The 57,646-nt window shown below is 39.3% G+C and overlaps 1 long non-coding RNA gene across 1 annotated transcript; it reads left to right on the forward strand.

Moving 5' to 3' along the window:
• The first annotated feature begins 3,761 nt into the window (after positions 1 to 3,761).
• On the forward strand, positions 3,762 to 52,979 carry LOC306640768. Its single transcript, XR_013757889.1, has 3 exons — positions 3,762 to 3,862; positions 45,601 to 45,667; positions 52,931 to 52,979. It is a non-coding gene; the product is annotated as an uncharacterized lncRNA (long non-coding RNA).
• The last annotated feature ends 4,667 nt before the right edge of the window (positions 52,980 to 57,646 follow it).

The following is a 57,646-nucleotide window of genomic DNA, read 5'->3' on the forward strand; positions in this document are numbered from 1 at the left end:
TTCATGCTGTGCTAGTAAGTTGCATTTGTAAGATCCAGTATTTGCCATGAAAGGTCCTTTTAACTGGGTGGCAAAAATGAGATACTGATGCGGTGAGGTAAATGACAAAAAGAGATTTAAATTACAGTTCAAGACAACAATGAAAAAACACTGGGATCTCCAGTTTTGTGAGTGACCATACTTCTGGGGAAGTACAAAGAAAGAGGTGTGAGTCTCAGACAAGCACAACAGCTAACCTAGGAAAAGGAGTCTGTGTGAAAATGATAATGTCAATTCTATGTAGCTTCATTCCAGAAGGAGAAAATCCCGTATGGCCAGTGGCAGTTCCAAGTGTGTCACGTAGCTGGTTTGTTTTCTTAATTTACTCTATGAAATGGTTTTCTCTAATGGCATGCCATTGACGAAATGCACCGTAATGTCGCCATCCATCACCCCGAATGCTTTTGCATGCATCAGTTGTTGACTTGTTTTCTCCTGTTCAGCACATAAATGAGAGGAATGATTTATCCAAGGCCACCAGTTACTCTTATGTGGAATCTGAAATAGCTCTCTGGAGAAATACTGCCCTGAGCACTTATGTCTTTGTGCTGCTTTGAACTTTCATTGAAAGGCAACTTTGGCTTGGGCTGTGCTGTTATGCTGGTATGCCTCTTGTGTTTCCTGGAGAGCTGGTCTTGGTGTCCACTGTGGTCTGAACTTCCGGGTTGTGAGAGCTGGTTTTCCTGTAGGGGTGACCACTAGCATCAAACGATAGGGTATAGAAATCAGGGCCTTGGCCTTTGTTGCTGTGAGTATACATTTGAAAAAGCAATGAGATTCCCCCCGTGAACTTTCTTGAGCTCATTTCCTGGAATTTCGTCTCTCCATGCCTGGGACATTTAGCTGCTTGTCCTTAGAGTTTTACAGAGATCAATAGATCAGAAATGGAAGCTAAATAGGAACATCAAGGCAATTCTCACCTGCTGAAGGTGCTTTGAGTAAAGCCAGAGCATGGCATCTCTAAGTAGAACCTTCTATTGAATCAAATACCAAAAGGACCACTCCTTAAGAGTTTTTCTCATTAGATGAGGGTGATAATGAAGACAAAAGGTTTGAGGCATCAAATGATACAGAATCTTGGGACAATACACACAATACTCCTATGCATGGCATTAATAAATTACGTGAAGATTGGAAATATCATCCTTCCTTCTTTCCTTCTTAGTTCTTGTCTCAAAAAACTGAAAAAAATATAACTTGGTAGGTTTTACCTGAGAAAATTTGTTGAAATCAGCAAGGAGAAAATAACAATACTCATCAGATATTATTTCTGCATTAAATATTTCTGTTTAGTGTGTTCACATTTTTCCTTCAATAATACTAATGTCTAATATGTGAGAAATGAACACTTTTCTTTGACTGTATTTCTGAGTACTAATGAAACTAAAATAAGGTATACAGAGGTTAAGAACTTTCTTACTTGGCTTTCTAAAGGTTTGAATAAACAAAATTAAAAATTCAAAGCTAATCATGAGACCATTAGCTACAGTGAGAAAATTATGTGGTTTCACATTTTTTTCCTGAGAAAACTCAGAAACTGCAGGAGATTAGCATTGCATTTGCGTTTTTGTTTACTTGATCATCCTTGCAAAAAAAAAATGGTGTCAATAAATACCACATTCAGGAATAACAATAAAATGTATTTGCATTCAAAAATCATGCAAAGAAGTTTTCTCAATAAAAAAATGAAATGGGAGGGTTGAAGAATGAGAATAGGAAGGAGTGAATGAGAGGGATCCAGATCCTAAACAGAACGAACTTTTTACTCCTCAGGCCAATAAATATGACTTGTGCATGTCTTTTTGATCATTTTCTTTCTCTAATCTACAAATTGATGAGCTGATCTTTTCTGATGTTAGGACGCCCCTGAACAAAGGGGACTGGTGAGTAGCCTGGGAGAACCCACATTAATGACTTTATGGGAGACCAGGAGAATTGGATCTCTCATCACAATCTACCTGTGATGGACTTTTCCAACACAATGGTGTCTAAGAGACTGATTTGTGAGAACGTTCTTCTGAAACACTTTTCCCTCGAAATAAATGATATGTCTCCAGTGAAGTGACAATATGCAGGCTATTCCAGCAATACTTGTGGATTCAGCAGTCTACCATTTATTGATATGAATATTTATATCCATGCCAGTAGTGCTGTGCTTATTGGTAGTATTTGCAATGAATAGCTTGGCTGAGATGCTGAGGATGTCACCTCCTGTTTTTAAAGCTCAGCATTCTCAAAACTATTTAAAGATCCCCTTCATCACCGCTACTTTGGACCCATGTTAAAAGCAATTCAACAGAAACATTCTCCTTTCATATTCCCTTAAATAAATATTGCTGACCTAGAGGCAATTCTGGAGGGAGTTCCATATTAATTGTATATGGTGCTCTTTCAACTGAAAACTTTGTAAAATTATAATTGCCATTATTCAGCTAAATTTGTATACAATTCTTTTAGTTTTTTAGAAAATGCTTTGTAGCTGGGTGTGGTGGTCCACGCCTGTAATCCCAGTGATGTGAGAGGTTGAGGCAGGAGGATTGCTAGTTTGAGGCCAGTCTCACAACTTAGCGAGGCCCTAAGCAACAAAGCAAGTCCCTGTCTCAAAATAAAAACTGAAAAAAGGTCTGGATATGTTGCTTGATGGTTAAGTGCCCTGAGTTTAATCCCTGGTACCAAAAAGAAAGGAAAGAAAATATTTCTATGAACATAAAGTCAAAAAGATTCTCTTTTAGTAATCATTCTAGGGATGAAGTTTGGAAGTGGGGGTGACACACACAATACATATCTTTCCAAGTGTTTTTAATGGTCAGCGATGTGCACCTAGAGGATAAATTGAGGTCAGCAATGCAAATACGGATTTTGCAACAGGTAAGTAATACCAATCATGTGTCCATTCTGTAACAGGCACTGTCTCTAACATAAGATCCAGCCCAGAGTTAGGCCAAAGAGAAGATCCAACCAAAGCCTTAACCTCTAGCCTGAATCAAGTGGTGTGACCTGCAGCAGAGCAAGTGGACCTGTTTCCCTCCAAGTAACCTGTAGGAAAGTCAATAGTGCTACTCGGTTTTCCATTTTGTCTACCTGCTATCCTGTAATACACAATCCCAGTCTTTCTAGTGATTTTTTTCAGGACATAGATTCTATTTTCACGACTGTTTTATTTCTTCTTATTTTCCACATTTCTACTGATGCATTATAGTTGTACATAATGAGATTTGTTGTTACATATTTGTACATGCACACATTATATCAATGTAATTTGGCTGATAACACTCTTCAGCACTTGCCCCTGTTCTCTTGTTTTGGCCATAATGTATATGAACAGAAAAAGAAGTATCAGCATATTCCTCTAAGAATATTTGATGGTAAATACGCTTTATTGAAAAAAGAAATGAACATGAAGTCCTTGACCTTGGGGATCATGTAGTTTGGAGTGAAGGTCTACAAGCCAGGAGGTCTGGCTAATGCTTAACCTCAGAAATTAAAATTTTAGCCTTTTAAAACTTACACTGTTTGGATGGTATGTTTCAACACAGGTTAACAAGTGCACAGTCTCTTCTTGAACATTTAGAACTTCTCTGGCTAACATTAACATTGACATCAGCAAAGTGACGTTGAAATAGACACCTAAATAATGAAGAATGGAATGTACTTCCTACAGGCAGGGCCTTTACCACCTTAAAGTTTTGGAAAGATGTGGCCCTTTTCTTCCCAGTAAGGTAGTCAAAAAACTCTTCACAGATCTGTCTCTGTAATTAGAGTGAAAGTCATAACTATAAATTAAAGACTTTAAATATTTCTCCAGTACAGTACAGAATTTCAGGTAAGTTTTTGTTCTCAGACCAGTATAAATTGGGTGTGTGTACATGTGTGTCTGTGTGTGGGTGCATGCATGTGTGCCTTTTTCATTATACACAACTTTTTAATATATCTATCTGTAAACACACATTTTCATACATTTTTCTCCTATTTAAAAGCAATATGTTAAAGGTTAGCAATTATTGTTGTGGTTGGTACCCACAATTAGACTCCCATCAAGAGGAACTGGAATTCTTTATCAAGGAATCATAGAGTATAAACTCTTTTTAGCCCATAGTCTAGTCTATTTATTTAGACTCTACATAGAGTCTTCACTGCAAATGAGACCTCCTGAATGGTCACTCATTATCCATTGAACATGAGTAAATATGTTAAACTGCTCAAAAAATGATAAAATAATTCTGAAGATAAATATAAAATTACTTTCACAAAAGACACGAAAGAGTACATTACATTCTTCTCTGAGTAATACCTGTCGACATTCCAGAGACCAGAGATTTGATAAAATACCAATTTAAAGGATGGGAAGAAATGATTCCTTGATAAAGAATTCCAGTTCCTCGTGATGGGAGTCTAATTCTGGGGGAAAGGCAAAACATAATTTTCTTCTTCCCTTTGTAATTCCGCAACTCTTAGCTAATAAATTAGAGTAAGTGGTTTTATCTGAGACTTGGAGAAAATTGGATATGGCATGAGAAATTAACAATAGTGTTAATGAGAAAATGGTCATCTTATGTGTCCTGGCTTGGATTTCTTATGCAGGGTGACTAGGTCTTCATAAACTTGTTTATTTTTTTTTAAGTATTTTAATTTTTTTAAATGTTTTCATATCTTGCCAAGGTCAAAGAACACAGCCCCTGCTTTGTCATATGTTTTGGTATAAGGGTTGATGGTTTAATGAAATCATGGTAGAAGAGTTGGCCACCAGGGTATATCAGACTTGTGTGTGTCACTGATGGAGCATCTTTCACAATTAACTTTTCATAAAACATGATAATCTTCACACTGATCACATGTGCCCCATGCTTCTAGAATAAAAACATTATTAAGAACCAACCCAAATTAATCTGGGTCCTGCTGAAGAGAAGTCAACTCCTTATTAGTTCTTTGCTAGCAAGCTAACTCTCTATTCTGCCATATACCTTCTTATGCTCTGTACAGAATGTGCCTTTGTACATTTGTACTTCCAAAGAGTTCTTTCTAATATTAGAGAAAGCTTAAAATATCTCTTGGTTGGATGATGTTTGATTACAAGGAACCAAAGCTCTAATTCAACCAAGAATAAAAGTTTGTTGTAGGATACAAATATAATAAATACCAGAAGACAAACCACATTAAAAAGGGAAGGAGCCAAGATTCTCCAGGCAATGGAAGAATGGAATGGAAGGAAATGTCTTGGGTGTGGATTTCACAAATATTATTCATTATTCTTGTCTACACCCCAATTTCAGCTCTGCTATCTAATAACTGTCTTAAGTGTGACTTTGGGAATTTGTTGAAAAAATATGAATAAATTGAGGCATATCTATTTCTGCTACAAGTAAAAAGAGCTTCAATTAATTCATATTCATTGAGGTACTGACATGAATCAGAACCATGTTTATCTGCAAAGATAATGACTTAATAATATCCCAGCTCAGTTTCCTATACATTTAAGAAATGAATTGGTCAAACTCAAAAAATAAATTGGTCAAACTAAGCTATGAAGCCACTCTTACAAAATGTTTGGCCCTGCCCACATTAAAGACTCATAGTAGACTGATTTTTAATTACATGGTTAACCCAGGTCACAGGGGATGTGATTGACAAGGTGAATCTGAGATAATGATAATGGTGGTGAATAGCTCACATTTTTAAATTCATGTTTGAAACAGGCTTTGGTGTCACAGGCAGGCTCAGTTCAGGACAGGACTCAATCACTCACTAGCTGTGAGGTTTTTAAATCAAATTTCTTAGGTCTCTTCGAGCCTCTGTTCCTTCATCCTTGGAACTGGAGTGAATAGTACTTTTGTCACAGAACGATTGAAAGATGTCAGTGAGAAAATGTATGCATAGTTCAGGTTGGTACCTGGCACACATAAAGTCACTTATATACACCTTTCATGAATGTCTATTGTTCTTTTAAAACTTATCTCCCTTGAATCACACAACAATCTGATGAACATACTGCAATGATATAACAGATAAGACAATATTGTCTACATCCAGGATAAGGCAATTGAGACCTAATACTACAAATTCAACACTTGGCAATCAAGCAAATGTGAGAGCAAAATAAATAGGTCTTTGTGTCGGAGCAACTGAAGGCTTACTATCTATGTACTCCACGTGGAAATGTTCTAGAGGAGATGCTCCAGAAAACCAGTAACAGAATCCAAAATAAAAGAAAGACTAGCATAGAAGAAATAGAGCCTGATGAGTTAACTATTTTAATTAAAAAAAAAAAATCAATGGTTGAGGTTGGGATAATTCTATTCTGAGCACCCAAATCAAAATGTTAGGAAAGAAAAAAAAAAATGGAAGCCCCTCAGATGTAGGAAGGTGTGATTCTGAGCTTACAAGTAACCCTGGACTTTCCTTCAAACATTTGGTTTCCTCCTCTGTCTCCTGCTGAAATTCAGAATTAGAGGGTACATATTCCAGAACAGCTCTGTGAAGCAAACCACCAGCCATTTGCAAGCCTTAAATTTATAGAAACCATAAAATGTGTAGTTATGTCTGAGCATAAGGAATAAGTAGTCTAGAGGATAGGAAATTTAAGAAAAATCACAGATACATATGGCTAACAGCTAAAGGCTGGAATGGGAATAGTCTCAGCAGTGGATATTTGCTGCCATTGAATGCTTAAATCAGTGCAGGTGGGGCATTCAAAAGTCTTCTGAGGGGTCAAGTTGCTCCAGATATTTACAAGGTTTTATTGTCTGTGAATGAATGATTTTGCTTTATGTCCCTGCATGGGGGAGTCAGAGGACAGTTACTCACTTAACCCCAAAGGATTTTCGTCTGTTGTGAATAGCAAAAGCCCAAGGTAGGAGGATGGGTCAGAGATCTGAAATCCAGAGCTTTGCTGAAATGCATGGATCTTTAAGAAGTAAGCATCTCAGTATGATAAATACGAACTCCTCAAGTACGTTAGGGAATGGAAATTTAAGAACCAGTTAGGTCAAAGATCAGGAAATTTATGACGATTATCTGCGGTTACAGTGTAGAGTGTTTGAGGATGGTTTAAGCTAAAGAGTCCAGTGCCTGTAAATCTTGAGAGAGATATTAATACCTCTGTGAGCGTGTGTGTACAACGTTTCTGAAAAGATTGATTGCAAAGGCCAGTTCCCAGGAAAGACAAGCAGGTAATTGGCATTTAATTAATGAGAATAAGTTCTATTAAATTAAAGACTTATAATCCTTGATTATTTATCTTCTTGTAGCCAGTGTGACAACCTACTCTTAGATTATTAACTCAGCACTGCATTTTTAGGAAGCCAAGCTCAACCGTCTGTTCAGACCTTACAAATAGGCATGGGAACAAAATATCCTTTGGGAAACCACAAGATGTTTTTAAAAAACAGAAAAGGTTTTTTAAAAGTAAATCCAACAGAGTATCCAAGGTGTTCTCAAGCCTTCTCCATGCATCCAGAACCCAGAAGACTTGATATGAGCCATTTTGTAGCAGAAATGAGCTTGAGGGTCAGCCTGACCTGACCCGGAGTTGAGTCCTAGCTCTGGCTTATTTTATCTATGCAGCCTTGGGCCCTTTATTACAATTACCTGAAATTCAGTTCTCTTGTCTTCAGAAATGAGAAAACAATACCCACCTAGAATGCTTTATTTTACAAATTAAACGATATTATGAATTCCCATGGCCCATTGTCTACCACATAGTGCTCAATAAAAGTTCTTTTCTCTTAACTTTCTTCTGCTTTTGTAGCACAGGATTATAATGGTTAGAACATTATTGCAGAACAAAGTTAAAAAACTCGCACTGTTTTTAGCAATTATGGTAAAGATGCATTAGTCAAGTTATTGTAGAATTGGTGGATGGATACATACTAAAATGGGATAGAAGAGAAAGTCCAGAAATAAAGTCACAGAAGTATAACTTTGATCGTTGGAAAATACAAAGACAATTCAATGAAAGAGAAGCTAGCATTTTTGGCAAATTATGTTAGAATAATTGCACTTCATATACAGAAAAAAAATTCGAACAAACTACTACCTTATATAAAATTTAACTTGAAAGGGATCATCAACTTAAATGTAAAAAAAGAAATGTAGAAAGCATTCAGAAGAAAGTGTAGGAGAAAATATTCATAAACTGGAATGAGGGAAAGAGTTATATATGATACCAAAACACAATTCACAAAAGAAAAAATTCTTAAGTTGGACTTTATTGAAATCAAAAACTTGCTATATCAAAGATACTATTTAAGAAATGAAAAGACAAGCTATGAACTGGAGAAAACATTAACAAATCAAATGTCAAACAAAGATATTGTATCTAGAATATATAAATAAGTCTTAAGTTCAAACAAACAAAAATGGTGAAAAACTTAAACACTTTACCAAAGAGTATAAATAGATGGAAAATAAAAACACAACTTTTAACATCATTAGCTGTTAGGGAAATGCAAAGAAAAACCGCTCTGAGAATCCACCACATGCCTATCTGAATGACTAAAACAAACAAACAAAATGAAAATGGTGAAAATCTGAAAACACCAAGTGCTGGTGAGCATGCAGAGAAATTAGAATTCTCATGCATTACTGATGGGAGTGAAAAAATGTTTTAGCCACCTATAAAACAGTTTTCTATTTCTTATAAAATTAAACGTACAATTACCATATAGCCCAAAACTTCACTCCTTGTGAGAAAAGATGACTTTTGTTCAAACGAAAACCTATATACACAAACACTTAGAGCAAATTTATTCATACCCACCCAAATCCAAAAATAACTCAAATATCCTTCAACAAGTGAATGAATAAATAAACTGTGATATAGCCATATAATGGAACACTACTTGGCAATCAAAAGGAACAACACACAAATAACATGAATGAACATCAAAGGCATTATTCTGAGTGCAAGAAGAATGTAACCTTTTGGTTACGTATTGTTTGATTCCACTCTGTGATATTCTCAGAAGGGTGAAACTATTGTGATCTAAGGTTTCTCAGGATTGGAGTAAAAGTAAACTACAAACGGGCTGCCCAGAGGGGAGTTTTTTTGGGGTGATAGCCCAGAGGGGACTTTTTTGGGGTGATAGAACTGCTTTTTACTCTGATTACTATAGTGGTTATACAAATCCATAATGTGTTAGAATTTATGGATCTAAAAAGGAGATCAATAAAGTAGAAGAAAGGGACCAGGGGGAAGGATGGAGGAAGCAAGGGAAAGGGGAAGTACTAGGGAGTGAAACTGACCAAATTATATTATTATATTGTGTGTATGCATGAATATGCACCAATGAATCCAAGAATTACAATAAAATCCCTCTATTATAAACATGATGCACCAATAATAAAACTTTTTTGAAACTCCAAACCACATGCCAAAAGTGTTAAGTTGGCTGTATGTTATTTCAAAAATAGAACACAATAAAAAGAAATGGGGTTAAAAATGATTCCACCAAGAAGCTAGTCCAACTGTGATAAGCTATAAAATAGAACACTGTAGAATTCCAGGACTCTTTAAGTGTAAACTCACTCATGTATTATTCATTGGACAATATTTATTGAGCACTTCCTATGTGCTCAATTGTTTTAGGTGTAGGGGATTAAGTAGTAAAACATAATAAAAAACTCATGGGAGCTGCATTATTATAAATGATAACTAGTATGTCTGGTGCTCTAAGTACTATGATAAGCAGGCTGTGTTGCTGTGTTACACAGGGTGGTCAAGGAGAACAGTTGAACCACGGACACAAAAGAAGAAAAGCAAGCTATGCAGATGTTTTGAGGATGACATTGGAGACAAAAGGGAACCAGTACAGGTAGAACCCCAATATACAGCCTTGTGACTAATCAGAGTGGAATCACTCTCACTGCAGCCTAATAGTAGATTCCCAGAGAACCCCAGGATTTTGTGGAGGAAGATAATATGAAAACCACTGTATTAGAGTACTCTAGAGAAACTGAACCAATAAAATATAAATAATTATAAGAGGGGATTTATTACATTGGCTCATACAATAAGAGACTGAATAAGTCCCACAACAGCTGTCTGCAAGTTGGAGAGCCAGAGAAACCAGTAGTTGCTCAGTCCAAGTCAGAAGCCTCCGAACAAGAGAAAGTCCCTGATGCAAAGTCCCCTCCCTGTAGAGTGACAGACACAAGTCCTCATTTAAAGGCTCAAGAACCTGGAGTCTGATATTCAAGAGTGACAGCAGAGAAAATACATCCACTCAAGCAACCTCCAGAGTGAGTGAGGGTGAGCTGCTTCCTCCTTCCACTGTTTTTTGTTCCATTGGGTCCACAGCCTAGTGGATGGTGTCACCCACACTCAGGGTAGGTCTTCCCCACTCAGTTCGTCATCTTCTCTGGAAACACCCTCAAAGACCCATTCAGCCATGTGCTTTACCAATATTCTAGGCATCCCTCAATCCAATCACACTGACCACCAAAACTAACCATCACGACCACTAAGCCAAACCATCCCGTGTAGTCATGATTTGGTCTTTTTATGAAAAGTCTTTTGCCCAAGGCCAGGATGAAACTCTGCTCTAAAAATTCCATGAGTTGGAGGCCTAGATGACAAAACCAGTAGATAATTTGAGAGAGAAAAATATCTGTAGATGGGGAGTGATTCCCAGATTGCCTAAGATGGAACGATCTCCCAAACTGAAGGAGCTATGTTGAGGGAAGCGGTGGCTGGGAAGAACTCTAGGGCTGAGGGAAGTCGCAGGAGGTGCTGAGGGCAGACAATGCCTAGAGCAATAAGATGCTAGACCCCAGGTGTAGATGCCACGAGACAGGATAGTGTGATTGAAAAGAAGCGAGTGGACACATTGTATGACTTCAGCCCTGAGCACAACAGATAATGTGCTCTTCTCCTCAGACACTGTTTTCTCCTCAGCCTCCAAGGCTGCTCCTGGAATTGTCTCGAAGGTGTGCAGACCTTAAGTGCATGAAAACTTCCCCCCATCTCTCTGTCCATTCTTATCCCACACTCTTTCTTGGGTTTCTGCTCAGAAAATCCAAGGGAACGTTTCCCCTTTAAGAATCAATGGCTTGCAGGGACTGGCTTCCTGCCAGTGTAGAAAAGTAGAGCAGGAGACATTTAAAGCCCTGTTTGAAAACTGTCATTTTTCCAAAGACCTCAGATGGGGTGATTAATCAAGAGGCAATTCCACAGAGAAGCCATCTTCTTTACCTACTTAAATCTCCCAGGTTAAGTTGTATTTTAAGCCCTGGCTTATTTTTAGACAAGTTTGTTGCTGTTGCCTAACCCTATGCTAAAGCAATTATTGTCTGCTAGGGTCATGCAGAGTTCAGTAGAACTGAAAAACTCACAGCCTTTAGTATTAATGGGGTGAGCAGCCTGTTCAGGGTCTCTTCCTTAAAGGGACAGACCAGTTGAGAACAATCAAGAAGAACAAAATCACATTTGACATTTCAAGACAAAGGAGGCCTATTCCTTTCTGTGGCTTCTGGCAAAGACCCTGAAATCAAATGATCAAACCACAAACAAGCAAACTTAGATTGGAATCAATTATTGTTTTCTACATGCCAGCACTCAAAAAAAAAAAAAATGTTGAATCTGTTCTTTGAATCCAAGTGAGAAATTAGAAATTCCAAAAGTGGAGCGAAGAGAACTCGTAAGTGTACTTTGAACACCTGCTAGACATCAAGTGTTTCACAAAAGTTACCTGCATTCTTGTACACTTATTCCTTTGAAGTTGCTCTATGTACGATTATTCTATGTCCTTTGCAGATAGAGAAATTGAAATTAGGGAGGTAAGTGATTTGTTCAGATTGTGCACATAACTGGCAGAGCCACGGTTTCAACTCGAGTTGGCCTGACTACAAGATGCAGATGCTTTTTACGTAGTCCCTGGTCACAGTCCTTTAAAACCCAATGGTGGGACTTTAAAAGTCAGGACAACCGAGGAGGTCGAAGTGTTCAGTTTATCTCTTTCTACCTGTATGAAAGTCTATAAAGTCTTATAAATACAGATTATGAAATTCATGTCAGACAACTCTTTCCGATTTGGCTCTGCATTGATTAAAAAATAATGAGAAATAATATTTAAGACTTTAAAAAAGCTGGACATTGAAGCAAAATGATATGATGTTATTGAATCCACACTAAATACACATGCACACACGATTGAAAGTTTTCACAGACCTGATAATCATCCCATTTTAAAGAGAAGGATGCCAAGGCTTAGCAAGTTCTCACTCATTTATCGTAGACAGTATGTGGTAGAGCCAGGATTCATACCCAGATATTTTGATCGGAGCCCACAGTCCTGCCCACCATTTCGCTCAGGGCTCGGGGCTCCACACTGCTGACTGACAAAGTTGGGCACCCGTCCCAGAATTTCCTGGTGAGGAACTTAAGGACTGGTCTATAGTCACTACCGAAATGCAGTGAGCATGTGCAGGGCAAGATGACGGTTGAGATCATCACACCAGAGATTGGTTCCCTTCTTGCCTTTGTCTCTCAGACCACTCAGCCCAAAGGCCACTGAGATACCCTCTGTTGAACTGAGCTGTGGTTCAAGGTCAATCCCCTAGTTTCTTTGAAGTCTCTAGTCATTTCTTTCTCCCTTGCTTCTTGGTCCTGCAATCCACCTGTGACTTGGTTGTGGAATGTAGTTAAATGGCTGCAAATTCCTTCTGTTTCACTGTCCAGGCCCTTTGCACTGTCAGGAGCAAACTTACAGTCCAGTGCTACAGTCCATTTCTCTACCCACCTGAATCTGGGGTGATGGTGTGACTTGTTTGATCAATCAAATTCTATCCTCTTTGCATGCTGCCCTGAGACCACCATCCAAGGAAACTGATCTCTTCTAGGAGATGACAGGTCACATGGAAGAGAACTCAGTGACTCCAGCCAGCAACCAGACACACTGCCAAACATGTGAACAGGCGGCCATTTCTACCTGCAAGTCCAGCTGACTTCCAGCTAAAGGCAGCTGCTCAAGTGAACCCAGGCAAAACTAGCAGAGCAACGTTAAAGGCGAACTACAGAATTGTCAAACATAATAGATTGTGGTTTTAAGTCACTACTTTTTTGGGGAAAGATTGCCACATAGTAGAAGCTAACTAAAACACAGTTCTTTTGAAGTACAGAGCAGTAATGGTGAATCCTTAAGGCCGCCACAGTACAATCAGTGGCAATAGTGTTCTTCAGAATCTTACCTCTGTTACTATAAACTCCTCCAGGAGCCAGAAGATGATCGTGGGCTCTTATCTTTCGATTAACATAGGCAGGCACCTGGATGATTATATCAATAATATTTGGCACCTGGGAGAACTATTGTCTAGGTCTTTTATTCTTCTATAATTTTTTTTCAATTTTTATAGACTGCATTTTGATTCTTTGTACACAAATGAGGTATAACTTTTTGTTTCTATGGTTGTGCACAATGTAGATTCATACCATTCATGTAATCATACATGTACATAGGATAATGATGTCTGTCTCATTCCACTATCTTCCATGCCCCCGGCCCTTCCTCCCTCTCATTTCCCTCTACGTAAAGTTCCTCTATTCTTATCTTAACCCCCCCACCCCCTCCACCCCCATTTTGTATCATCATCCACTTATCAGGGAAAACATTTCGCCTTTGGTTTTTTGAGATTGACTTATTTCACTTAGCATGATATTCTCCAATTTGATCCATTTATCTGCAAATGCCATAATATTATTCCTCATTATGGCTGAATAATATTCCATTGTGTATATCTATCACAGTTTCTTTATCCATTCATCTGTTGAAGGGCATCTATGTTGGTTCCACAAACTAGCTATTGTGAATTGAGCTGCTATGAACATTGATGTGGCTGTATCTCTGTAGTATGCTAATATTAAGTCCTTTGGGTATAGGCCAAGGAGTGGGATAGCTGGGTCAAATGGTGGGTCCATTCCAAGCTTTCTGAGGAATCTCCACACTGCTTTCCAGAGTGACTGCACCAATTTGCAACCCCACCAGCAATGTATGAGTGTACCTTTTTCCCCACATCCACTCAACACCTATTATTGCTTGTGTTCTTGATAATTGTCCAGGTCTTTCAAGAAAAATTTTAGAGAGAGTTGAAAGTTGAAATGAATAATCAACATACTTGATCATATAAGAGATGTAATAAGCATGCCAACTAGTTGCCTGTATTTCAGCATTTGTACACAAAGTATACTTCATGTGAACCATTATAGTTGAACCAATGATACAGGAGATTTTTCTCAAAAAGGTAGATGATCTGGAGCCCATGGAGATATTGAATAGCCCTGGGCATTCTGGGTGCTGATGAACTTGAGAACTATATATTTGGCCATTAAATTATACTCTAATTTTTGCTGTTATATTATCCCGTCTTTGGGGAGAAGATTAATTGTGAGTTCCTAAAGCTAAAAGTGTCTTCCTTACCTGAGTCCCTGTCTGGATAGACAAACATTTGGCCCAACTTTTCAGAGTCTCCCTGAGCCATAGTCCAGGCAACTAAATTCAGCAAAGAAGCCAAAGAAGGCAGTGGTATACGTTCTACATGAGCGGTGCATGATGGGATATGTAAATGAGTACATTAAAGATCACTGAAGTCTTCATGGGCTAATTGAGAATTATTTTAAACCTAAATCCCACCTGAGGAAAGAAAACAGGCAGTTCCTGAATTTCTGCCCATTTAAATTGCAAGCACAGCCATACATGTGATGAAAACGTTAAAAGTCAAACAGGCATGTTAGCTGAGCGGGGAACCACAAAAACTCTTATTCTACATTAGCCCTTAGAGAACAGGCAAAAATTCCCAGGGCACCATTTTCAAATATGAAGATTGGTCACTTCTGCCTGAGTGGAGCTTTCGATGTGGTTCTGTTCATACCCACAGAGTATGTTTGTTCTCAAAGTCTGTCTTTTGTATTTGGGAATATACCCAACCTTAATTAAGTTTCTCCAAATTCAGCCTAAGTAGCCTAAGGGCTATCTTGGAGAAAGAGGTCAGCTTTCCTTACAGAGGCCACTAGGATCATAAACTAAACTCATGAATCATTTCTGCAAGGCAACTGCTTGGTAGAAGGGCGCTGTTAAGAGCCGAGATTGCTCTTAATTTAATCTAGTGCAGTCAGACCTCTGGAGAGGTGCCGAGGGGTTGTTTATGGGAATGGGGAAGTAATCAATACACCGTAGGAGAGGAAACCAAATAATTTAAGTCATGTTCATCTGAAGGAGGGCAGATCTTCTAGAAAGGGCACTCTCTAAGTACAGAGAGAAAGAGGACAGAGAGAAAGAAGAGAGAAGAAAGATGATTGAATAAGTCATACTCCATGTATGCATAATATGTCAAAATTTACTCCACTGTCATGTATATCTAAGAAGAACAAATTTTAAAAGCTCAAATAAAGAAAGAATAATGAAAGTGGAATTTGAACATTTTTGTCATAAGCATACCAATAAGGAAAAGATTGCTGATCATTTTCTTAAAGCTGTTTCCTTCCAGATTTACTATTCCTTAAGGAGGGTCATCAGATGCCATTTAGGTTTTGTGCCATTCACAGCCATTCATACTGGAACAGGCATTGCTCAAGTTTCTCGACTCAACCACAGCAACTAACAAGTTCCTGTTCCAGCCTAACCTAAAATGCTCATCTGCATCAAGGGAACTCATGCCAAACATTTTCTGTTGCAAATGGTCTTTGAGCAGACACATCTGAATATTTTAGGTCATGTTTGAGCAATAAATGAGAGGAGTAAGATTGAACTCAGCATGAACTGTTCATTTATTTGTGCTTTCAAAAATACATATGTGTGCATGAGTGGTTATTTCTACCTTTTATAAAGGTAATATTCACATGTGCTAAAAATTTCAGTTTTACAAAAGGATGTAAAGTATAACACTTCCACCCAGTGTAACACTTTTCCAAGCATCCTTCCCAAAGGCAACTATTTATTTCCAGTGTCATTTTTAACTCAACATTCTTGCCATTGTTTAATACTTTGCATTATTTTCACATAACAATGTGTTTTGGAGCTCATTCCCTGTGAGTGTGTAGATCTGCCTTATTGTTTTCAGTGCTACATAGGAGTCCATTTTGTGTGCATTTCGGTTCCTTTCTTTCTTTTTCTCTTTTTCTTTTCTTTTCTCCTTCCTTCCTTCCTTCCTTCCTTCCTTCCTTCCTTCCTTCCTTCCTTCCTTCCTTCCTTCCTTCCTTCCTTCCTTCCTTCCTTCCTTCCTTCCTTCCTTCCTTCCTTCCTTCCTTCCTTCCTTCCTTCCTTCCTTCCTTCCTTCCTTTGTTTCTTGAGCATCTCCAAAGTATTAAGAACTAAAAAATGAATCAGGTATGGTCCCTGCCTTTGAAGACTTCCTAGTCTAATGGAGGAGACTGGCACAGAAGCCATTAATTGAAGATTTGATGAATTAATATCATGTGAACTACAATCCTGGTGTGAGTCAAGAACTAGAGAGGCACCCAGGAGGGAAGGAGGATACCTCTCCTTGGTTGGGACAGAGAAGGCATCAGGAGGCAAGGACACAGAAGCTCCCCAGGTAGACAGGCAGGTAAGGAAGCAAAGAAGGACTCCCTGCTGGAAGAAGACACAGCCTGTGTCCATCAGCCACCAACCACAGGTTTGCAGACAAGTCAGTCCCTTTTCTAAACCTCAGCATCCCCTACAGACGAAGTTTTCCTCGTGCTCCTTCCGTTCACACACAAACCACAGAGAACATGTTCAGGCCTAAGCAGGACCTTCTCAGCACTGTGTTGGGAACCCTCCGTGGGAGAGCCACCGGCCCCTTTGGCTGCCCCCCTTCCCTCTGGGAGCCCAGTCAGGCGCTGTACACCTGCCCCTGAATTGTGTGCCGCAGTTGCCGGCCCAGAGCTGAGTGACACAGCAGGTGCTTCCAGCCTGCAGACAATTCCATATTTCAATGGAGCGTCGCCACCAAAGCTTATTATCTAGGGCAATAAAGTTTGGGATTAGGGGGATTCAGGATGATTGTGTGATTCTCCACAAAGCTTATCTTCTAATAGACCAGCTGCTTTATTAGGCCGCCCCCGCCTGCACCAGGCCCTTCCCAAAGCATCCCAAGTCCCAGGCAATGGAAGGGGGGGCCTCGAAGGCGGTAGTGGTAGACAGCTGGGGGTATCATATCACCCTCAGTCTCCATCTGTGAGTGTTAAATTACGGGTGGCTTCCAGCTGGGCACACCCCAGCTCCCACCTTCCTCCCACAAAGGCAGGCTGCATCATTGTCAGGCATCTGCCAAAGACATGATGTGGCTGCCCCTCCCCTGCTGGTCCCCACCTCTGAACTTCAGGGCCAGGTCTGAGTATTTACTTGCTCTTAAGGCTCTCATTGTCACCATGTGGAGTTCAGTGGGCTGAAGGGCTGTAGGAATGGAGGCTCTGTGGAAATTTCTTTCGCAAATGGGAACTCTGGTGAAGCTGTTCATTATAAACAAGAAAGGGGGAAAAGTGTGTACTGCAGAACCCCAAAGAAGCTGGCATACTTAGTAAGCTCCTGCATATTTTTCCCCAGACAAGGAGGTCATTAACACTTGGGTGTTATGGGGTCACTCCTACTCACACCCTGTTCCCTTAGCTCAGTTCCTTTTCTGAGCAGTAGTGTTCCCCAACCACATGTGGTCAGCAGCACAGAGTCCGCTCTCATTTCCTATCCCTCTCTGAGAGCCTGTTTTATCCCCAGTCCCTGGAAGATGATCTTTTTGAAGTAGGAGTTTATTAACAAGCATTGATAAGCATGCTGAGAGGAATCTGGGAATTTGTGAATATGTTTGAAACACAATGAATGTTTCACATGAAATGTTCCGAACACAGAACTTTGCTGGATTCTAACAATCGCACAGCACTTGATTATGGATTTTAGGAAAATGTCATCATAGATGCTCCAGAGTTCCTATTTCAACCATTGTGGTGGTATATCTGAGGCCTGTTGAGAGTGGAGGTCCAAGTTGGTCTTTGTGTCTGTGTCTGTGCTATTCAATAGACGGTGTGGCTTAAATGCTTTGAATAACTAACCATAGCACAGCTTAAGCTTCCCTGGTATAAAAACATGAAATCTTAAATGTTCTAAAACATTTTGAGCATCAATATTTTATGCCGCAAGTGGAAAATTCCACACCTGACTTCAAGTGAGGGTTGGCTATCAAAATGTACAAAATTATTAAAAATACTGTATAAAATTACCCTTTGGCCTATGTGTATAAATTGTATATGAAACAAATGAATTTCATGTTTAGACCTAAGTCCCATCCCCAAGATAATCTTGTTATATAGATGCAACTATTCATTACATGCAAATATTATAAAATCCCAAATCTGAAAAACTTCTGGCTCCAAGCATTTTGGATAAGGGATACTCAACTTGTATTGAGATGAAGGTGACTTTGAAATCCAACTGTGCTTATATATGTGCAAGCAGGGGACTGAGACCTACCGGGGCTCTAATTTGCTTCCCTCACTACAAGCTGTGTGGACTTGTTTCCCTAATCTGAAATATGTGCATTCTATCACTTTGCAGGACTGTGGTGAGGGGTAGAAATAAACACAAGACAAGTGAATGCATATTCAGTAGGTGCTCAACAAGTCTTGGTTTTTATTATCGCCGTTACTATTATTGTTTTTGCTATTGTTAGCATGTGTGACCTGTATACACATTTATTAGTACAGCCTATATAATGATATGAGGGAGGGCCAGAACTCTGGCCCATGAATCTAGCACTCTCCATCAAAAGGGCTTGACAATTGTGAATGAACCTGAGGGTGGAGCTAAGTGCTACAGCAGTGATGAGGATCAGAAGTTTATTTGATTTCAGCACTATCTAGTCCTTTATTCAACAAACTGAGCCTCAGCTACATGCTAGGCACTAGTCCAGATACTGGCAAAACAACAGTATATGAAAATTTCAAAGTCCTCACTTCTCTGGAACTCATATTCTGTTAGAGAAGAGAGAAAATGTGAAGAAAACCAGTAAATAAAAAAGCATAATTTCAGACTTTGACAAGCCCTAAGAAGAAAACAATTCCGGTAATGGGATAGAAGTTGATTGGTGGTTTTGACCCAGTTATCCCACTCCTTGTTTTATACCCAAAGGACTTAAAATCAGCAAACTACAGTAACACAGACACATCAATGTTTACAGCAGCTCAGTTCACAATAGCTAGATTGTGGAACCAACCTAGATGCCCTTCAACTGATGAATGGATAAAGAAACAGTGGTATATGTTTACAATGGAATATTATTCAGCCATAAACAAGAATAATAGTATGGCATTTGCAAATAAATGGATGGAATTGGAGAATATCATGCTAAGTGAAACAAGCCAATCCCAAAAAACCAAATGCCGAATGTTTTCCCTGATAAGTGGAGAATGATATATAATGGGTATGGGAGGGTGGGGAGTGAGAGAAGAATGGAAGAACTTTAGATTATATAGAAGGAAATGAGAGGGAGTTGGGTATGAAAAATGGTGGAATGAGACAAATATCATTACCCTATGTACATGTATGACATGAATGATATGAATCTACATCATGTACAACCATAGAAACGAAATGATGTACCCCGTTTATGTACAATGAATCAAAATGCAGTCTGTAAAAAAATTAAAAAATAATAAAAAAAAGAAGTTGACTGGTGGTGTGACAGTAGAAGGACGGTTGAAGAAAGACACTGGTAAGGGCAGACCTATGTGGTGAGGGCAAGGTGTCCACAGGAAGCTCTTGGAAAAAAGTGTTCAGGTGAAGGTAACAGCTAGTACAGAGCTTCCAGTGATGGAAAAGCAACAGACAGGACAATGTGGCCAGAGTATGGTTGCTGAGGGGAGAGGTGGGCAAAGTCCTTGTGGGACTTAGGATTTCACTACCATTGCACTAGGAAGACAGCGTGTTTGCAGCAGTTGAATGACAGAACTGGACTTCTGTGTTGGGAAGGTCCACCAGCTGCTGTGTTCAGCAGTGGCACACTTGTATGAAGAGTCATCAGTATATGAAGTGAAGAGTCATTACTTGTATGAAGACTCATGATGAACGTTTAGAAAGCCAGGACAATAGGAGACCTGAGTCACACAAGACCAGGTTCTAGAAACCCCTATAATATAAATAAGAAGCCCAAGAAAATCATGAATTCACATTGAAAAAAGATATTTTGACATTTCATTCTCTACTAGCTTGGGGCTTTCATTTCACCTATGCTAATACCTAGAACAGCTATAAAAGCTTAGGATTTGAGAACAGAAAGAGATTGTACCTGATTATCCTTGGAATTGGTCACCATGTCCATTGCTGTTTTTTCTCTGTCTCCCATACACATCGTAAAACTTTGCTTCAGTTCTTTATCTTCTAGGATTTGATTAAAACAGATCATTCCCTATTTTAGAGTGCTATTAAGAATATTATCCAGAGATGCAGAGATGCATACAAGGCATACTTCTTCGTCTTGTCATTTTGGGACAAATTCTTGTCATTTTGTGGTCTGGTAGAAAGTATGTAGAATTAGCATTCAGGAAGGTGAAGTTTGATTGTGACTCTATTTCTAAATAGAAATATAAACTTGACAAGATATTCAATCTTTCAGGACTAAGTTTAATTTTATCATATAGGCATAGAATAATAACTCCTCTAAAAATAACTTAGACTTCCTAAGTGTGGTTAAGAATCAAGTACAATTTTTTAAAAATCCTCCATACAAAACAAATTGGATATTGTTCAGTCCACGTAAAAAAATCTCATAACAGTGTAAATAGGAAAGGTCTTTTTTTTCTCATACCTCAAACCTCCTTTCTCATACTTCACATACACAGCGAACAAATTTGATTGTTGATTCATAAGCTCACTACATAAGATTATAGAAGCAGATTTAAAATGAAAAAAATTCCTGTGCACCAATGCCAAGGAAATAAGTTTTCATGGTCCCTACAAAGTGGGACAGTATCTTTGGTTTTTGTATCATTATGACATCTAGTATATAATAGGCACTCCACAGAGATGTTTGCTGAAATTAAGTTGATGTTCTCAGTTGTCACTAATTTTTCCTTTTTAAAAAATTTGTTCTCTTTAGTTATTCATGACAGTAGAGTCTATTTTGATATATTTATACAAACATGGAGTGTTTCTTATTCTAATCAGGATCCCAGTCTTATTGATGTACATGATGTTGAGATTTCACTGTGGTATATTCATATATGTATATAGGAAAGTTATGTCAGACTTATACCACTGCCTTTCCACTAATTTTCCTTAAAAGCAAAAGATGCAAGGATTCAAAGAGAATTAAATGGATATCTAGGTCAGTTAGGGTGGAGCAAAGATCCTAATATGTCTTGATTCCTCAAATTATGGTTGCAAAATACACAACAAATTAATAGACAGTGACACACTGATGATTTTATACTTGAAAGAACTGAATTATGAACAATATGCTTTATTTAAAAAAGCAGGGAAGCCTGATAGATAGCTCAGCAATAAATTAGTTCGGATTTTTAAAAATCTTAATTGTGGTAAACTGTCAATCTTCTAGGCAATAAAGCAATTTAGGATAAACTTATTTATTACTAATTTGTACACAAATATCTACTGACCACGTACTAATACCTGGTGGACAGGGATGATACCAGAGTCCCTTTCCCTTATAAAGTCTGCATTTATTTGGAATAGCCTGAAATATGCAAGTAAAAGAAATGTATGAATATGCCTTTGAACTCTTAGTGACTATGAGTCTCCTTTAAAGTTCATATGAGGAACAGTTAAGAAATTAAACACAACTACACTTTTAAGATTAAATGCACCCTAAAAATGGAAGGGTTTTATTAAGTAGTAAGAAATACAAGGAAAACTTAGTTATTAATGTCAAACTTATTTCTATATAAACAGATTTAGGGGGAAAAAGTCAGTGAAAAAAATCAAATTACAGTAGTAGATAGAGATATATAGACATAGCGTGTGTGTGTTTTGCATATGTGTGATTCCACTCTTGAATGGTGTATTGAAAATCTATTCAAGGGCTTTTGTTTTAGGAACACACTTAGAAAATGTTTGATTTTCTTTTACAAGGAGCCTACATTGCTGTTCTAATTTGTGTTTTTAATGCAAAAATAGTCAACGGGGTGTTATGGGCCTCTATAAATAGGCACGTGTGCATTCAAAAGAATCAGAATGTGTGTGAGATGGTCGCCATTAAACATGAAAAGTCTCTGCTGCATCCAGCTTGGGTAATGAGGTAGAGAGAAAAATTCATCAAGATGAACTTGGAGATAATTCCTTTAGCACAGAAGGCAGAAGCATTAATTGATGGATGTGATACCCACGCAGGCCAACACATTTAGCTCCTGAACATGACAGCTTCAGGCAGCCAATGTAAAAATAAAATAAAATAAAATAAAATGAAACAAAATCCTCCTGAACTGAGGTGTTTGAGGAGAAGAGGAAGGTTGACTTCACTGGGCATCATGTATTATTTTTCGTTGACATCAGGACCTTGGTCCAATCAGATCTCACAGTCAAAATCCTCTGGGCAAAAATCAGGGTTGGATCTCCTGGTTTTTCTTCATTTCTTTCCCCTTCTTTCTTTTTACCTTTAAAAGAATTATCATTGTGCCAGGCGTGGTGGCCCACACCTGTAATTCCAGTTACTTGGGAGACTGAGGCAGGAGAATCACAAGTTTGAGGCCAACCTGGACAACTTAGTGAGAGACCCGGTCTCAAAATAAAAAAAATAAATAAATAAATAGAGGCAAGGACATAGCTCAGTAGAGCGCCCCCGGGGTTCATTCCCCAGTATAACAACAACAACAAAATTATCATCATTGTAAAAAACTTCATGATGAAGTGTACAAAGGAAGAAAAATGTTCCCCTCTTAGAAAGACCAATTCCATTGTATGGCGCTATACAAATCCATATCTGTGTTTTCTTAAGTGGGTGACTTGATGATATATGGTCATATTTTAAGATCATAGTCAAGGTGAACACACCATACATTGAACTCACTCCAAGTCTCACATCACTACAGAATAAAACAAACCTTCCTGATCTGACAAATCCAAATTGAAGACTGACTGCCTAGACAAATTCCAGCTTATCACTTCAGCAACAGGAAGCAAGTCAATCCTAGTACCAGACCCCTGCACCCCCAGCCTGCCCCATTCACTCTTTCTTTCCTCTAAACACCTATGTTATTCAAATGGTATGGCTATTTTAGACCAACAGGCAACCCGAACAACCAGAAAGAAAACAGGCAGAGTGAGAAGGATGCTTATCGTGTCTCCGACCAAAATTCAAGTTCCTCCAGCTTTGCATATGATTTGCATATACCTAGAGAATAAAAATGGCCCTAATGGCATAAAAAAAGGAAGGCAGAGGCTTAGTGCTGAGCAAAACTGGGTTTACGTTCTGACCTGGCCATGTGCTATATGTCCATGAACCATCAGTGCACAGTAACATGGACAAGTTACTTCCTCTCCTAAAGCCTCAGTTTTTGCTTCTGGGTCCTGGAGATTGTAATACCTATCTGAAGATTGTGTGGAGAGTAAGTGAGAAATTGCAAGTCAAACGTTTGGCTTATTATTGAGAGAAAAGTGGTTCAAATTTAGATTGTGAGAGAAACTGATGTGATTGACCAAGAAAAATCCTGGAACATAGGACTGTTCCAGAATGACATGGGAATGCAAAAATGGGTAGTTTCCTCCCCAGTGCCAAATCATAGTTCCACAGATGTGCTGAAAGCTTTGGGTAACTGATGTAATTGCTCTGAGTCCTAATAGTCTTGTCTTTAAATGGATGACATTTCTACTCTAATCCTAATGAACTCAGAGATCATGTAGCTCCATCTTAGAATAATGTCACATGTAATAAGCACTGATTCCAACAGCCCAGAAGTAGCTGGAAAGATATCCCAGTTTTTGCTGGTATTCCTCAAATGACATTATAGAGGATTTAAATACTTGGTTCACAACAATATTTAATCAATCTTTGCCCTTTTCCTACCCACTTAATTTACTCCCCATACAACTTCAAAGCTTATCTCCTCAAATACTGCTGAAAACCCCAACCTATTCCACCCAACCAACCCCGTGGTATTCTTCTATCCTTCTCCCCTTTCTCCTCTCTATTGATAGTTTATTAATAATTAGATCAGTGTTCGGCCCCTCTCCCAGCAAGAAGAATCCTTCCTCTTGCCAATTGAGGTGGCTATTTACAGGTGTTTTTCTGTTGTGCTAGAAATCTGTGAACATTAAAAATATTTATTCTCTTACATATGCCCCATAAGGTGGTTGTGAAAATTAAATGACACAGTATCATATAAAATTTAAACAGAGCACTTGAACATATTAAGTGCTCAATAAATTGTGTTTTGTTCTTACTATTATCTTTGGGCAAAAGATGATGGGCCATGTTCAACCAAGCATATAAATTAGTTGGACCAGAGTCCAACCTTGTTTATCAGTATTGATCTTACAAACCCTTATATTTGACATTTTTTCTGCCTGGACCTAGTATACCTACTTGCCCCTTCTGTCTAGCTTACCTTGGAAATGACCCCTTATTTCCTAGGGAATCTACTAGGCCTATAACTGCCCTGGTACTTCCTGCTAATGCCTCCTAGATATAATCCTCATTGTGAAACTCTGCAATGTTTGTATTATATCACCTCATGTTAGTGAAGAACTCTAGCCATGAAAATATTCTCATTGCCTGGCAGTCATGGGTTATCCTGTTATGGGAATAAGGAACATTTCTATTATATCTTTTGGCTACATTTCTGTCAAACCAGACACCTATTTTCCACTCCCAGCTAAGGAAGTAATGCAGAAAATTCCAGGATATTGCAATCTGAAGTGGCATCCCCAAGCAGTGAGGTGTTGATTCATGTCTGCATGCAGACAAACCTCAGAAGAGACCACTAGAATGATTACTTATCCGCCATTTTCCTTTGAGCATTTTCTGATAGTATTTGTGGGAACTGGTCACACAGTAACAGATGCAGTTAATTAGGGAGTCTCTCTCCTCCTGCTTACACACATATATTTAAGACTCCAGCTTTAATTTTTGCAGAGTTTTATTGATATTGTCCAGCGCTGACAGCCCCAGTTGTACTACAAGACATGTTAGGAGGTGAAGTGGACTTAGTAATGCCTTCAAATTTCATTACTCAGCCAGATTGTAGAGTCTATCAATTATCTCAGCATTGACAGTCAGGTGAATTAATTGGTGTATTTGACAAGGACAGCTATTACCCTATGTTGTTCTGACAGCTCGTTTTGATACCAGGGAATTTGTCAACCTCCCCTGGATGGGAGCAGCAGTGGGAGGAATGTTTGAGTGAATCAGGTGAGGACATTGCAAATTTTCTCCCCACTCTGAGCAGCTACAGATAGTCCTCCTCCAAAATGGAACTGTTGACATTCTTAACCTGAGCATTCCAACACATGTCAGGTTTTCACAATACCATCTACACTAAGTGGGGTTGACAAAGTAAGTAAAGTTGATGAATATATTAACACTGGAGTGGGCACCCTTTTGTAATGACACAAATGCCCTTCAGAGACCAGTTCTGCTCCCTTTGCTCCACCTTCCTGAGTTTGTTCATCTAACACATACGGATGTTTTATGCCAATCAGTAGAGAATGTAACTTCAGTCAGAGGTCACGAACGTGACAGGTTGTGGTCAGCTTCATTGGAGAAGCTATTCAAAGCATAGAAATGCAAATAGTTAAAGACTTTTAAAGTTCTTATAGCTGTAAGATTCTTATGAAGTTTTCTGTACTTTATACAACAGGGTTTTTTGTTTTTGTTTTTTTTTAATTCTTATTACCAAGTGACTTGGGCTAGTGTGGGGGAGGGGAAGCATGCTAACTGACTGACATTGGGTGTGAATTTGAAGAAGTCAGTCTTTCTGGGATTCTATAACCTGTCTGTAAAATGAAGAAAGGAACCATCCTACAGCTTTCAAACACAATTTTCCAAGATAAGGAAGACAGTAAGATTGGGATAGAAATTTGAACTCTTTGGAAGACAAGCACAGTTAACCCAAGTCATTACTTCAACATTCCTCCTGGGGTTTTGCTGGGTGAAAAAGAAGAACCAAAGTGCTGATTTCATTGGGATGCTATAAGGCCAGGTGTTAATCGCACTATGCTACAGTCATTTGGTATAACTAGTCTCAGACATTAATGCTGACCATGTGAGTTAACAACTCAGTAGGTCTGCGATTGTCCGGGGTTGAGCAAGAAGTGCTGAGCAGTAAATGTAATCCACAATCCATAAAATTAAGCCTGGTGGAGAAATGCAGTTCAAGGACATTTAAAACAGTTAAGCAAGAGGAAAAGCAAAACTGATGTTCAGTTACATTTTCTGGGTGGCATGTTGGGCTCATGGTGTGGAAGTGACCCCTTGCAAAGGTTAATGTCAAAGCCACTGCCTCGGCTGTTAGTGGAAGCTAAGCCTTTCCCTCAGGACGTGATTAGGTCTTTGGGAAGCATGTAGAGGTGTTTCTAGACACTGGCTGCTGTGGATTCCTTCGCAAGTGCAGAGCATGCCATGCTATTAATCTCACTTCTGAGCCCTCAGTGTCTCCTCATAAAAAGACGGTTGTTTCTTGTTTTCTGCCCTCATTATTCCCACCCCTTTCAACTCCCTCCCTGAGATTGTACTGCAAGAGTAAAGTTGGACCCAAAAGGAGGGGTGTGAGAGTGTACTAGGTAGAAGCAGAGACTCTGCAACATGATATATTTGAAAGCTCATTACACTCAATCAGTCTCACAAGCATGGGCCCACGTGACTATGGACGTGCCAGTGACTGTGTAGCTTCTGCTTAAATGGCTCCACTGTCACAGCTCTCATGCTCCTCCCAGCTTCCCTCTTCATCTTTGAATGACTTTAAATATTAAAATACTGTTCTTGAGCTGGGTCTTATGGTGCACACCTGTCATCCCAGCAGCTCGGGAGGCTGAGGCAAGGCGGATCGCAAGTTCAAACCCAGCCTCAGCAACTTAGTGAGACCCGAAGCAACTCAGGGAGACCCTGTCTCTAAATAAAAATACAAAATAGGGCTGGGGATGTGGCTTAGTGGCTGGGTGCCCCTGAGTTCAATCCCCAGTACCACACACACACACACACACACACACACACACACACACACACAAATAGTATTCTTGAACAGACCTGAAGTTTATCCTCCTGCAACTCCTGCCCACCATTACAGATGTAACCCTCTGGTACTGTATGAAAAAAAAACGTAGCCACTCTGCATAACAGCGAGCTGAAAATCACTAACCCAAGCCTCCTTGAGCTGAGCCGAGAACAATTTTGTTAGAGAGGAAGTCTATACAATTTGAGAAGCCCTGTATAAGAAAAATGATATGTAATTACTAATACAAAGTTAAATTCAAAAATAGATTTTATTTCAAAATAAATCATAATAAACATTTTTAAAAGATGCTACTCCCAAACCACAAAACTTAGAAAACCTAGAAAAATAATTTTTTAAGCTAACTGTCCAGCAGACTTATTTATTACTTTTTCATTTCCTACATTTTTTGGATTGATTCTTTTATTTGACAATGATTTTGTAGTATTATTTTCTAAGGAAACAATGGAAAGATGATTTAGTCTTTGTCTTTTAATAATTAAGAAAAAATATTTTGCAGATACAACAGTTGTGATAGATAATATCAATATTTTTAGGATTGTTAAATTTAGGAAAGTTAAAGGTTTTTATATACAAATGAGCTCTAAGATTCAGAAAAAATTTTCATAGACCAACTTCTGGTTCACACCTTGCTTCTCTCTACTACCCCTAACTATCTGATGTCAGGTGCTAACTGACACTTACTACATACAGCCCTTGTCTTACAACTTCTTGATATGATCAGTGATGGTTCATCCAGGACGGCCAATGAAAGAAATGTTCCTGGAAGCTGTGTCAATGGCAGGACAGCTCGACATACTTTTTGACTGTGTGAGTGCAAGCCACAAAAAAAAAAAAAAAAAAAAAAAAAAAATCCACTACACTCAGACTCTTTAGCAGGAGTTGAAAAACACATGGCCTCTCCATTGCCACCTGACACAGAAGGAAGTGTGAGAGAGGGAAGTCAGAGCACAGAGGGGTAAGAGACACTGGCCTTAACCAATTGTAGTTGCAAGTCTTATTAAACTGATTACCACTTACCAGGGAAAACATTTGGCCTTTGGTTTTTTGGGATTGGTTTATTTCACTTAGCATGATATTCTCCAATTCTATCCATTTATCTGCAAATGCCATATTTTTATTCTTCTTTATGGCTGAATAATATTCCAGTATGTTTATATGCCACAGTTTCTTTATCCACTCATCTGTTGAAGGACATCTAGGTTGGTTCCATAATTTAGCTATTGTGAATTGAGCTGCTAAAAACATTGATGTGGCTGCTTTATTGTAGTATGCTAATTTCAAGTCCTTTGGGTATAAACCGAGGAATGGGGTAACTGGGTCAAAAAGTGGGTCCATTCCAAGTTTTCTGAGGATTCTTCACACTACTTTCCAGAGTGGCTGCACCAATTTGCAACTCCATCAGCAATGTAAAAGTGTGCCTTTTTCCCCACATCCATGCCAACATCTATTATTGTTTGTGTTCTTGATAATAGCCATTCTAATTGGAGTAAGATGAAATCTTAGAGTTGTTTTAATTTCTCTAATTACTAGAGATGTTGAACACTTTTTCATATATTTATTAATTGCCTGTATATCTTCTTCTGTAAAGTGTCTGTTCAGTTCCTTGGCCCTTTTATTGATTGGGTTCTATGTACATGTATGATTACATGAATGATGTGAATCTATATCATGTACAACCATAGAAACAAAAAGTTGTACCCCATTTGTGTATAGTGAATCAAATTGGAGAATATCATGCTAAGTGAGATAAGCCAATCTCAAAAAACCAAAGGTCGAATGATATCGCTAATAAGTGGATGAGGACACATAAAGGGGGGAGGGAAGGGTTAGTGTTAGGGTTAGAGTTAGGGTTAGGGAGGGGGGCAAGAATGGAGGAAGGAAGGACTGTATAGAGGGAAAAGAGGGGTGGGAGGGGTGGGGGGAAGGGAAAAAATAACAGAATGAATCAAACAACATTACCCTATGTAAATTTATGATTACACAAATGGTATGCCTTACTCCATGTACAAACAGAGAAACAACATGTATCCCATTTGTTTACAATAAAAAATAATAATAATAAAAAAAAACTAAATAATTTTTAAAAACCTGATTACTACCTGGTCATATTGTTAGCCCTGTCCCAGGTCTCAGAAGGTGTCTGTGCAAATGAGATACCCAGCATTTTTACCTTCATTAGTCTCTCAGAAATCTGCCTTGGCAAGTGAATCCTCAAAAGAAAAAAAAAAAAAACCACAACTTACCTGGGACCAGTGTCTCTGGTTCCTCTTAAGATCTGACCAGTGAGGAGTGGGAAAAAACAGTGGCATCAGATAGATTCAGGAAGAGAGCCACTCATCCTCCCTGTGTTGGCTATGGCTTTGGAACATGGCACCAAGCACAATGTGCATTTACTGGCAAATTGACTGATTCTTACTGTTAGGGCTACAGTATTTTCTTTCAGTAAGAGTTCATTTATCCTCAAGGAGAAGTTGGAGCTGCACCTTATAAAGCCAGAATTAACTCTGGTTTCAAGAACTAGCTTTGCTTAGGAAGGAAAATTTTGTCTACCAGTCAGGTGAAGTTTACATTGAGCACATAGCATTTAGTTTCTCCTTCTTTGACTATGGCATGAGAAGGGAAGGGCCTTCTGGATGCTAGGCTTTGCATTTACATGAATAAATGATAATGCCTCGCCTTTTGCACCAATTGTATCATGAAGAATATTGTTTATTTATTTTTTGAAAAATGAATGTATTCTATCTTCTTGACTAGATCTCAAGTTTCTCAGGATAGGATTGTGTCATATCCTTTAAAATTATTTTTGTATCTTTAGCATTTTAATACACCCTGGAGCAGGCATCAAGCAACATTATTCTTGAGAACCTTTTATATATATAGTATTCAGATTATTCGACAGCTTAAAAATTGAAACAAATTTTGATCTACATTTTTTTCTTTCTCTCATATTTTTCTTCTCTTTTCCCTTTTTCTCTTTTGCTTTCTCTATCCTTATTCCTTTTTTCACTCTTTGGTCTTTTGTTCTCTTTTTTTCAGACTTTTCAGGGCTTCAGAAGCAGAATAGCTTGAAGCCTGACTTTCCCGCTTACTGACTACATGACTTTCCGCAAGAGATGTAACTGTGCTGAGCTACAGTTCCTGCATTCATAAGATGGGGCTAATAAGAGATCCCTTCAAAACTGTTGTGAGAAACTGATGAAATAATAGTGAGTCTCAACCCTTTTGAGACAAATGCTTCAATTTTATTGCAAATACCTCCATTACTATCCTGAAGTAAAATTCATAAATAACATAACCTATAAGCACATATAATAAAAAAAATCAATATAATACCTATGTGTGATTTAAAGAAGATATAAAAGGAAAGTAATTTACAATAAAATAATTTATAAATGCTCAGGCACAAGTACACTAGATGCTCTAATGAAGTGTCTGCTGTTTCCACCTACATTTTTCACCATATATGTGACAGGTACAAATGCAGGCCAACACAATTGTGTCACATTATCAACTCAGGTACCAGAGAGCATGAAATAAAGCACAGTCTTCCCCAGGCTTACATAAGAGTTGCATTCCTTTTATATGTATATAAAAACTATGCAAAACATAATTCTTAAATAAAATGAAGTTAGGCTCTAGGCTGAGATAATTATAAACAATTTTTTACTTCCTTGATGGTCTCAATGGGCCCTTTAAAAAGTCAAGTAGGGTGTAGGACAATGCTTTCTTAGGCAGAACTGTTCCAGGCATTACAAGATGCCAAGTACCACGCATCCTTGGGTCCTAAGGTGATTTTTAACATCAGCTGGTTGTACGAGAATTCATTCAATTCTGACAGTAACTAGACACTGTTAGTGCAAACCCCATACATTCGGGAGATTGCCCCTCCTTGAGATGCCAATGGCAAATGGGTTTCCATGCTGCCCACACTATTACCCAACTGAATATAACGTTGCCATCCCCAACCCCAAGATTTGATAATTGACTAGAACAACGCACGGAGCTCAGGAAAGTACTATTCTTACAAATTTACCACAAGGGATACAATTCATAAATAGCTCAACAGAAGAAAGAGGTAGGTCATGTAGAACTTCCATTCCCTCTCTGGCTAGGCATGCCTCCCTCCCAGGGCACTGATGTATTCACCCACTATGAAGCTCTCTAAACCTCATAGTGTAGGGGTTTTGATGGAGGGTTCATTACATAGGCATGGCATTAAGTCCTTCTAGCTCCTCCCTCTGCTCCTCAGAGATGAGGCAGGCCTGGGGTAGTGTTGGGAATGTGCTGAAAGTTCCAGCCCTCTAAGCATGGCCCCCCTCCTGAAGCTATCTAGTGCTCACCCCTTGAGTCATCTCATTAGCTTACAAATGTTACTTATCATTCAAGAGATTCTGAGAGTTTTAGATGCTCTGTGCCAGGAGTTGGGGACAAAGACCAACTATTTTATTTATTTATTTGTTTGTTTATTTATTTATTTTGGTACTGGGGATTGAACCCAGGCACATTTAACCACAGAGTCACATCCCCAGTCCTTTTTATATTTTATTTACAGTCAGGGTCTTGCTAAGTTGCTTAGAGCCTTGCTAAGTTGCTGAGGCTGGCTTTGAACTCAGATCCTCCTGCCTCAGCCTCCCAAGCCACTGGGATTACAGATGTGCACCACCGCACCTGGCTTATTTTTTTTAATTATGTAATACCACTCCATAAATGTTAATTATGTTCAAATTTTTTGACAACCAAAAAGTAGTTTCACAAATTTTTAAAATGCCATTTGGAGGTGGTATTTCTTGCCTAAGAGCCACTGAAATTCTAAATCTGAAAGGAGCTAGCATAGTACCTAGATTACAGTACAGGTATAGTCAAGATAGATTCCTTTCCTTTTTTCCTCCCCCTGTGTGTTCTCTTTATCAGCTGCAGTTGACCTGAAGCTCTGAGGAATTCCAAAAGGGTGGGAGGACAATTATTAGACCACCAGTCCCCAGCTTACAATGGTTCAATGTATGATTTTTAAAAAAATTTTTCCAATGGTTTGAAAGTCATATTTGTTCAGGAGAAATGATACTTGAAATTTTGAAATTTGATCTTTTCCCTGGTTAGCAATATGCAGTACTACACTCTCCTGATGCTGGGCAGGGTCAGTGAGTCCCGGCTCCCACTTAGCCATACGATCCCACTGGTAAACAACCAACACCCCACAATGTTCTGTGTCACTAAGCTAGATGTCCAGTGGGTTAGGTGTATTAAATGCAGTTTCAATTTATAATACTTTCAACTTGCAATGGTTTTATGGGGACATAACTCCCTTGTGAGACAAAGAGCACCTGTGTTTCCATTTGCTTCTCTTGGAGAGAAGGCAATGAGAAAAACAAACATCAGTTAACTAGAAAAAGAACATCTTTTCAGGTGCGTGGGATTTTTTTTTTTTAATGGTGTGCAGACATCTGTACTCTATAAGGACACACACTCAATTAACTTAGTGGTAGATGGGAACTTCATCATGTTCAAATAATTTAAAAGCAGCTGCCAAAGGACTAAAGGACTAGTCTTGGTTGTATTTGCTATGAAGAATTTTGAAAACAAAGGTGACGTCAGACTTGCTGTGGGCATCTGTTTCATTTCATAGGGAAACCTGTGGAAGGAAGAATTCATTTGACCATAGAATTCTGAAGAGCACCTTTGTGGTATTGACAAGAACCAGTGTCAACTGGAGAGTCCAGGTTCTAAGGAAATGTGTCCTTTGGGAATGACCCCAAACTTTGAACTTGGGGCTGAGGGCAGGAAGGGGTCTAGGAAAGAGAGGGTGATAATAAATTTGGTCCACTCAAATTCTTTCTGGAATTGGTGCTCTTACCTGCCAGTTCTTTGTGCATTATGAAAGGTAGCGCCTTTATCCTCATTATTTTTCTTGAATTCATTATAGAATGGGGACATCATAGTATTTCAAAAGATAAAGTATTTCAGAAGTACAGGGAAAAATTTGATAGACATAGAGGTTAATCGGTGAAAATCTCTCAGATTTTTTTTCTTATAAAAGTGGTAGTGTCTTGAGGAGACAATGTTCAGAAACAAAGACCAGGTACATCTTAAGACTTCCATTAAATTCACTTAGCAGGTAGTGTATTATGAATATAATAATAATAATAATAATAATAATAATAACATCTCCTTAATGTTAAGCATTGAAACAACAATTTCAAATTCTTTTTTTTTTTTTTTTGTGGTGCTGGGGATTGAACCCAGGGCCTTGTGCATTTGAGGCAGGCACTCTACCAACTGAGCCATATCCCCAGCCTTCATTTCAAATCCTTAATGCAGTACATGGTCGGTTTTATCATCCCATTTTATAGGTGAGAAAAACTAGGCTCCAGGAGATTAAAAGCCTTGCCAAAATTCACACGGTTAAAAAGAAGAAATTGTACTTGGTGGAAGTAGAATCCAATTGAGCTCAGAATCCTCCAGAAGCCATTTCCCTACTTTCTCTGGTTTAAATATCTTTAGAGTAAGTTCTTGTCCTCCTTTTCACCAGAGCAGTGCCTAAATCTTTCAGGCATGGGTTAAGCACATTTTCAAAAAAATAATTAAAACTTACAAGGGAAATTTTTTGTTTTATGATTCTGACAACATAAAATTAAATAAAAAATTTGCAGGATAAGAAACACCATTTTAAAAATGTCAAGAGGTAATCAGACTCGAGAGGGAAATATTTGCAATATATGCCACATATAAAGAGTCAATTGAAAACACGACATAAAAATAAAAAAGTCATGAACGGTACACAAAAAGGATTTACTGTTCAAACCCACAAATCATTATTAGAAAAATGCAAATTAAACCAACACTTAAGTTATGTACCTCATCCAGAAACACCCTTACAGACATACTCTAAATATTGTTTAGCCAAATATTTATGCACCTTGTAGCACAGAACATTGACTGTTTTTAGGTAACAGATATCCATCACTCTATCATCCACCCATCTGATTATCTGTCTGTCTATCCATCCATCCATCACTATGATTCCATACTGATACAACTGATTCTAGTGAAAATTCTACAGTGTTCATCTTAGCCTTCCTTCTTTTCTTACTTGTAACAATTTTCTTTGACAATGAGAGACCTGGATTTCCATTAGCCACAATATAATATATTTACTTATTAATTCAATCCTAGAACACACATAGTTTCAGACTTGCTAGGCCATACCCTTGTGGGAAAGACTCTCACCTCTGCCAACATGAGTAAGATATTTGTGTAGTCTTATTTTTGTCATTAGCTTAATAACAGAGTAAAAATATTGTCTTTCCAAAGTTCTCTCCTTTTGGTGAGCTTCTCTCCTTTTGGTGTATTTATATTATTGATTTGTCATATAGTAAGTTTCATTTTTATTGTTTGTATTGCATTAAGGATCTCACAACCTGATCTGTATTTACTTTTAAAATTTATTTTGGGGATATGCTAATAATTGCCAGAGCTATATATTAAAAAGTTATACTAAGAGTATCACTCTCATCCCTGATATCCCATTTCCATCCCCCATTCTTTATATTCTGGTCCCACCCACCACCTTTCAGTAACTATTCCCTTTAGTTTCTAGTTTATCCTTACCATATATCTTTTGCACAAATGAGCAGACATCACCGTTTTCTTTGATCTCCTTTTCTTACATGAAAGTTAGCATACGAGGAATGTACTTTGCACTGCTTTTTTTGTGTATGTAACAGAACTTACTAGACATCAAGTCCAGCTTTTTTCTTTTTACTTTCTTAGTGTTCCATTGAGTGAACGTGCCATAGGTTGTTCAACTACTTGCCTGGGTACAAGCATTTAGGTTTTTTTCTGATATTTCTGCAATTACAAGTGATGGTGCAATAAACTTTTGTATATGTATTTGCATATTGTTGGACATTAGTCTTCAGGGTAGATTTATAAAAGTGGAATTCTTGAGTTAAAAAGTAAATGTGCATTTATAGTTTTGTTAGGCATGTTCAAATTACCATTTGTACCTACAAATGGTACAACAGTTCTCATCCTCATCTGCAATGCAGGATATGCTTGTTCTTCCACACTCTTGCCTATAGAATATGCTGTACACTGATTAATTTTCACCAATATCTAGGCACTAGGTACACTCTTTGCCATTAGGGTATTAACATTCTAGGCCTTCAGTGTGCAGAATTAGGAAACATACAAAGTTCTTACCTATTCATATAGAAATATCTTCATTTTATGTCTAATATGTATCTAACAATCTATCATTTATCTGTGATCTCCAGAAAAATCTATATTGTATTACTTTATGTATATGTATGTATATCCTATTGTTTTATCTATATCTATATTTATAAAGAGGTTTGTCATGGGGAATTGGCTCATGCTACTGTGGAGGCTAAGAAGGTCTATGATCTACCATCTTCAAACAGAAGATTCAGGAGAGTCAATAGTGGTATCATTCCAGTCTGAGTCCCAAACCCTGAGAACCAATGATATAAGTCCAAGTGCCAAAGACTGATGGTGCCGTAGGTAGAGAGACTGATTCTTTCTTGTGCTGTCTTGTGCTAGTCCGGCCTCCAAGGGATTGCATTAGGTGCACCATATTGGGAAGGGAAAACTACTTTACTCAGTCTACCATTTCAAATTAACAATTCCTGATAGGATGCACTGAGAAAGGCACAAAATGTCAAAAACTGCAAGAATTTAAGTCGAGAACACTACGGACAAACTCAAATGCAGGGACATCCTACAAATAATGAGAACTCTATAACAGGGTCAAGGTCATTGAAGATAAAACTGAGAAACTGGCATAGATTATAGAAATTAACTAAGGAGACATGACTACTAACAATAGTGTGGGATCCTGAACCAGAAAGAAGATGTTAGTGGGAAAACTAGTGAAAGTCAAATGAATATTCCATCAGTGTTCATTTCTGGGTTTCAGTAGTTGTACTGTTTTTGCAAGAGGTTAATGTAAGAGGAAGCTAGGTAAAGGGTGTGTGAAAACTTTCTACTACATTTTGCAACTTTTCTACAACTCTAAAACTATTTCAAAACAGAACATTAACAATGATGTTTTCCTCATAAAATCAGTGACTGGCTAACATCAATAATTGGGAAAGTTCAGAAATGCACAAAGAAAAAAATAAAGCCATCAAATAATTCCATCACCAAGAGATCAAATCTGTTTTTATTTTGCTATAATTGCACACACATTTATTCTGTTTCCAACATTAGGCTAATAAAATATTCATTGTTATATAACCTACTTCTTTCCCACTTAACAATATATTGTCAGCACTTATCCCATGGAATCAATATTCTTTAAAGTTGTTTTAAATAGCAGCAAAGCATTCCAGGTTATAGACATATAAGTTTATTTAATCCAGTATTTCGTGAAATATATTTTACAGAGTGCTTGTTCTGGAGTATATTAGGAGGTGTTTTGTAATGAAGGATTTCTGTGACCAAATGAATTTGAGAAACACTGAGTGAAACAGGGTTAAGTAATTTCTTAATTGGAATTTTTCTGACAAGATTCTTGTTAATATGCTTTATGATTCTGAAAAATAAGGGTATAGGATGTGGGTCCCAAACTCATTTGATGAGGCAATGACACAATCTTGTCATTAAAATGGCATGTGTGTATGTTAGTTATATTTTTCCTGATATTTTAAAAATACTTGATTCCATTAGATCAAGGAACTTTAGTAGGAATTAAAACTGCTGTCCATTCAGTTGTTGTTTGGGGTTCCAGCTGCCAATGCCACCAGGTGTAAGTGAAGACCCAGAAATTATTGTAGTCTTCCAAATCTTGATGCTTGGCTCAGAGGAGATAGTGTTTTGTTTTTTTCAGGGGTGAGAGATTTTTAGCTCACTTATGGTTACATCAATCCTGGAAGAAGTCAGCAGCCCTGAGCTGAAGTTTTTAAAAAGTTCATAAAAGTTGAAAACCATGTAATTATGGTGTTATGGTTTGAATCTTTAATGTCCCCCGAACAGCTCACATGCTAATGCAGGAATGTTCAGAAATGAAATGATTAGATTATGAGATCTGTGTCCTGTCCTCATCACTGGATTAATCCATTTGATGGATTAATAATTCAAAAGAACTCTTGTACTGGGTGGTAACTACCGTTAGGTGGGGCACATCTGGAGGAAGTAGGTCTCTAGGGGCATGACCTGGATTATATCTTGTCCCCCTTCTCTCTTTCTCTACTTCCTGACTACCATGAGCTGAGCGGCCTTTCTCTGTCATGTCCTTCCACCATGATGTTCTGTCCAGGGCAATAGAGTTAGCAGACATGAACCGAGACCTCTGGAATCATGAGCTCAAAATAAACTTTATCCCTCTAAGTTGTTTTTGTCAGGTATTTTGGTCACAGTGGTGAAAAACTGACTGACATAGATGGTGAGGCTTTAGACCATAATTCCATATGAAACCAGACACTACTTTTCAAGGCAAATTGACCTCTTCTAATGATATAAAAGGTATAGGTGGACAGAATGCTGCAAGAATATTACCCTGCCAATACAGAAGCCAAGGCTTTTCTTTGATCTCTCCACTAAGTTAACTTATTAACAAGCTATGGGACCCTGGGTAATTTACTTAACCTCTCTGGGCGATCATCTCAAATTAGGTCTTGAATTATCTTGATTCAGATGCCCAGATTTTGATGAAAAGTCAAAATTATTGCAGTACTTAAATAAAACACTTGATTTGTTATCTCCACCACTGCTCATAGCATATCAATAAGTTGGGTAGCAGAATGGATAATTTAAGTTTCTCTCTTAGAGAAAATACAATATACCGCATAGCTTACATTTTGACTTTCTAATCAATCCACGAAATTCTTTCCAACCTCAGGGCATTTGCACTTGCTGCTGCATTTGCCTGAAAATGTTTCCTTTGACCAGCTATTTCTTTTCTCTTTAAGTGAATTATTATTTTAATTATACATAGTTATGGGGCACACTGTGATAATTCTACACACACATATAGTGTGTAATGACTAAATCATGGTAGTTAGCACTTTCATCTTCATATATGTGTGTGTGTGTGTGTGTGTGTGTGTGTGTGTGTGTGTGTATGTATACATACTTTTTTTTTCAGTACTGGTGATGGAACCTAGGGGTTCTTTATTTCTGAGCTACATTTCCAGTCCTTTTTTTCATTTTTAGACAGGGTCTCACTAAGTTATATAGGCTAGCCTCCAACTTTTGATCCTTCTCTCTCGGTCTCCAAAGTAGCTGGGATTACAGGCTTGTACCACTGTGTCTTGTGACATTTTTAAGAGGATGTTTTTGATCAATTTGTAATAATTGTATATACTTATGAAGTACAGTGTGACATTTAAATGCAGCAAAAGGAGCGCAAATGAGAAACACATTTCTTCCATCTTGGCTGAAATCTTTGCCAAAATTTCCCCAAAGAGGCACACATCTCCTAGCCCATCATCACTCTGCTTTAATTTCTTCATAAAATTTGATCTCAAACTTATGGATTTGTTTATGTACCTATTGCTTATTTCTCTTCACAGAAATCCACAAAAAAACAGATTTTGTGGTCTTGCTCAAACTGTGCCTAGAACATCACCCAGGGCTGCAAATATCCCCAGGCAGGAAATAACTCACTGGGCTGGAGATCAGAAAGGAGGCTTGTGGCCGGAGCCTTTAGGGTGAGGAGAAAAGCAGTCAGAGCGATGTCAGGGAGGTAGGTAGGGGCCAGACCACATGAGATCTTATTGGCTGGTGATTAAATGGAAGTGATACTATAATAGAATGTGAATCTTCTCACCTGTGCATATTTATAAAGAACAAATTATTTGTAAACATCTATACCTGACCTTTCACTAGTAACTATTTACTTGATCTATATGCCTCAAAGCTGATGCCACATCCCAGTGAGTCACAACTAGACAGCTTTATAGGAGACTCTTCAACACAGGGGATCTTAACCTGGGCTCCAAGGAAGGGCTTCAGAGAATTTGTGAGTCCTTGAAGTGAAATGAAAAATTTTTTGTAAGTGCAAGCATGCATATGTGTTCTTGGGGAGGAGTTCCATCAACTTCAGTACGTTCTCCATGGGGCCCTATGGCCTCCAAATTTAAGAATCATTGATCAGTTTTCTCTGAACAATTTGACTCTTACAGCATCTAGTTCAGGCTGGTGAATATGCTTGCTCTCCATTTAAATCGCAACTTAATTTTGTGAACTGTACTTTCTTTGATAAGCAGGCAGAGAAGTAAACATGGGAAAACGTGTACATTAAAAAAAAAATCAATTAGCAGATGCCAACCTGTGATAAATCAGTTGTCCATGTGTTAAGTAACCTGAGTGCAGGTGGCAAGAGCTGATGTTCCTCCCAATGACAGTGGCTGAAATATCCATATAAGATGATCTTTAAATATTTGACTGTTGCCTTAAAATAGCTACCCTGATTTTTAAAAAAAGAACATAATTTAAAAACCCTTAGCTTATTTTTAATTTATAGTCCTTGAAAAAAAAATAAGTGGCTGGCCCAATCATTTATATGCCTGGGCAAAAGCAATACATCTATATAAAAGTACAGTGATATATTTCTGTTGCTACTTTAATGTGCTGCTCCTCGCCCTGTATGTTCTGATTCATTGGAGAGTAGCAATCATGTCGACAGGCGCTGTTCTTCAGTTCCCATCAGCGACAACTAAAGGCCAATTCAAGGTTGTGGTGGGGTCATGAATCTAACACAGTCGCTGATAGAACAATTTCCCTTCCACACAGCATTGTCAGTGGGACACACTGGGAATAGACAGGGAGGCTGGCTGTGTGTATCTCTATCTTCTTACTTTTCCTTTTGTTTCTGAGCCAGTATCTGCAGTGTGTACCAATCTAGCGCCATTAGGGAATAAAGGCCAGTCGGTGGAAAATTGATAAGGGAGAAAATTTCTAACACCTCAAGAATTGGGAGGTGGGGGGGAGCTTGTCCCTCTGTGCAAACAAGTCATCTAATAATGTATTACAGGGGGGTCAAGAGCAGAGAAACAGAAGGAGAGGCAGAAATAAAAGCCTGTGGGTTGGACACAAGAGAGGTCTCAGAGCTTTATAAAGAAAACGTTTACATTCCAGAGACTCTGAGGGTTAATTAAATAACCAAGTTCTCTTGTTCTTTCGTTTCCCCAGTAGTGGCTGAGTGAGTGAGGAGGCTTTCTCTCAGCCACTTTGTGTACCCCTCATCTGGCAACAGCCCAAAGTTTGACCAGAAAGCCATGGCTCAAATTTAGTGGAAAACAAGGTCAGAAGGTGGGGGGCCTCAGATGAGGCTCCCGTGAGGGGCACCCTTACTTCCAGGGCTAAGCCTCAAGTTTTGTTGAGATAAAGTGATCTCAAAGTGGGGCGAAGAATGAATACTAGGGGGCTTATGGGCAGGTTACCTCAAGACAGTCCCAAGACACGGACACCAATGTGCGTAGCATCTGATGGCATTAACAGCATTCCAGGGTGGTTTAAAACTTGGGCTTGAGATTCAGGGAAGGCATTAAGGGGCTAAGGACTCACCCCAGGGCACAGTGGTGGATGAGAACTGTGATGTGAAACAGGGCCCGTTTGACTCCAGAGCCCGTGGTCCTAGTTGTTAGACTGAAGCTTCCCAGTTTGGGAGTCCCAGGTACAGATTAACCAGGGCATTTTCCCTGTGTCCCTCTGGGCCCCAACTGAGCAACTGAGTAGACATCAAGTACAGGTATATTTTGCTCTTATGGAATTAAATGTTTCTAAGACATTATAAAAAAAGTTGAAGGTGAGTGAGTAAAATGTTTTTGGTAGCTATAAACTGTCAAAGACGAAACTAGTTCCAGCTACTACTAACTGAGCATTCTTTGCTTCCTGTAACAAAAATAGTTGCTTTAAAATAATAATAACAATAAACCCTAATTAAGTCAGTTAATAAATGTATAGAAGAGGCAAATCTACCCCCACAGATCTGAAATTCATTTTAGAGACAGTCAGTTGCTATTTTTTTTTTAACTTTCTTCCTTCTTTTTATGAAGAGGAAAAAACCCTGATTTCCTAAATGATATTTTTCCATTGGAAAATGAATACAATTATTACAGAACATTTCAGAAGTACTGGAATATAAAAGAAAGAAATTAACCAGCCATAATTCTACCATGTTATCAATATTTCATGTTATTTCTGCTTGACTTCTTCAGTATGTGTAATTTCTGTCAGTTAATAGTCACCCTGCTTACGTAAGCTTGGAACCTAATTTTTAAAATTTAACATTTCTGTGTAAGCACTTTCCCATGTTGTTATAAACTCTCGATAAATAATGTCTTAATGGCTGTTTAATGTTCCAACAAGTGGGTATTCCAGAGTTTACTTAATGATTCTTTTATTATCAGACATTAGGTAGTTTTCTGTTTTTTATTATTACAAATAATGTCTTAAGAAATATTTGGGAACATTTTCCCCATTTTAGGTTATTTCCTTAGGTCAGATTTACAGAAGTAGGATTGCAGGGTCAAAAAGGTATGAAAACATGCAACACTCTCAAGAAATATTGCCACACTGCTTTATAAATGAAGGGTGGATGCAGTTTGCACTGCCACTAGCGACTAATCGAGCAAAACTGCAAAGCAACTAAAAACATTTATGGTGTTAGACCAGGGTTTCTCAACCTCAGCACAATTGACCTTCTGGGCTGGGTGATTCTTTGTTTTGAGAGCTGGCCTGTGCACTGTAGGACGTTTAGCAGCATCAATATCTACTCACAATCCAACAGCAAACCTCAGTGTGACAAGGGCATATGTTTTCAGACATTGCCAAATGTTCCCTGGAGGGCAAAATTGCCCCTCATTGAGACCCACGGTGTGAGACAAACTTCAACTTGTATTTCAACTCTGCCACGTACTAGTAAGGCAACGTGGACAGATTACTTGACTCTTCCCTGGCTTATCATTTATCTATTCATAGTAAACTTAAATAGGACAGCACATGTAAAGTGTTCCATACAATACTTAGCATGTGGTAAGAATTCATTGCCATTTGTAACGAAGACCATAGTGGTAATGCTTCTAGTGACCAGGTAAAGATTGAGCCTTTGTAAATGAAGACATGGGTTTGGTGAATCATTCACCATTTACTCATTCATTCAACCAGATTTATTGAGTCCTTACTATGTGTCAGGCATTGTTCTAGGCACTGGGGATACAGCAATGAATAGCACACTATACTCACGGAGCTGACATTTGAGTTGGGAGACAGACAATAAATAAGGTTGAAAACATGAACCATATTATTTGTTAGCAAAGGAGGTGTTTGGGGGTGGGGAAGTTAAAACTTTAGGTAGGCTAGCTCCTCAGTCTCTATTGGGAAAGTGATATTCAAGACCCACTTTTGCCATGTGGCAACTGTGGTAGGAATAATCCAGACAGAGAGAAGAGCAAGCTTAAAGGCCTTGAAAGAGGAACTTGCCTAGAATGCTCAAGGACTAATAAGTGGGTTAGTGTGCCTGGAAGAGAATGGCAAAGGAATTGGGGCAGTGGATGAGTGGTTGGCTGGTAGCCTGATGATGAAGACCTGGTAGAGACTTTGCTTTTACTTTGTGTGACGTGGGCAGGCATTTGATATAATCGTTTCATACACTTTAATTCTTGATGAGAAATCAGTGCAGAATAAGGAGTGGAAGTGTTGACTATCCAAGAGTTTATATTTTCACTCTCTAAACCTGCTTCTCTTTATGATAGATAGGATTTTTCCAGCCTAGTTCCAAAATCTTGCTAATCTGGGATTTCCATTCTACCTCTGTTGAGCAATCTGATGTAGCTGGAGGCAGAGGTTCAGGTTCAGTGAGGAGAGCTGACTCCAGGGATGGGCATAATCATCATCTGAGTGGGTGGGCTTGCTTTGTTCTTTGATTTGATTGTGTGACAGTCAGGGCGATGGAGGCAATGTTCTGGGAACAAGGAACTTAACCCTCCCTTCCTCCTCTGTACCAGCAATGAGGCTTTTAAAGCCTCCATGAATGGTGTGCCCATCTCTCTTTCTCCTTAAAATTATTGAAAAGAAATTAGAGTGAGAAACTTAGACAATAACTAAAGTGAACGAAAGTGATGTAGGCAGACTTGAGGGCTTTCAGCCATAGGTTGCTCTGATGGCTAGAGAGTGCTTAGACAACTCATTGAAACAAATCTCTCCTGCCCTTGGGGAATGTGGAATGACGACTTTCTTGGTGAGACTCTATCAGTGGTATGCATTTCTCAATAGTCTTTTATTCCAATATTATGACTCATATTTAAGATGTATCCTTTAAGCATGTCAACAAGTATAAATGCATGCTTGACTGTTTTTTTCCTTTAGTCCAACTTGATATTAATCAGAATTAATTTCAGATAAAAATCTCAATATACATTTGAACTTGAAGGGAGGGAGTACATTCCATTGGTTCTCCTCTCAATAGTAACTCTTCCACCAGCTCTGGTTCGGCAACATGACTCTCCTCTGAAGGTTGGTTCTCAGGAGCTCCTATAGGGTGAGAAAAATCTCTCAGTCCAAACTTGAAGGCAAGAGAGATTGGCTGTGTGGTGTTTCATAAGGTTTACAGCATTTGAGGTAATTTTGTGAGTTGTAAGGTTTTAAAACAGCTGTATGTGTTTTGTAAAAATGTTTAATCTGATTCTGCCTCCTGCTATTCATGTCGGAGTGTTCAGGACTGGATTTTCTAAAAGATCAAAGACAACTGCCAACCTCCTCAAAGACAGTTTTACTGTGTAAGTCACCTGGGCAGATTGCTTGAGGCTGCCCTCGTTCATTCTCCAATATCCTTTCCCATACTTCATCTTGGATTCATTTCTTGGTTATGCCAGCTCTTTACTTTGTGAGCTCCATCTCAGAATGGAAATTCAGTCACTGCCATGGCCCAGTGGAAATTGTCATTGACTCGGGATACAAAGATCTGCGATTCCTTCATTCATCACCAGTTCTCCAGTTAGTATCCTTTTGGCAGAGTCATTCAAGCTATGGGAATACCTTGGCCAGACTGTCTTGTGACTCTTAGGAAGCTTCTTGCCACTTAACGATCCTACCTTTTCAAAATCTATAACCTGGAAAGAGGAAAAACTGGTCATTTGTGTGGACATGAGTGTCTCCTCACAATGGAACACTTCCCATTCTCGTTTTAGGATGGTGTGCATTTTTGCTATTTGTCTTGGTTATATCACCTTGCTAGTTGCCTTGTGAAGGTGCAGAAAATTCCCTTCCCAGTCCTCTGACCAGCAGATGATTAAAATGGCTTTAGGAAATATTTGCAACACTAGTGGGGATTATTGGTTGTTTTCACAGTGTAGGATCTTGGTTTTGATCATCTCTAATGGCAGACCAGGTCTTGGGACCAGGGATGGGGTCATGGAAAGTGGCATAAAAGGATCCCAGCAATAGGAAAATTAGCAACTCCTATTTCATTGGACACATCTACCTGCTTGAGAGGGAAAATATTAGGCTTGAACCAACTGATCTAGCCAATTGCCTACATTGCAAATTGGTGTAGAACACTGTGGCGGGCGGAACCTGGGGCCCAGGGTTACGCCACGTGCATCCGAAGATGGGGACTGGCAGAGAGCAAATGGCATTCTGATTATGCATGGAGAAAGGCAGAACGTGTTTACAATTGGCTGTATTATAATCAGTTCAGCCGCCTAGCGCGTGGACAGATGTACTTTACATGTATGCTCGAGCGAGTGATGGCTTGACCTTTAACAGGATTGGATGGACATATCTGGTTACAATTGCTTATGCATGAGACTGCTTATATATTGAGGGTGTTATTTGAATAAAGGGGAAGCTGCTTGATGAACCTTTGAAGTACGTGTCTTCTGTCCCGCTGGTCGGGCCGTAAGCGCGAGAAGCGGCGGTTTTAGGTAAGCGAAAAGAGAAAAAAGCTGGGGTTTTCCTCCAAAACCGGAGCCGCTTGAAGCAGCCTGGCGGCAAACAGCAGCGGCTTGCGGCAGAACACTATACCAATTTGCTAAATCCTGGAAAGAAAGACATTTAAATATTTCCTTCTACTGAAATGGTGACCCAGACCAATATTACTACTAAGCCCATACAATCCACAAAACACACACTCTAGAAGGAAGGAGGTCCAGAATAAGAACCAACAGATAAAAAGAAGAACCAAGAATCAAAAAGAATATCAAATAATACTGTACAGTAAACTTAACCTGAAACAAAATTATATTAATTCTCCTTTAGTCAAAGACTGACTGAGCATGGTGGTAAATGAAAATGTAAATAAATTAAAATGATTTGAGATAAGTAATTCACTTAAATGGAAATACACTTTTCCAGCTTCAGAGTAACTTACGTGTCCTTAAAAGACAGAGAGGTTTTAAGTATTGTTTTAAACTTTCATCATCCAAGCATTTTAATGAAGCATTATAATGTCTAAACAGCTTTCCCCTTGTGGATCTACATTGAAGAAGAATAGCCCATCTTAGTTGTGGAAAGGCAGCCTCCAAGGTAAGGAGATGAATGTGTTCTTCTTCTGCCTATGGTGCTTGGAATTGGAAGGACTTAAAAACTTCACAGGACAGGTGTATTCTTTTTTTGCTCTACACAATTGAGAATCTGGAACATTCCAGCTGCCTCCAAAATTGGCAGCAAGTAGGCTCACCAGCTGTAAAAGTGCAAAGAGTATATCTGGAGGGGAAAAACTCTTTCAGGCCCTAGGGATTCTTTGGTCCCTTGTAAGAGATTGCGTCTACCTCACACCCTCCTGGCTTGAGAGAGGGCTGGCATGTGGCAAATGCTGGGATTCAGAAGTATGGACAGAGTGGCTTTGAAGCTTGTTTTCTGAACAAGTTCAAATTAGAGGCAGATCAAGATTAAGCTCAAATAGAAGATTTTTAGGCATAGGGCAAAACTCAACTTTCCTGATTAGAGAAAGGAGAGCGAAGGCGAGAGAGTGCTAATGAAAGATTCCAGGCAAAGAAGTCAGGGCCAGCTGCCAGCTCACAGACTGAGCTTGGCAGACAGACAGCGCAGCTCTGACAGGGAGTTTCTCTGTGCATTTTAGAAGGCAGAATAGATCTAAATGCAGCCAACCTATTGATTTATTCTCTTTGTACTGGACATGGCTTTTTATTAAAGAAAGCAGATATTCAATAGTGTTAACTAGTAATGGGAATTGACTTTTCACTAATTACACAGACCTTGGCATTAATGCACTTTAATGGAACCTGGGCTCTGTGTCCCTTAGATCAATCCTGAAGTTTTTCTCTAACTCTTTCTGGTCAAAGGACATGAACAGCATTGTAACCGGGGAGACCTTTTTTTAATCTCTCTCTCTCTCTTTTTTTTTAATTCATGGGATGAATAGGCTGAGGAATTTCCTTTTATTCCAGAAGACCAGAGAAAGGAATAGTTTTGTGATCTTTAAAATACATAGAAACTGTGGTCTGACTGACTTTGGAGTTTGGTGTTGGCTGTTTAGAATTCGATTATGAATGCTAAAAAAGAGTTCAGTTTCCCATGCACCTGGCTGGGTCCTGCCCTTGCTGGATTCTCTGAGGCAGAAGACTCATCACTTATTTATTGTTCATTTGTTAGATTTATTAAAAGTAAATAGGATCCCTGACAGCTGTTGGATTCACACACAGACAGGGAACTGGGGATGTGAGAATATATGTTGCTTGGCAAACCTCTACAGCAGAATCCGACCTCACCCGAAAGCAAAACAGCGTGAAATACCAGATCTTGCCATGAGGGAGCACATTCTTGAAGTTCCCAGGATGGCAAATGTTCCATCTCTAGTTCTCCAGGATTCATTGCCAGAGTCTTCTGTTGGCCAGGGAAGACAAAGGAGACCTTCCCAGATAATGCTGCTTCAAACCCAAACCATGGGGCCCTCAAGTTGTCAGGAGGCTGTGTGTATCTTATTCATCTTTGAATGAACGATGCCTAGAGTCAGAGTCAGACAAATCCCATTTCATTCATGCCTTTACCTCTTTCTAGCTTTGTGGCATCAAGTCAGTCTCTCTGAGCCTCTACACCTTGATTCTGCAAAAAATGGAAATAAAAACACACGTTTTCACAGGGTTGCTGAGAAATCTAAATGAAATACTGGATGCAAAGCTTTCAGATCAACACGTACCCTCTTGGTAAGTAGTAGTTATGATTGGCATCATGTTTTAATTCTTTGCATTTACACATGGGGTACTTGGTACATGGAAGGTCTGCGAATGGAGTCTTTCTTTGATTTGACTAATTTGTGACTGGTTTGCAGCGGACAAACAGACACATACCTGACTTCATGGAGTTTATAACTGGGTGGAGGTACAGGTAACAAAGAAGTAACAGAGAGTAAACTATTTGAAATGTAATTTGGATACCTATGAGTGCCATGAAAGAAATGAGGCAAGGAAAAAAGATAGAAAAAAACAGTGTGAGTGTGTGCGTGTGTGTGTGTGTGTGTGAGAGAGAGAGAGAGAGAGAGAGAGAGAGAGAGAGAGAGAGAGAGAGAGAGAGAGAGAAGTTAGAAAGTGAAGGGCTGTGAAAGAGACAAATAAATAAATATATGAAATATATGAATGGAAATTCTTCTAGTACCTATAACACCCCTTCTCTGCTTGTTTTAATTCCTCTGATCATGTGTTCACTCAATGCTGTCTTCTCTCTTGAACTGAGGAACTGTTGTGCTAGAGACTTTCTCATTACATGGTGAGGTGAGATAGTTTCCATCAGGTGAGTCTCTTCATTCTCCTCCATGCTTGATCTTGTGCCCTTTTTCTTAAAGAATTTCCCACCCCAAATCAAGGACTTCACTTCCTTAAAAATCCCTCCCTCTTTGTATTGCACTTCTGTGCCTCTGGATTTGACTTCCAGAAGTGAATGGCCCTGGATTCAAGATATCTCAGACTTGGAAGGAGTCTTTGCTTTCTATTTGGCCCCTCAAAGTGTTACACAACTGGACTGCCATATTGAATTATTTTCAGCAGTAGAAATTCTTTGATGCCCCATCTCAGACCAAGCTCTAATTTGAAAGTAATAACATTTGGGCAAAGCTCAGATGCACTAAGTTGCTGCCGAGGGCTTGGTGGGTTTGGAGGTAATTGGTTTTACTCAGTTGCTGATGCTTCACTTGGACAAATGAGAAATCAAACTACAGCTCAGTTTTCAGAAAAGCCCGTGTCAGCAGTTCAGTCTGACTACTATTTCAGAGCTTGTTATGTTATTGGCAATAAAATGCAACTAATATCCTGTTAATTAATATTGTATCCTACAGCTAATTTATCACATTATTAATCAGAGTCATAAAGGCAAGGAAAATACAGCTCACCTTTAGTATCTTTTCATCTCTTTTAAACACTTGTATTTATGCACAAATACGTGTTTTGGTCAACACTGCCAAGTGTTTGGTTGTTCCTGGATGAGTGTATTCTATTTTCAAACAGTAACTTGCCCCTCAGGAATATTTTATTTAGCAAGACAGGACTTAAAGTGAAAGGGTAACCATTTCTGATGGTAACCTTGGCTTTGTGCTTCTAGTAATTATCCTTTAATTGCATTACCCTATTTGAAATAGAGTTGTAATTGGAAAAAAACAATTTGACATTCCCTGATGCTTACTCTGACATGCACTATTTGCTTTTTATTCAAATGTAAATTTTCTCCATAATACTATCAAAGAAAGAAAAAAATTAAGCAAAATTGAAATGTCAGTAGCAATTTCTGACATGCAGGCAGTGTCATTCACTGGTGCTGTCTGGAAGGCAAGACTTTCAGTTCAGACAGAAAAAAAAATCAAACTATGAAATTAGCATGCTCTGAGGAAGGAAGAGATGGATGGCAGAATCACAGATCTATCCCTTTGGGATACGTGTCCACTTTGCACAATGGCTTCAAAATATTCAAGAGACCACTAGCTGTAATTTTTGGATGAATAATCCTTTTCACTTATAATGAAAAATGTTTTCCCTTAAAAAAGGAAGGATCATAAACTTAACTTTCTTTCACCTTAGGCATCTTGAAGGTGTGATTTTAATTTGGAGCATGTGTTAGGCAGTCTTGGAAATGGCTCAAATGACTTCTGCCTTCTGATACTCACACCCTTTTGTAATCCCTTTCCTTTGATTGTGGACTGGACCTTTTGACTTGCTTCTAATGAATAGAACATGGCAAAAGTAATGGCATGTCACTTCTGAGATTAGGTTACACAAAGTCCTGTGGCTTCTGCCAAGGGCTTCCCTGTTGGGCTCCCTCACATGCTCACTCTGAGGGAAACCAGCTGCCATGTTGTGAGCTGGCTGGTGGAGAGGCCACGTGGTAACAGGGAAGTCTCTGACCAACAACCAGCAAAGAACTAAGACTCCTGCCCAGTATCCCATGAGGAACCAAAGCCTGCCAACAGGTGAAATTGATTCATTCCTCAGTTTAGTCATCAGATGAGCCCACAGCCCCAGCTGACATTCAAGAGAGACTATAAGCTAGAGACACCCAGCTTAGTGGCACCTGGAATTCTGACCCACAGAAGCTATGAGGTGATAATCATTTGTTTAAAGGTACTAAGTTTGTGTGTGTGTGGGGGGGGGGGGGTCATCTGTTACCTAGCAATAGATAAAGAATACAGGGCAAGAGAAAGTGGATTTTAATAAATAGTTCTAGGTATGTCTGACTTGTCATGTAGATTGGCAGGAAAAAGCAGAAATTGTGTAGGAAAATAGCAGCTATGCCCTCGCCTCTCTGCTTCCTCAGGAATGATGTAGGATCTTTCTGTGTTTCAACTTTCTTATCTTAATCATAGGTCTAATTAAAAATAAAATAAGAGATGCAAAACATCCAGAAAAGTTTACATATATGAAATGATTACTTTTAAACATTTCTCAGAGCTTGGACCAAAAATCTCTTAGTTCAATATGGAGTGTAGGAATTTTTTGAGGTAGTAGAGTGAGCACTGTGGATCAGTAAGGCCTGGGTTCTAATCTAGACTTCCTTACTGATGAGCTGCATGACCTTGAAAAACACTTGAGTTCTATCATTTTCCATTTTCTAATCTGACAAACCTTTAGACACCAAAAGGAAGGGAAACAGGACCGGTCAGTCCTGATTGATGAGAGTGCCTAGGAGTAAAGGTACAGTAATTGGGACTCTTTGGTCAAAACTGACAGAAATCCAACGTGAAATAGATTATCTCTAGGATCTACATTACGTTTTATCTTTTTTCTTTTTCTGTGTTTGTTTGGCTTTTACTAGGTTTCCAAAAGAATGATTGTAATTTTTTTTCACCCAAGAATCTACTTTTAAGGGCATTTTCCTGCCAGAGTGAGTGCTAAAATATGTTTCTTAAGAGCATGGTTAGTCAAGTGAATCCATTATTTGTGAAGTACTGAGCAAAGGTGCTGGGACGATGACATCCAGGTTCCGGGCACCACAGAGTTGACCAACAGGGCCCGTTTCTGGTTGTCTGATTCTTCTACCTGACATACCTCCCACTAAGCCTAGAAGAGGTGTCTTCACTCAGGAAGTATCTCACAAACCCCTGGGGTCCAAATCTTGCAGCTCTGACCTTAATCATATTACAGGGCCCAGGCAAGTGCCTGCACAGTCCAGACTCCCAAAGAGCAGTCTCTTGATTTTTTTCCCCTTAGCACCTTTCTTGCTCACATTAGCTGGGCCCTGTGTTATTTCCAGAGGTCTCATCAAGCATAAGCAATAGGACTGTGCCTTCCTCACAGAGTGGACAGCCACTTAACCAGGGAGCTCCTAGGATCCTGTGAAGGTCCCTTGACCACACTACCTTCTTTACCATCCCTCATCAATATCCTAAAGTTTAAACACTGGGTTTCTTCCCAGAGCACGGAAGAAGGCATTGGAACAAGCACACAGGATTTGGAAGCAAAAGATATGGGTTGAAATTCAGGCTCTGGCAGAAAATAACTGAGGGAATGTGAGCAAGTCAATTAATTTATCTGGACCTAACTTTTCTATTCTGTAAAACAAGGGAGAGTCTATGTGCCTTCATTTTTCCCTGTTTATGTGGGTCACATGAAAGATCAGTTGCAAGACTATTTTGAAATTTGAAAAGGAGTACTTAAGCACTTACTTAAGGGTTAATGTGTGATTATAGCAGAGATGAGGTTTTCTGTCCAACACTTAGGGCACTGAAGAGAGGGGAAACATGTTGAGGGAGTTTTGATTGATGGGCACAGGTGAGAGAGTGTAGGAATCAGGATCCTCCCATTAAAGGGGGCAGAAATCCAATTTTAGGAGAAAGTGTAGGAGAAAGAAGAAGGAATAGAACAAGGACAGTGTTGGTCTTCAGGGAAAATTTGAGAAGGGATTCCGATCCAACTGGGACTTTCTTTGTTTTTCTCAGAGGAGAGCATTGTTCTGTGCTGTGCAGACTGTCTTCTTGCATGTGCTGGGAGCTGGCTGCTGTGGGAACCCAATATGCAAATCCTGTTTCTCCTGCCTCTCAGAGGACCTTGATCTCCGTAGTTTCAGTTTTGAGCATTCCAGGGAAGGATGCTGATTGCCGTGATTGAGATCAGAGGCCTGTTCCTGGACCACCTGAGACCAGATAGGCAAACCTCAGGGGGATACAAGCAACTGCCTTTCCAAAGGAGTGGGGACACCGCAGAGATCCTCCAAAGGTAGTGCTCTGCAGGGAGGCCCTGGTCAGGCTGTGGAATGTGCTTTACATCGTGGACTCCCCTGGCCCGGGGAGAAGACTGACCCGCCCGGCGGCAGCGGCATGGAAACACTTCAATCCCCCTGCGGAAGGCACCCCAAATGGGCAGAGAAAGAAGTTTTGCAAAGTGTCAATCCTCTCGAGAGCAGACCGGGCGACATTCCCGCTGGGAGAAAGATGCGGGAGAAGCCCTACTCAGGCCCTTGCTCAGAGCCTGTGAGTGCAAGAAAGTGGACTGCTGGGACCAGTAAAAATGTCATCCTCTCCTAGGCGTGGATGCCTCTGCCATTCGTACTGATGGGTTGGAACAGCAAATTCAACTCAGCCTTTGAAAGAAGCAGAAAAAAAAATGTGTGGGTAGAGGGAGGTGAGGGTCAGGGACTCTAGGAACTGACAGCGCCTTCTCCACGCTTCTTCCACTGTTGTTGGCAGCATATTTCAAATCGTTTGTGTTGCTGGTGTGGAGGAACTCCTAAGCCCACCCCATCCCTCCTGTCACTGCCTGCCAGTTCCTCATCCGTGCACTCAAGAGCCCGTGTGCCACGGCCCCAGTGTGCCTTTCTGGATTCATCCCTCACTTCCCCTTGAGTCTATATAGACTTCTCTTGCCTACGAATATACCAAACCAAATTCCACCCCAAGCTGGGCCTGGGATCTTTATTTCTTCCTGGAATGTGCTGCTTTTTGAAAGCTTTTCTGTTCATCCTTTATGAAGCTTTTCCTGATTTCCCCCAAGTAGATGACTTCTTCCTTCCATCTTCCCATAGCTTGTACTTCCCTACAATGCTCACCACATTCTGTCTTGAGCATGGTTTGGACTTGTTTTCTTCCATTCTTTCAGGTGAAATGATCCTTAAGAGGAGGTTAAAAAAAAAAGAAAAAAAAAAGGATGATGGTAAAAATATATTTCCTGCTCTGTGCTGGCACTGCACCATATTTCAAGTTACTTAATATTCTCAAAAATGCTTTTTACAGATGAAAATTGAAACAGGTTTAGTAACTTGCCTGAGGTCACACAGCTAATTCAGGCCTTGGACCCAGGTGGTGTGCCTCCCAAGGTCCATGCTCCTCACCAATATTACACTACTTTTCAGGGGACTGAGAAATATGGACTATGAAGCCAGAAAAAGCCTTTTTCAAGGTAGGAATTTATAATTTTGTATACTTTTTCTTCAAGAGGACTTAACAATTGTATTAACTTAAAGTCCTGTAAAATTGTTCTGGAAGTTCTTGCTCACTTTTGAAACCTCTTAAACTGTGTTTAGTATGATGATCACTGTGCTGCTGCTGCTGATCATGGCAACTCGTACACAGAGACTTGGCGAGGCACACAGCTAGTTCCGCTATCTTCCTTGATCTTTCTAATGGCCTGAAAGTTTAGCATGACCCTTGCCACCTTTATAGTTGATGGGCTGCTTCAAAAGAGACTGAGTGAATTTGCCTGAGGTCACCTGGCTATAAGTGATGGGGCCAGAGCTGGAACTTGGGGCCTCTGGTCTCTCATGCTATGCAGCCTCCACACTGAGTTTGTTGCCCCTGAGTTCTGGGATCCTTTCCAGGCTCATAGATGGCGCTCCTCCCTGGCCCTGCCTCATCCTGGGCATCTGCAGAGCACTTTATCACTCCCAGCAATTACCTGAATTGAAGTTGTCCATCCTGCCTTTTAAGTTCTTCTCAAGCTAATGAACCTTTTCAGCAAACACAGGATACTTGATGTTAATCACATAGAGAAATGCATGCTCAATTTGTTCACCTTTAAAAACAGAGTCTGAAAGGTACAGAAATTGCATTTAACTTCTGAAGCCCTCATCTTGACAATTTCTTAGGGGAGACTTCTTCAACTGCCTGTCTTCAAGAGTCTTTCAAAACCCTCAAGCAATTGCTAAAGTGATACTAGAAATACATTTGCCTGTATCTAGAGATTTTTGGTAATAGCCTATAATTTATCACTCTGTGTAACAGAAAGCCTGGAGAATTATATTACAAAGAAATATTCAGTTTTCACAGTTGATATGTAACCACAGTGCTAACCAGTAATGCCTTGGACCGTGAATGACATCTAAACACTGACTCTGAGGGAAGTCATTTCACTTCTGCTGATTTTAAAGGATGTACCACTGATAGGTTTCATGCAGGAAAGTGTCTCTGCCAACAGGGGCCTGGTATTCTCTCTGAGAATTATGCAGTCAGTGTAGAGGTAAGTGGAGGCAGAGGTTAAGAATTCAAGCTCTGGAATGAGGGTATGACCTGCATATTCCTGTGTGAATCTGGGCGTATGTATCCATGCCTACACCTGGGTGCGATCAGTGTGGTTGATGCACACCACTTAACTTCATTCACTGACTCAAAGTATTTCCTGAGCACCTACTAAGTGCCAGGCAGCGTTGTAAATACTCAAGACAAAGCAGTGAACAGAACAAAACTGCCTCAAGGATCTTCTCTCTGTCTGAAAAATGAGAACAATTGTAGCATCTAGCTTGTGGGCCATATAAGGATTATGGTAACTGATATATACTTACTACTATAATGTGTTTTTAACTTCAATTCTAGATTAGATTTTATGAAAACTCAAGGTTGTTCCTTTGTTTATATTTTCAGCCTCTCCAAAACTTTTTGGAATAATTTTAAGGAGTTTACTTTGATGGGGTCCAGAAAAAATGATAGTATATTCCAGATCATGTGGGCAGGAATATTGTATGAGACAGGGACCCATACGTTTGGTAAACCAACTCATGTTTGGGATCTGCTCTAGTGGCCTTGGTATACATTGTCACAGGAACTCTTCATTTTCAGCATTACTCTGAAAAGATTTTGCCTGTATTACTTTCCCTCTGGAGTTTCTGTCTGTCAAGAACACTATTAAAGAGTGTCAAATGAAGCATTTAACCTAAATCTCTGATGTTATGGCTCAAACTCATTTCCTTTCATCTTGCCTTGCAGGTCTCAGTAGTGGGGGTTGAGTTGGACGAACTAAATAAGAGAAGCCCTCTTCTCCCAGGTCTTGTACCTGTGCTGCTTCTCTGGCCTCTGTGATGCTTTGGAGTCCCAGGATGGTGTGCTGTCCCTCCTTCCTTGGAACACAGCAGGATGTGATGGGCAGACAGCAGGCTACCCTTTTCTCCCACTTCTAGAGTATAATGTTTGCCTTTCTTTTCTCTTTCTTTCCTTTTTATTCATGGGAAAACCATTTTCCAATAAGGCCTGGTGTTGATTTTTTGAGATGGATGTAAAATTAGAAGCAGAGTTAAATCTTATGGAATTGCTCGTATTAACTATTGATGACTGAAAGAAAGGAAGCCAGGAAGGAAGGAAGGAAGCAAAAATAAATAAATAAATCATAAAAAGGAAGAAGAAGAAGTCTTAAGAAGGAAGAACTGGCTGTGGTGGGGCACACCTGTAATCCCAGCTACCCAGAAGGACGAGGCAGGAGGATTTAATGAGGCCAGCCTCAGCAACTTAGTGAGATCCTGTCTCAATAAATAAATAAATAAATAAATAAATAAATAAATAAATAAATAAATGAAAGGTTTGGGGAGGTAGCTTGGTGGTAGAGTACCCCTGGCTTCAGTCGCCCCAATGTGACCCCCTCATGCGCACACAAGGAAGAAAGGGAGGGAGGGAGAAAAGGTTCTTGAAGAAGATAGGGCTAGAATTAGATCATTACAGATACATTCTGCTTCTTAATAATTATTGTAATTTAATTAAATTTCCTTGCTTCCTCTGTAGAAAGTACTGGACTTAGTAGAGTTTTCATACATCATCTCGCTTAACCATCACAATTGCATGCAGTTCCCCTTCCCCCTTAAATTATTCCCATTTTATGGATGCAAAACTGAGAGTAAGAGTTAAGAGAACTGCCCAGGGTTGTTCAACATTTAACCACAAAAGCCTCATCTGCTATATGAGAAGAAAGAAATATAAATCATTAGCTCTGACAAACTTCACCACCTTTTTTTACAGTAGTATTTTTCATAATTATGGGAGTAATTATGTTCAATACAGAATACTTGAAAATGTTTCTGTATACATATATGGTGGAAGAAATTTAAAAATCAAGTCAAAGATGAATTCTATTAACATTTTAGATTTCTCACTGTTTTTCTGTTTCATTTTCCTTTTTAACAAATTTGAAATTATTCCCTTTATCTTGTTTTATACTGTCCTAAAAAGATAATTAATACAATGTCATGAATCTTGCCCCGTATCATTACAAATTCTCCAAAAACTTATTTGGTCATATTATATTAATACACACATATTCTACCATTCATTATTCAATTGTTTTTCTCTTGATAAAAAATTAGGCAGTTTTCAAGTTTTGCTATTATAAATACGAGGAACATTATTATATAAATCTCTATTTTTAGTGCCAGTGGACTCCATATTATCATTTAGCAGTGATCTGTCTCTCACGGAACGTGCCATTGTCTACCTGTCCTGGTTGTCTGCTCACAGTGCCCTCCATGGCATGATGGGTAGGGAGCGGATACTTCACACTTGTTGGGAGATGTCATAGCTGGGCCTGGGCTGTGAGCATCCAGACCAAAGGCCAAAGCCAGCAGAGTCAGACCACTTGCGGTCATTTCCCCGCCTGGTGCAAGGTTAGGATTCCTCAGAGTTCCTCAGGTGAGGAAATCTTCAGCTGGGTGGGAATTTTCCAGAGGAGGCAGAGATGACCAAGCAGTAATAGGTGCTGTGGTGGCTACCCTGCCCTTCCAGCTTGAACACTCTCTACTGGCTGACACAGGGCAAGCCACCTCAGCGCTTGCCTGAGCACCCGTGGCTGTCACCTGGTTGTGGACCCTGAGGCTCCTCAGCTTCCTTCTGTGGTAGATTTCCAACCCACTGAAGAGAAAACAAAGGACAGCAAGAAACACACTTCCTTTTATTTCTTTTTTCCTTTGTTATGGTTTAAATATGAGGTGTCCCCCAAAAGCTCATGTTTGAGACAATGGAAAGTTTAAAGGAGAAATGATTGGGTTATGAAGCCTTAACCCAATCAGTGAACTAATCCCCTGACAGGATTAACTGAGTGGAAACCAGGCGGGTAGGACATGGCTGAAGGAGGTAGGTCGCTGGGGGTGTGCCTTTGGGGTATATATTCTGTGTCTGGCCAGTGGAGTCTCTCTCTGCTGTCTGATCACCATGTCAGCCTCTTTCCTCCACCACACTCTTCCACCATGATGTTCTGCCTCATCTCCAGCCCTGAGGAATGGAGCCAGGTGTCTATGAACGGAGACCTCTGAAAGCCTGAGCTTTCTTCCCCTAAAGTTTTTTTTTTTTTTTCGGTACCAGGGATTGAACTCAGGGGTACTCAACCACTGAGCCACATCCCCAGTCCTCTTTTATATTTTATTTAGAGACAGGGTCTCACTGAATTGCTTAGCACCTCACTGTTGCTAAAGTTGGCTTTGAACTCACGACCCTCCTGCCTCAGCTTCCCAAACAGCTGGGATTACAGGCCTGCACCACTGTGCCCAGCCTAAAGTTGTTCTTGTCTTTTAGTTACAGCAGTGAAAAGGCTGATTAAAATACCCTTCTTTGATTCCCAAAACCTTATTCATACTTGGTCAAACTCGCTTTGCCTTTTCAAAGGAGGGAGGGGGCTGCCGTCTTTTGGGGGAACAGGGAGTAGAAAGGAAAGGAGAAAATGTAGAGACACAGTGATTAGACTGTATCTGCGAGTTGTCTCTCTGGCTTCATGCATATTTTTGCCCAAAGTCGGACTTTGCAATTTTAAATATTTTCTTTAACCAAAAATATTAAATATGTACTATGAAGCAAGCATTATATGTAGTGCAATAGGTAAT

Source organism: Sciurus vulgaris, assembly GCF_902686455.1.
Source record: "Sciurus vulgaris genome assembly, chromosome: 11".
Classification (NCBI taxonomy): Eukaryota; Metazoa; Chordata; class Mammalia; order Rodentia; family Sciuridae; genus Sciurus; species Sciurus vulgaris.